The sequence below is a fragment of the Phaenicophaeus curvirostris genome, chromosome 9 (genome assembly GCF_032191515.1).
Source record: "Phaenicophaeus curvirostris isolate KB17595 chromosome 9, BPBGC_Pcur_1.0, whole genome shotgun sequence".
NCBI lineage: Eukaryota > Metazoa > Chordata > Aves > Cuculiformes > Cuculidae > Phaenicophaeus > Phaenicophaeus curvirostris.
In genome coordinates, this window is record NC_091400.1 from 4450106 (window position 1) to 4521800 (window position 71695).

General features: G+C 41.3%; 1 protein-coding gene across 2 annotated transcripts; it reads left to right on the forward strand.

Moving 5' to 3' along the window:
• Positions 1-2361: 2361 nt before the first annotated feature.
• Positions 2362-28430, forward strand: LOC138724026 (solute carrier family 22 member 15-like). Of its 2 annotated transcripts, none has more exons than XM_069863671.1 (12): positions 2362-2451; positions 4870-5016; positions 8662-8794; positions 9826-9990; positions 11632-11761; positions 13585-13806; positions 15697-15837; positions 16956-17041; positions 21130-21238; positions 25715-25787; positions 26274-26437; positions 27414-28430. In XM_069863671.1, the coding sequence occupies exons 1-12, from the start codon at positions 2362-2364 to the stop codon at positions 27424-27426; spliced, it is 1473 nt and encodes a 490-aa protein (XP_069719772.1). In that variant the 3' UTR covers positions 27427-28430. The 2 variants fall into 2 exon arrangements, with proteins under 2 accessions (XP_069719772.1, XP_069719773.1); XM_069863672.1 differs by lacking the exon at positions 2362-2451 and adding an exon at positions 3205-3225.
• Positions 28431-71695: the final 43265 nt, after the last annotated feature.

The following is a 71695-nucleotide window of genomic DNA, read 5'->3' on the forward strand; positions in this document are numbered from 1 at the left end:
TTGCAGTGATTTGATTCCGAATGTCGGAACAGTTCAGAGAGTACAAAACCCCTATGGAAGAAATCACAGATGTCAGAAAACAATTCTGATGGGGTTTTTTTTCCCTTTATTTGTTCAACTAATGTTCAGCAGGTAGCAGGAATGGCTGTGAATGAGGGCTAAAAGCTGTCTTGCTGCTCTTTAGCGTGATGCTGGTGTGGTCTGCTCAGGGGATGATGGTCTGGTGATTCTAAAACAGTGCTGGTACCTACGTCCTAGGCTAAGAAGTTCAAGATGAAGCAGATGCAGCTATGATGACAGTGTTCAGGGGCTGTTTTTATTTTAAGAGACCTTAAGTGTTATCTGTCTTCTGCACTAACATGGGAAAACAGGTCTTGTTTATGTCTGCCTGTCTTTGCCAAGGTTCAGCAACATATTGCTCAGTTTGAATTGGGGTTGGGATCATGAAAGCAGCTGGAGCAGAGACCCTAAGGGCTTAAAATATACGATTTCACTACTGCCTGCTAATGTATAGTGACTACGGGGATGAGGAAGCTCAGAAATGATTAAAAAGACTTCTATCCATGCTGTCACAGTTCCAAGGTAAGCAGCACTTTGACTCTCGCTTCGATCTTCCTGGGCAACAGACCTACTATGCTCAGTGAGCTGTGCCACTCCGTCCAGTTGTTCCACTAATTTTAGTTCTCCTGAACTAAGAAACTATGGGGAGATCATCCTAACTTACTGCCTCAAAAGAATTAATTGATTTGGTTAACAGGAAGAAAGGAAAAAAAACAACTCACCTAAAGCAAACCAAAGCCCTGGCTCAAGCCTGTGTAACTGCAAAGCTGCACGTTCAAACATTATGCTAGGAAAAATGCCAGCATAATTGTGTGTATTATAGTCTTGAAGGTATTACACCAAAGGCCAATCACAGTGCTTTTGTCAAACCTCTTTTCCCAGAGACTAATTAATAATAATTAATGTCTTTATTCTTAATATTAGAACTGACAGCTTAACTAGAGTTTATCCTGTTGTCCATAGGATGTGGAGCACTCTGCAAACAGGATGAAGGCCCCAGGGTGAATGGAGCGTTTGTGGTTGTTTAGTTTGTTTTATTGAAGCCGCAAGCAGAACTGACACATTCTGTAGGTGCCCAGTTACCACGTCTGGTGAGAGATGGCAGCCTGGGGAGAAGCCTACGGAGCAAAATTAACCTACAGTTATTTAGGCTAGATTATATCCTGATGAAGAATCCTGCCTCTCTTAAAATTAAGGTCATAGGATGCTTTGGGTTGGAAGGGACCTTTACAGGTCATCTGGTCCAACCCTGTGCAGGAACAGGGGTGTCTTTAACCCAATTGGGTTTCGCAGAGCCCCATCTAACCTGACCTTGAATGTTTCCAGGGATATGGCACCTACCACCTCATCTCCCAAGTAACAGGTCATAGGACGAAAGGGAATGGCCTCAAGCTGTGCCAGGGGAGGTTCAGATTAGACATCAGCAAAAATTTCTTCACCGAAAGTGTTATTGGGCACCGGAACAGCTGCCCGGGGAGGTGGTGGAGTCACCATCCCTGGAGGTATTTAACAGCTGGGTGGATGAGGTGCTTAAGGATATGAGAAGGACTTGGATTCAGAGAAGGGTTTGGGGGTGCTGGTCCATGAGAAGCTCGATGCGTGCTGGCAATGTGCACTCACAGCCCAGAGGGCCAACCGTGTCCTGGGCTGCATCCAAAGCAGCACGGCCAGCAGGTCGAGGGAAGTGATTCTGCCCCTCTGTTCCTCTCTTGGGAGACCTCATCTGGAGTCCTGTGTTCGGTTCTGGAATCCTCAATGTAAGAAGGAGATGGAGCTGTTGGAACGGGTCCAGAGGAGGCTACAAAGATGATCAGGGGACTGGAGCACCTTCCCTATGAGGACAGGCTGAAAGTTGGGGTTGTTCAGCCTGGAGAAGAGAAGGCTCTGAGGAGATCTTATACCGACCTTCCAGTACCTGAAGAGGCTACAAGAAAGCTGGGGGGGGGGCTGTTTACAAAGGCTTGTGGTGACAGGATGAGGGGGCACGGGTATCAGCTGGAGAGGGGCAGATTTAGATTAGACATTAGGAAGAATTTCTTCCCTAGGAGAGTGGTGAGACACTGGCACAAGCGAGTGGTGGCTGCCCCATCCCTGGAGGGGTTCAAGGCCAGGTTGGATGGGCCTCGGTCGCCCTGATCCCGTGGGATGTCCCTGCGCAGGGCAGGGGGGTTGGACCTGGATGATCTTTAAGGTCCCTTCCAAGCCGAACGCTGCGTGCTCCCGACCCCAGCAGCGGGCAGGGCCGGGGCCGCTCCCCGCCGTGGCTGCTGGGCCGGCCCCAGCGCTGCCCGGGGCGGGGCGATGGCGCTGGCGCTGGAGGAGGCGATCGGGGCGGCGGGGCCGTTCGGCGCGGGGCAGCGGCGCTTGGCCGCGCTGCTGGTGCTGCTGCAGGTGAGAGCGACGCCGCCGCTTCCCCCTCCTCCGCCTCGGGTTCTTTCTTCGCCGTCCCGGGCTGCAGGAGCTGCTCCCTCCCCGCTGGGGGGGACCCTGCCCGGCGGCTCCGGCCGCTTCCGAAACGGCTCCGCTGTTTCTTTGCCTTGTGCAGGCTGCTTTCCAAACCCCCTTCTCGCCTCCGTGCTCTCTCCCTGCTTAACTCTTAGAAGTTTTATAGACTCGTAGAATTGTTCGGGTTGGAAGGGACATTAAAGTTAGTTCCAACCCCCCTGCCACGGGCAGGGACACCTCCCGCTGGATCAGGTTCCTCCAGGCCCCATCGAACCTGGGCTTCAGCCCCTCCAGGGATGGGGCAGCCACAGCTCCCTGGGCAGCCTGGGCCAGGGCCTCCCCGCCCTCATGGTGAAGAAATTCTTCCTTGTGTCTACTCTAAATCTGCCCCTCTGCAGTTCATACCTGTTCCCCTTCTTCTTATAACCACCAGCCTTTTTGAACAGCCCCTCCTCAGCTTTCTTGTAGGCTCCTTTCAGGTACTGGAAGGTCGCTATAAGATCTCCTCAGAGGCTTCTCTTCTCCAGGCTGAACAACCCCAACTCTCTCAGCCTGTCCTCACAGGGAAGATGCTCCAGCTCTCAGATGATCTTAGTAGCCTCCTCTGGACCCGTTCCAACAGCTCTATCTCCTTCTAATGCTGAGGATTCCAGAGCTGGCCACAGGACTCCAAATGAGGTCTCACGAGAGAGGAATAAAGGGGCAAGACAGGAATAGTTGGTTTGTGACCCACTTTCCTTATTTCTGTGCCCATCTCCCACTCTTTTCAGCATCTTTCAAGCTTCTTCTCAGTGGGAGGAAATGCAGGCCAACCGTAGCAACCAGTGTTTTGTGCTGTGTGGCTTTTAAAAGTCTCCTGCACAGAGTGGCATGCAGGGCGCTGTCCTGAAATAGCGCCCACACCCCTCCATGCAAACATTTATCTGTTCCACTCGCTTCCTTTCTGCAGAGCAGGCTGCCTCCTGTTAGCTCAGTTCCGTGTTTTCAGTTAAAACGTGGCTTTGAGGGAGGGAGACGGTGCTCATCACAGGGGTTTGTTTATAACTTCTTTCTCAAAGAAGGTTCGAGGTAAGCACGGGATGAAACAGCACATTAAAATCAAGTTTAACCAAATCCACCACCCAAAGGCTTATCATACAATGTTCTGAGGTGAAAGGGACCCACAAGGATCATTGAGTCCAACTCTTGTCCCTGCATAGGACAACCCCAACATTCACACCGTGTGTCTGAAGGCATTGTCCAAATGCTTCTGTAATATTGTCAGGCATGGTGCCATCACTGCCTTCCTGGGGAGCTGTTCCAGTGCTCCAGCACCCTCTGGATGAAGAATCTTTTCGAAATATCTGATCTAAACCTCCCCAGGTACATCTTCCTGCTGTTCCTTTGGGTCCTATCGTTGGTTGCCAAAGAGCAAAGATCAATGCCTGCTCCTCCTCCTTGTGAGGAAGCTGTGGACTACAATGAGGTCTCCCCTCAATCTCCTCCAGGCTGAACAGACCAAGTGACATTAGCTGCTCCTCAGGCGGCTTCCCCTCTAAACCCTTGACCAGCTCAGTGGGCTTCTCAGAACACTCTCCAGTCCATTTTGATGAATAAATATTCCCCTAAGGGTATCTATATGAAGATCTTTTTTATTCCTACACATTCTAGTTGATCAGGGTAAGGTTTCGTTCTCTGCTGTGGAAAGAAGAAGCAGAGGTGTTAAAAAATATAATCTTAGATTAGTGAAACTAATATGTTCTTAATACCTTTCTTTCTTGTGCCTGACTATAAAACAGCAAAAGCAAATGGAACAAAAACTGAAAAATTTTGCAACAGGAATCATAGAGGTCTTTTCCAACCTTAAAGATCATCCAGTGCAACTGTCAGCCCAACACCACCATGCCTACTAAACCATCTTCTAGAGTGTCACCTCTACATGTTTTTTGTTAGCACCTCCATGGGTGGTGACTCCGCCACTTCCCTGGACAGCCTGTTCCAGAGCTTGACTACTCTTATGGTAAAGAAACTTTTTCTAATATCCAAACTAAACCTTCCCTGGTGCAACTTGAGGCCGTTCCCTTTTGTCCTATCAGTTGTTACTTGGAAGAAGAGGCCAACACTGGCTTCACTCCAACTTCTTTTCAGGTAGTTGTAGAGAGTGATAAGGTCTCCTCTCTTTTCACAGAAAGTGTGCCAATATCTCTGAGGTTAGTACCCGTCTGCCTTGCTGATCACATCTGGGATTTAAACACAGCAGACTGACTGCATTTTGTTTGAGATGCTGAGTAAAGGGTCATTGTTAATAGCTGAATGAAAAGCTTACGTTATTCTATCAGTTCTCCTCCGCATTGCTTAGGGTAAATTGTTGTGTCTTATTTTAAGGTATATGTGGCTTGTCAGTCGATGCTTATTGTGCTTGTGGGAGCTGTGCCTGAGTATCATATAGACCAAGAAGGAGTTCCAGTGAGCAGAGCGGAGCTTGCCAAGCACATCCACTTTGCTGACAACTTTACGTCTATAGTAACCGAGGCAAGTACTTCTGTTGCTCCTAACCAGTTCTTCTCTTCTTGGGATTTATGCTGCTAGTGCAGTATGTGGTGGTTGTAAAAGCTGAGTGGGGCTTAGGGTAATGTTTTGCTTATGCTAGTAAAAATTATTGGCACCTACACGTCTGGCTTTTTATTATTATTTTAAAATCTGAAACAATGTGATTAAATTACTAGTTTAGTTTTCCTACTGTAAATCTAATATTTATTAGTTTAGGTTAAACTTTCTTCTTTTTCTTTTCATTTTTCTTTACCTTCAAATGTTTCAGAAAGTCATTGTTAATGGGGGATGGTAATTTTACTACAGTTTATAACTCTGGAACTTGGGATTTACTCCTCCTGATGTCTGTTTTCTACCAAGAAGAGGTTCAGTTTGTCACGTCTGTGCAATCTGCTGTGCGTGTAAAGCTTTGCCATGAGTTGCAGTAGTTTCTCACAGAAGATACATCTTAAATGTTAAAACTATTATGCAAATGATACTCATGCACCACTTGTCTGGGTATTTTAATATGTGGTGAAAGCAGGAGATGGAACAGATTGAAGTTTGCTGAGTGGGACAGAAGCTTGACCCTTCATCCTCACACCTTGTGAATTCCACGCAAAAGGCTGTGTTTGCTTTTTGCTGGTCCCTGGACTGTAATCACTCAGGCAAGTGAGGGTGACCTAAGCGCCGTTGCCAGTGCCAGAAAAAAGACTGCGCGGGTGGCTTGGCTTGTAGTGTAAACTGTCAGAGTTGTGCTGATTGGAATCTTGGAGCGTTGTCAGTAAACTTGTACAAGGCAGGTTATCGCTTGGTGTAGCTGGTGCCAAATTTTTGCTTCCTTCCCGTTATCCCAAATGCGACTGTGTAATGTTTCTCCTGGAAAAATGTAGTGACTAGATGTAAGAAGGAATGATGCAATATTGAATCATATCCTCTGTCAGAAAGATTTTTTTTTTTTTGATTAGCCTGTTTTCCAAGATCAGCCTTCAGTTTCACACTCTCAGCAGGTTCCGTTATATGGGGTAGTGCTTAACTTATAATCATTAATCAGCAAATTTTAACTAATATTGTCTTTTTAAATGCAGAACTTTGTGTCTCTATTTCAAAAATATGTACATATTCTAAAGACTCATCAAAACAAATTTACATTCCCATTAATTTCAGTAACTTTATTGTAGGATTTTAAAAATTATGTTGTCAATAGTATTTTGATGAAATCTTTAGATGCTGGCCAACTTTTTGATGCATGCTAGCAGTCTGGTTATTAAATCAAACTGCCATGCGGATTTGAAGAGCTGAGAGGGTGTCGGTTTTGGTGATAACAAAATTGGCAACATTTTTGTTGGCAAGCTGCAGTTAATTTTGACAAATATTTAACAAGTTCCTCTTATGCAAATAAAGTAGATAGACACATTCTTTTAAAAGTTATATTCTTCCCAGGTTATTATATCAGACTTGTTAAGATATAACCATCTTCCAGGAGCTCACCAAGCAGTGCAAGTAATAGTTTGCAAAAGCAATCTTCTCTCTTCTTGTGTCCTGAAAGTGGAAACTGCTTTTGTAAAATTAATTTCCTTTGTTTTGGTGATGGAGCGTGAACTGTAAATATTTTCCGATCTATTCTGGTTTGGCAGTGACACTGTTCTGCTCTGAAGCTCAACAAAATTTCAGAGCAGCTCTTCAGTTCTGCTTCAAGGACTAATCAGGGTAATTAATTTTGGCATAATTAAGACTTGACAAATACTAGCTCAGGCTTGGTTCATGGAAAATACAAGACGTTCTTCTTGGTTGGCATCAGCTCAGTCCCCTGTTTCATCTAATCAATGATGGTGCTTAGGAAGGTGAATTCAGGAACGTCTTACCTTTGATGTAGAATTGATCCTTTACCTTTGAGAAGTTAAGTTTTACAACCGTATCTAGGAGCATAAATTTGTTTTGTCTCCTGTATCAGCCTGAAAGCTCTGCAGGCGAAAGCTGGGAGTTTGGAATTTGTAGGCTGTGGAGTGCTAGCACAGAAAAGAAGGATTTATGCCAGCAGTGCTCTGTGCCTTGGAAAGCACATGCTGTGATATTTTTATACTTGAAGTTTCCTGAGGATTCGTGCCCAGGAATGTTGCGTTGTTGTAGTTGCCTCAGAAAGTTAAGAAAAGCATAGGTTGTGGGGTGTTATCTTTATCCAATGTAGTAGGGTAGAATGTTGCTGCACAGTTTTACCTTCCCAGTGTATCCAGAAGTCCCCCAACACTGGATACACTGGACTAAAGAAGCTGTTAGATCTTGTCCTGCTCTAGCAACCTGTGTCTTTGCACTTTGCCACTATGTGAGTTCAGACTGAATAAAAGCATATGTGTCTTGAGAGTGCTATAGTTAAAAGTCAGTAGATTCCTAATATTCTTTGGGGATTGTTATTAATTCAAGGCAGATACTTCAGGGCTGTGGTCCTAGTGTGTTGTACTGGATTTTGGTCATGGGCCACTTACCATAGGCTTTTTTTTAAAAAAAAATCTTCTGCTTCTTAAAAAATTGCAAACAGCACTAGGATTCTTCTTCCTTTCCCCAAAGGACATAGTGCACATATCATTTAAGAAGTCAGCATGACAGTCATCTACTTTTCAGAAAATAAGTTTTCTAGTAAATACCCTGGGAGTTATTTGACATAATTAAATATTCATTTGGCTAAAGCTTTGCATCGAATTAGTTAAAATATTTTCCTCGAAAATCACTTAGGATTTCCTGATTGCCATTCTTTCCCGAGTTCATGATGTCAATGTTTATAATCTCAACAATGCATTTCTGTGAGTGTTGATTCTCCTTGTTTGTAGCAAGAGGATCTGTGCAAATTGTCTGTGTGCCTTGCCCCACCAGGAAATAGTATAAGTTTCATTCTGATTTCAACCCACTGTCATTTCATTTTCTTCTCTTCTGACAGTTTGTGATTATGGTGCCTCAGTTTAGCTTTCAGGTAAGGCAGAAAGTACAGTCTATAGAGAAACTCATAATTTGTTTCTAACTTCTGTTTGATTATAAATGCATAATAAGCTATTAAACTATCAGTGAGTAGTCAGTAAGTAGGTCTTAGTTTTTATAAAACAAGGACATCTTTCCATAACCCCTTCCTGCTTCTCTTCAACAATTCAACATGTGTATGAGGAGGAAAGGCACTGGGGATTACTCATGATTCAGGAAGCACAGCAGCACAGTGTTAACCCTCTACGCACTGCAGGAGTGCACATGCTGTATTCTTGTCAGTGCACAGTTTTTATTACCCATTCATTGAAAGAGCTAAGCTTGTTCAATGCTGAGATGGCTAAGCTGTTAACAATTCAGACTTTCCTTGGTTTAATATCTTAAGATGCCTTGTCAAGGCTTGGGCATTGGAGTGCAACTAATTATACTTATCCAATTGAAAGCTTATAATATATGATAATGAATTTTCTTGGAGGAGGGAAGACAGATGTGAGTCTGTTAGAGAGGAAGAAAATATGACTACTGTTACCTTACCCATCAAAGCTAGAACAAGCTTTAACTGATAAAAAGCAAGTAGGAGGAAATGGCAAGAGAAGGCTTTTGATAGATTTTATTTTTGAGGAAGCCAGCCACTTGGTGTTAATACTGCTAACAATAAGAAGATTCTTTTTTTGACAGTGGTACCTAATCGAACAAGAAGCCTACAAAGTGAGCCTTGCATCATCCCTGTTTTTTGCTGGATTGCTTATTGGAAATATCACATTTGGCCCTTTGTCGGATAAACTGGGCAGGAAACCAGTGTATATCTCAGGTAAGATTGGTAAAAGGTTTTTCTTGAACATACTACATGGATAACAGCATCTCTTTCTTTTCTCTCTGTGGGCTGCCCTTGCCTGGAGGATGCCCTTGGAATCATGGAATAGTTAGATTGGAAGGGAATGTAAAGGTCATCCAGTTCCGAATTCCCTGCCATGGGCAGGGACACCTCCCACCAGACCAAGGCTGCTCAAGGCCCCGTCCAGCCTGGCTTTGAACGCCTCCAGGAAGGGGGCAACCTGTTCCAGTGCCTCACCACCCCCATTGTGAAGAATTTCTTCCTAATGTCTAATCTAAATCTTCCCCCTTCCAATTTAAAGCCATTGCCCTTGGTCCTATCACTACATGCCCTTGTAAGAAGTTCCTTCTTAGCTTTCTTGTAGGCCCTCTTCAGGTACTGGGAGGCTTTTATAAGGTCACACTGGAGCTCTCTTCTCCAGGTTGAATAACCCCAACTCTCAGCCTGTCCTCATAGCAGAGGTGCTCCCTTGGGCTACCGTGCTGCATTAATGTTATGGCATCAATGATCTGTATAAATGTTTCTCTCAGCAGAGTAGCACTAAAGTTCATTAATATGAGTGGTCTGGGCAGCATAGTGGTCACTGGAATATCAATGGGAGATGAAAAGTAACTTGCTTTTGTTATGACTGTTGCTTTTTGAGCACAGTGTTCCACACATTTGACCATATTGTCTCCAATAAAAATAATTTGCTTTTTTTTGGAGGAAGGGCCCAGGGGGAATGATTTACCTAAACATCTTTCCAGCTGCATTTGCAGCCAAAAGGTCTTTTTGTTTAATAATAACATTATCTCAAGGAAACTCATCTTTGGTGTTGCAGACCTCAAGTGTATGACTTGAACATGATCATAACGTTCATATGGTATGACTTCAGAAAGCCAAATATGAAGATCAGAGATGAGTACAGACTCCTCATTACAGTCTGTAATGAACTGTGCTTGCTGCCTGTCTTCTGAGTTCAAGCAGCATAGGATAAGTAATAATGGCATTTTATTCTCTCTCTACAGGTCTATTTCTTGATGTTGTTTTGGGGTATGTCACAGCATTAGCTCCAAATTATGGCATATTTGCAGTTTCACGTTTTTTTGTTGGAATTGTGAATGGTGGAATGGCTCTTGTGTCTTTTGTCCTAACCCAAGAATATGTAGGAAAATCATTTTGGTCATTTACAGGTGGGATTTGAGAATATTTAATCATTATTATTGTGCCACGTGTTGTTCTCAATATCAATACCTTACATTTTAAATACTTATATTTGTACCAAGTAAAATCATTTTGTAGCAGAAGTTGGAAGTGTCATGTGATTCCAAGTTCTAAATTCTCTGGGAAAAAATACCTGAATAAGGAAGATGGGATTGAGTTTATGTGATAAATAGCAGACTTGAGGTTCTAAAAATGGTACATTGATTCCTAAAACTTCCCAGTTTCTGCACTGCAATACATTAGAGAAATATATAAATGTTCTGGCAGATCCTGCCAACTTCTGAACGATGCTGTATATTATCTTGGGAAGGTATTTGTGAAAGGGTTCTTTGAAGTTTCTCTGCACCACAAAATGACTTAGTGCCTGGATAGTGGTTTTTCCACTGCTGAATGTACTGACCATCCAGTATTTTTAAATGTCCTTTCTTATATGTTACTGCCAAGACTTAAAATAAATTTAACACTTGCATGTTGGTCTGTTGTAGTGCTGGAGTTGCTGGGGCTGTAATACTTCTTTGGCTTGTGCAGTGTGAGGAAAAACTTGGTCCAAACGCTGTCTTGCTGTGGCTGTGAACGTATTTCTCTTTCATTTTTTCAGTTACCCCATTCAACTATTTTTCTTATTTCTTCAGAGGATGAATGAAGATGTATGAAGCAGTTGTGGTTTAGTTATAGCTGTCCACTTCTTTTTCTTTTTTTTTCTTTAAAAGTACTTACTTTTCTTCTCCTGGGTTCACTTCTTTGACTCACACACTTTCTTTGCCCTGCCCCTCCTTTCCCCTTCCCCGTTGCCTCTCTCTGCTCTTCCTGGTCTTTCTCCCAGCAGATCCAGCCTCGTGAGGGACTGAAGAGACAGTTTGCTTCCTGCTGCTTCTCACTCTAGGTGCTTTATTCTAGTTCTGCTCAGCTGTTGAGAAAGAGATGCTGAAAAACTGATCAGGGGCTGAAGGGGAGGGAGCTGCGGGACACAGCTGGGCAGCGTTCAAGAAGCCCTCCTAGGTGTTGGCTATGAGCTAGGCTTTCTGGGGTTAGTACAGCAGAGGGTTTCTGGGTTAGTACAAGATCTCCTGTGTTAGACTGCAGAGGGTTTGTTGTCAGGCTTTTGGAGCTCAGGTTGACCCCGCTTTTTATCATTTTTATTACACTAGTTCATCAGAAGGCTGCTGCAGCACACCTCTGCCTTGCAGCTGGTTTTATACTGAGCTCAGTCCTTGTATTTTTATAGCTTTCTTCCAATTTCTGTTCCAGTCTGCCACCTCTATTCAAGATTGCCTGAACAGACCTAAATAAATCACTTCTAACACTTGCTCTTCCTGTCTTCGGGTTTTGTCTTTAGTCTATAGGTTCCTGTTCATTTCTTGCTGCCTCCTATGCACCATCCTTTATTTTAGAAAGGGACCCCTCTCATGTTCTACAAACTTGTTCTTCGTTAGAATTACACAAATATACTCAAACCAGATGGTTCACGAGTGCTGTTAAGATACTTCAAAGATTTTATTGCTATTTTATTTAGGTATATCACAGGCTAGGAATTTCAGGCTTCTGCTTAATAATTTTTTTTTCTTTTGTCAGTGGTTTCTGTAGTCACCTTTGTGGTCTTGTATTTTCAGGTTCGTTAACTAATTTGACATTTGCAGTTGGCATTGCTGTATATGCTTTACTGGGCTACTGCATAAGGGAATGGCGCTACCTTGCCTTGATATCGAATACCCCAGGAGTCATCTTCCTCCTCCTTTCTTTGTAAGTGGTTCCCATGCACTACAAGAATAAGAAAAAAATATGCAGCAATTTAACAGTTACTTTTTCTTGTCATTGTTCAAGAGAGCGGTATGAACAAGAATGACACTTTTCTGTATGGTTTTGTGAACTGAGCAGAAGGAAAATCATATTGTGAAGGAAGAAGCATTTTTAAATGAGGCAGAAGGTCAGAGTTACCCAGAAGACAAGCTTGTATTTCTACATGCTGTTGCAGTTGTGGTGGCCAGCGTTGCAAAGAGCAGCTGTGTGCCAGCTGTCCAATAAAACTCAATTGCAAATCTGCTTGGGGAAGGGAAGATCTGCCAGAGGCGCTGAGCTGGAGCTTCAGCCAGGAACACTGCTTTCTGCCAAGGAAGGGCTTCAGTGCTTAAGAAGTTTTGGAAGTAATCCTAGAGGCATTTTGGAGTTTCTTTTCATGAGGGGAAATGGTGAAAGCACTTGGAATTGCCTTTCTATTATGATGAGCACTTGTATCTGCTTACTTTTGAGGTCCCTGGTGTGTGTTCCTAGTGCTGATGTATGTGGATGCTCCTGTTTATAATTTCTATACGGACATTATCATAAAAATGATTATGAAATGCATCAATACTTAAGGAATTAAAAGTGCTAGCTTTGTGTGGCCTGTGTTGTTATACCGTGTATACTTCTGATCACTAATTAGAGCTGTGGGAGAAGTACAAGTGTTAGTGTAGTAGGTTGTCTACACAATAATACAGGGAATGTCTAGCATACAGCATAGATAGAAACCATGGATGCCTGATCCCTGGAGGTGTTGAAGGCCAGTTTGGATGAGGCTTTGAGCAACCTGATCCAGTGGAAGGTGTCCCTGGCCGTGGTAGGGTTTTTGGAACCAGGTGGGCTTTAAGGTCTCTTCTAACCCAAACCATTCCATGATTATATTTAATTTTTTAAAAAATTTCAATTATATTTTTGATAGGTCAGCTCTTGCAATAAGCTCTGTGAAGAATACACCAAAAAAACATTGCTCTTGTGGTAGTCAAGGAAAACAGCCTCTGGTCTGAGGAAAGAAGTTTTGCATAATACATTTTACTCTATGGTGTTCTTTTTCTGATGGAAATAGAATTACTTCCCTCAAATACTAAAATACTGGGATCCTATGAAGTAATCAAAAGATGTAGGCTGTATATCTCTGTTAAGAGTACCAGAGGAAATAAAAGTTCAATTAAAAATATTTCAGTCTAGTTAATGGCTCACATAAAAGCAGCAGCACGCTCTACAACCTGAAAAAAATGGGAATAATGAACTGAAGTTGTGGTAAGCAAGGATATTCTGATTATACTTGGGAATAAGACATTTAAAACTTATACAGGTGGTGCTGAGCTGGTTCTGGAGCCTAACAAGTAATTCCTCAGTAAGGTTTCTTTCCTCTTCACTCCAACTCAGAGCCTTGCCCATTATGGAGAAACTTGAAATAAGCTTTGTGAAAACAAATTTTCATCCAGGCTGTTCAGATAACTGGGATTTGAAATGCTTCCTGGATAACGCCAGCGTGGTGTTTGCTAAGAATTCCGTTCAGCAGAAGTCAAGATGTAGATTTAAACTCCTCTCATATGACTGAGTATTTTGTCAAGCATCTCCCACATTCCCTCTGTAAGGCTAAGTGCAGCGTTATCAGAGTACACGTGACTTAATATGCAGAACAGTGCAAATAGAATGTTTTTGTCTGAATTTTTTAGTGGTACTTCTAAAAAAAATGTTGATTTGTGAAATGGAAAGATGACTTCAATGCTTTGTTCATAGGAATGAACTTGTCATTGTTGATTTTCTGTTTTCTTTCCTGTTAGTATGCTGCCAGAATCACCACGATGGCTGTATTCCCAAGGAAAAACAGCAGAAGCTGAAGATGTGTTGCAATATATTGCCCTTGGTAATGGAAAAGAGAGATTAAATCTAAAATTAAAACCATGTGCGGGAACATTGAGAAATGATGAATCGGCACCTGGTATCCTAAACTTAGTGAAACACCCAGTCCTTCGGTGGCGAACCATCGTTCTGATGTACATCTGGTATGTAATGACAAGATGCTGAGATGCTGTGAATGAGTCAGACATGGGGAAACTATTAAGATTTCATCCTTTTAAGTAAATAATAAATTTGTCAGTTAATGATGGCAGAAAATAATAATCTAAAGTGATGTGTCGTAAAGTTGATGTTTCATTATTATTTCTGTTGAATTTTTTTTTCAGTGTGTTACTTAAGAACTGCTTCAAAACCTACAGAGAAATAATTCAGTGAGAACGTATTTGCATTGAGTGAAATGAGAAGCTGAAGCAGAAATTACTGAGAGGATGTGTATTTGAGCCTGTCTTAGTAAGAAAAGGACTACTTGGTTAGACAGCAGTAGAGATTTGGAGTAGGAATAAGTGTTAAGAGCCCCAAAGCACATTGCACAGGTCCAGTGGAGGAAAACTGTAGGCAAGATAAAACGCAGATTAAATCGCAGAATGTCCTGAGTTGGAAGGGTCCCACAAGGATTATGAAGTCCAACTCCTGTCCCTGCACAGGACAACCCCAACATTCACACCATGTGTCTGAGGGCGTTGTCCAAATGCTTCTGGAATATTATCAGGCTTGGTGCTGTGACTGCTTGCCTGGGCAGCCTGTTCCAGTGCTCCACCACCCTCTGAGTGAAGAACCTTTTTCTAATATCCAGCCTCCCCAGGCACATCTTCCTGCCATTCCTTGTGGTCTTATCACTGACTGCCAGAGAGAAGAGATCAGTGCCTAGGTGCTATCTTGAAAAGTAGTACAACTTGGGAAAAAAAACCCAAACAAAACACCTCCACATAGCAGGAGGATGTAACATAATGTATTAGCAATATCTGACAGTGTGGATGGACCCCATGGGGTGAGGAGAGTGTTGGGTTTGTCATTAAAGCATCAGCTGTTCAAACTGGTTTGAGCTAAAATCTGTTGGAAGAACAGCTCTTTTCCAAAATGCCAAGAATAAGCTTTCCTTTTTAAAGTTCTGCATAATTTGGGACAATTGTAAGGGTGTTGATGAGAAAACCAATAGTTTTATGTGTGGCTAAGCAGAGATGTGAAAGATGTGGGGAAGCATCAGGAAGATCTTTGTTAAGCAGGACCTTCCCAGAAGCATCTTAGTGTCTTAATTTGCTGGTAGATAAATAATTGTGGTGATGACAAATTGGACAAAGGCATTCTTGCCTTCTGGAAGAAGAGGTCGCAGCACTGTTTCTCTGTCTGAAACTGTTAAGATGCAATGTGTGGAGCTGTTGGAGCGGTGTCACCCATCTCCTTGTGCTGTTGCTCAGCAGCCTTTAGCTACCACCCTCAGCAGTGACTGGTAGGGGACCTCTCCCTGTATCCGGCAAAACTTTCCTTTTCTCCATCACTTGGCCTGGCTCTGCTTGGACAGTTAGTGAGCAACTCAGGAAAAGGCAAAATGTCTTTGTGATATCTGGTGGTCTTTCCAATCCAGTGTTGTTTTTTGTGAGGTGAGGATGTGGAGGCTTAGTTCTTTCCAAAGGAAGTGATAATAGTTTTGTTGGAAGCCTTCCGCAGGTTTGAGCAGTGTATTGAGCTCCTGTATTGAGCAGTGGACATACATATTCTTTACTTTCATAGAATTGCTGTGCAGCCATTAAGTATCATCTGATTACAGTTAAGCTTGTTAGATTTGTTAAATAGCCTAGAAGAAACTCCAAGGCAACAGATATATACAGACATTTGTTTTCTTTCAAAGAAGTTACTTTCTTTAATTAAATAGGAATTATTCTTTTTGCTTTGTTTCATTTTGGGGGGAAAAAGAGTTCTCTTTCTAGCATGTAACTCAATACAGCTTCTCCCTAACTCAGCACAATTGTCCTTTTAAAAAATTTCTTAGCCTTAAAGACTTGTTATGTTAGTAATATAACTTCTATGATTATTTTTAGGTACGTCTGCAGCTTCGTGTACTATGGACTAACTTTAAATGCTGGTGAATTAAGAGGAAATCTGTATTTAAATGTGGCTCTTTCTGGTCTTGTAGAAGTTCCAGCATTTCCTCTCTGCATGTTTTTTATTGAGAAATCCTGGTAAGAAAATCTCATTTCCTAGTTTTCTGCATATATTTGTAGTTAGCTTGGAAAAATATTAACATTTTTCTCAGTAAGATACTTCACTGTTCTTCAAAACAGTTGATTCTTTGGGCATTTCCTCTGCTGCAGGGGATTCTGCAGCTGATATAGAAACGGGACTCTGATTTTCTACCTCTTACATTTTATGTTTTGTTCATCTTTTGAATTATTCAAGAGATGAGCCTCTCAATGATCGATATTATTCAAAAAAGTTTGATTTTTATGGGAAAAAATGGGAGTAGCCTAGTTATTTAAGTATCTATAGCTTATATCTCTTACATATTTTATTCAGAATAACTTATTTTTCCACTATATACCAAGTGCAGTTAAAAGCAGTTTTCAGTGGTGTTCATTCTTACTTGAACTTTTCAAAGAGAACTTTGAAGTGAGAGTTATTTAGTTTTTATAAAGGTGTGAAGGATCCATTTCTGGTGTTTTCATACTTTTCAGTGGGTACTTTTGCCAAAGGCTGAACAGTTTGGCAACCCAGAGCTACTTAGGGTTTCATGCAGCCTTTGATTTGAGTATCTTTGTGATGATACACAGAGGTCAGTGGCAAAAACCCCGTTTTCTTCGGTCAGGTGAGGGTATCACCTTTTGGGCTTTTGAGGCAGTAAAAGAAGCTATCAGCTCTCAAGCTAAAAAGCAAATCAACCAACCAGCCTTCACCTTGAGCCCCAAAAAACCTAAGTCAAGGACATGTATTTAAACCACAAACTGCGCAAGTTCTCTTCTGCCTGTTTTTTACTTTTTATTTAGAAATACCCTTTTGGTGGCAGGACTTGCTCAGTACAGAGAAGAAAAGTCTGAGTTCTTGTTGCTGAAGTAGGTGGGTTCTTCTCAAGGTTACAAATTCAATAGCTAGAACTTGGCTAGAAATAACAAAGCTTTTGTGGGAGGATTTCAGGACACAGAACTAGGAAAATAATGCAAGATTTGAAGCACTTAGCAATGGACAATAGGTATATTAACTATTATTAGTGCTGCTGTGTACTTAAGTTGGTATTGTGTAGACAAATGAAAAAATAATGAAGGACTTTATTTCCGTCTTTGTCTGTGTGCTCTTTTGCTTCTAGGTCTGGAAGACGTAAAACTATGACATCTTTTCTGATATTTGCAGGATTTGCATGTATATTTACCATGTTTTTACCAACAAATGCTGGTAAGTATGTCCTGCTGATGAAGTAGGTATTGTTAATTTGGATAAAAGCCAACAAAAACCCTTATTATGTGTTCTGTGACCAAGTATAACAAGTTTATTTAAACCTCTCTCTGTCCCTTCTGAGGCTGGTCAGGTTTAGGGGGTCTTGCTGATATTGCTGTTAACCTCTTGCTGGCATAATTTGACACTGTTAATTGATTTAAGTTTGACTGCAGGCCCTTGGCTCTTTGAAGGTCAGATCAAGCTATCGTGTTCTGTCTCAGTTGTTGACACTGCATTAATTTATCATTTAAGCAGTTTACCTTAAAACACTGATTTAATAGCCAGACTGCAGTGCGCTATAATATTAGTTTGACTGGATCTTGACAGTGTGAGATGCCAAGCTTAATTTTACTTTTTTTTTTTTTTGGTGGCATGTAACATTTCTAGGAATTGGAACTGAGATTTTCCCAAATTAGAAGCTTAATTCATCATTAAAACCTTCCAAACCATTAGATCTTAAAATTAGAAATGGAAACCATAGGTGTGGCAAGAAGCTTGCTGCCTTTCTCAGTCTCATGCTGCACTATGCAGTTATGGGGACAGTAACAGTGGAGTATCGTTGAATATATTTCTTATCTCAAAAGATTTGCTTTTTGTAACATTGTCAGTGACATTCACATGTGTTTGGTTTTGTATTTTCACGCTTCTTTCTATTTCAAGGCAGTTTTTCTATACTAAGGTTTATTTTAGCTACTGAAAACTTATGTCTTTGTGACACTAACAAATGAAGTGGCTGCCCTCTGCTTGTATTTTTCTTAATATTGCTTCAGTAGGAATGTTTCAGCTTTAACGGTGTTCTGACCCAGCTGTGCTAGTGATGCTACAAGGTAGTCTTCTATAGGTTGTGTTTATTCTTAGCGGTTATAAATACTGTCTGGCATCCATTTCAAATTGATTTCAGAAAAGTCTCAGGAGGAAAAACACAGAAAGAGAAGATATCCCATAATCCCATTTGCCATGCTTGTGTTAATTCAAGTCCCAGGACATTTTGTTGCTCCTTTTATTGAGGCTGTTTCTTCCTTTGTTCCAACAAGTTTGTTCCTTTTGTTTCTTTTTATGTATTTTAAAACACAATGAAAGAAAAGCAGTAGTGACTAGTCATGATTGGGTAATTGTTCCTGAAGAGCCACTAAATTTCAGGAAATCTTCTGCCTTTTCCAGTTGACTTTAATCCCATCAAAACATCTTGCTTTCCACTGTGGTAAGTGTGAAGCTGGTTCTTGGCCCAGAGTGTTCTGTGTCAGTTAAGCAGAAAGAAATTCAGCTTCAAGCATGATGAAGATGAGTCACTTCACTGGATGAAATGGGGGTGGTTGTTTCTCTAATCTGGCCCTCCTGTTACAAAGCAGAACACTTTTTATGTTTGTGTAAGTCTGCATTTTTGGAAGGATAAGAGCCTTGATTTTATTACAAGCAATTTAAGATTTTAATGAGGTATTGAGCACTTGCTTCTCATGTCCTTAACCTTCACTTGATTTCTGAGTAACTCTGCTAACTTATGAATGAGAATCTGATCCAAGTCATCTTCTCTGTGGAATAAGACACGAACATTTCATTTGTTAAAGATGTGTAGTGAATTTGAGACTAAAAATCCCTCAATGTTAAGTAAAAACTGATACATCCCTCAGCTCCCTTTTTCCTCGTCACTTAGAACTCATCGGTTAATTTGTGCAAGTATCAGATTGGAAAATGATGAGGGAGAGTGTTAGTGGAGGGGGAATGAAGCTATAATATTCTTTTCTTTCAAAAGCTGCTCTAAAGCACAAAGATGTCTCCGGCATTTTCTGTCTGCTTTAACTATAGCAAGGAAAGGAGACTTCTGGTCTAGGCACAACTAGATTTTAACTTTCATTTAGATTTATCTCCTTGTGCTGAATGCATAATAACTTTTTTGTGACTTTTCATTGATCTACTTTCCAATGAAGAAAGGAAGAAAATTTGCAGTTCTTTACATCAGTTGTCTCAGCTTCTGTTAATGTGGGGTATTTCCTTTTGTTGAGAACTAACCTTTCTTGGTGGATATTTTTTCTGAAGTAAATTTAGACTCATTTAGTTTCAAAAGTACTGTTGGAGTGAAATTCTGCTTATGAAGATAGCAATCAGAAACTGAATCTGCATAATGCCACTGCAAATGTGACTCTTAATGGCACCGATGACGTGAAAACTTGTAACTCCTCTTCTAGAAGCTCTTAACCATCAACACTGTTATCATTTCTACCCATTTTATTTCCCTGAATTCAAAAGATCAATTAATAGAAGATTATTTCTTGTCACTGAAACTCAGATATATGAATTTATGAAGAACTTACAATGTTGACTTTCACCAATGTTTGAAACAGTTGCCCTGACTGTATAGTTTCAGACAGAATTGTGTGCAGACTGTTGCTACTGGATGTTCAGGTGAAAGGGTGTTAGGCAAAATATGAGTGTTAAAGGTGCTGTGTAGACATGCTTGGCTGGACCTAGCGAGCGATCTATAAATGGTCACCACAATCCTCGTTGGACAAAGTGTGTTGTTGCATAATGGCATTATATTTTATATATGTAAAGAAAATGATGGACTGTTGTGCAAGAATTGCTAATGATACATTCTAAGATTCTGAGGAAAATATAATGACTATCTGGGCTTGCTTACACAAGGAAGCTGATGTGCAGTGAATTTCCATTGTGCTTCTAATCCCACAGTAATTTCTCATGTGGCCAGCCCTCATCCGCCTCTGAAGGAGGGAATCTGGAGAAGACAGTGCTCTTTAAATGCACTCCCAAGCTTCTGAGTGCTAATTTCGCTGTCTAGACAGACTCTTCTGTCTTGATAGTAAACCCAAAATTTCCCAAGTGCACTAATGCTAAATTTCTCATATATGGATATGCAGTGTTCAATTTAAATCTCCCTGGGTGAAAACCAGCAAATTTTAAAACATGGTGGAGAATTACAAATCTCTACAAATCTCTTCTTCATCATTTCATGTTTGGTTGATGGGAGGAAAGGGATGTCCTAGCATTCTGATGTTACCCAGCAGGGCTCTGAGGACTAGGTTCACACCTTTGCATCTGGCAACTGTATTTAATATTCCAGTTCTTACTGAACAAAATGAGAACTTGGATGAAAATGTTGCATCTGTTTTGCATGAATTACAGAAATAACTGCAAAAATACATTGCACTTAAATCAAGGATTTCAGTTTATGTACAAATGAATTTCTGCATCAGCTGAAATAGAATCTGACTTGATCAGATGACTAGAACTGAAAATATTTGAGGGCAGAATTCAAAGAAAAGCAGTTGAGAAGCAATCAGAGTTTCCCATTACTTAATCAACATCGTTTGATCCAAATGGAAACATGCTGAACTCAGTTCTGAGGAGGAGAACCTGATATACAGTTAATGAGAGTGGTAGTTCTTTTTTCATCCTCAAATATATTAAATTTCATTTTTTGTTAAAATGGATACTGCAAACAAAAATAAGTCAGGATAGTGAAAGCCAGGTTTCTTTTGTACTTTAAAAGTTGGCACACTCCAGTTTAGCCAACTAAAGACTGTCTATTAGTAAAATGGGCTGCATTAGCATTTGTCCTTTCCAGTCATGGAGCTACTGGATTTTAAGTCCCAACAGAGTGTCCTTGGGGAGCAAATAAGCTGTTGTGGTGAACCAAGTTTTATGGTTTTAATCTAATAAATTAGTCAAGGGAGTTGTATTGTCTGTGCTCATCAAAAGATACAGTTACCTGGTAAGGTATTCTGACTGCAGAGGTGGAAGTGTTATCTCTTCCTTCTAATGCTGTGATAGATTTACGCATTCCCTCCCCAAATGGGGCATTTTTTCTTGCTCCTAAATATAATTCTATGTATATATTCTTAGGCTAACTCCTAGAGTGGTTGGAAAGAGCTGAGGTAATTGCTTTTGTGCTTGTACTTGAAAAACATATAGATGAAACATTGGCTTTCATGACAGTCTCTGAAAGAGGAATGGATGTTTTCAACATTGTATAAAGAAAGTAAGAAAACAGAGTATTTATGCTTACAGCTTATTTTTCTCTTTCCTGAAAGGTCCGCTCCTCAGTCCCACTTTGCTAGCTTTGTGTGGAAAAATGATGGTCAGCGCTGCTTTCAACATAGTGTATATTTATACATCTGAACTATACCCAACAGTACTGAGGTAATTTCACAATGCTTCTGGGTAAATTAAAATACTTTTTAAGCACAGAGATACTGATTTTGGATGTACTTTAATGTTTATCTGTAATTATTTTTACCTGAAATATCAACATGAGTTCTTCCTGTAATTAAGGCAGCTTGCCAGGACTTAAAAGGGCTTCTCCCTTTAGTCTCATGTTTTGCACTGATGCACTTTTCTGGGCTGTTTGTGGCCCAGATATAGTTTCCAACATATCTGAATCCAGAATAAAAATATGAAACCCAGCTTCTTACATTGCAATACTGGATGCCGTGTTTCTCATTTCTGCTATTGATTTTGGGAGTAAAATTATAGGCTGCAAAACCAAGCATAATGACATGATGGAAGCATATGCTAACTTAATTATAAATATAGACTATATACAGCCTTCCTGTGTACTTATATTTCCCATATGATTATGTTTTTTCATCTCCTGACAAACAAATGCTTTTCCATATCTTTGTTACTTAATCAAATATTCATAATGCAGCTAATTTTAATGCTTCCCGCGTGACAGTAATTTGCTTTACACCATTTAATTAGTGAACAAGTGGTCTAAAACCTTAGATTGTTCTTCATAGTTCTCACCCACACTTTGTAAGATTACTCTTCTGTTGTCTCAAAATAAACCTGAGATGGGGAAATATAATACCATACAATCCTCTTTTTCTCACTCCCATCTTGTTTCCATGTGGTTTTCTGAAGGATACTCGAAGTACATGTTCAGAATTTGAGTCATCTTGCACGAGCTGCACAAGAACAGCAACTACAAAACTACTGCAAGACCTGTGCCCTTCCTAGAGAGAGCAGGAAAGCTGAAAGCTGACATGGAGTAGGAAAGTGTCCTGGCTGGTCGATGTGTCCAGCAACACTGTAGAGGTAGTTAGGGTGGTGACATAAGTCGCTTGATTCTGGGACACTGAGGACCTGAGGGAGGTGAAGGGGGATGTGGGTGACTCTTTGGACTGGCTTTTTCCTTTATTTTTTTGGGGTTCACAAATTACCATATGTTGCAGAGGCGTAAAAGCTAGACTGGGAATGCAGTTTAGTGATGAAACTTGTGAGGGTGGAGGTGGATTGACTGTTTCTGGATACTGAGCTTGTGAATCTTGGCACAGGTTTAGGTTCGATGTGCAAGTCCCAAGCACGCTGACTGACGTTGGGTGTGGGGTTTGTTTACATTCTCCTTGTCTAAACTTTTGAGTTGTTTTTTTAACGTGGGTGTTTTTTGACTTCTTGTTTTCCTATGCCCTCTGCTTTTTCTGGAGCTGAGAATCAAGAGAATTAAATCTTAAAATCTTTTAATTTCTCAACTTTTGCTTGTTTCACTGTGTTTTCATGTCGTGGTGTCTTCTGAAGTCCCATTGATGTTTGGTGCCAAGAATGTGACAGCTCACACCTAGCAGGAATTACAGTAGTATCTCTGTGTTTGAAACCTAAGTGATAGTGATTAAGAAGATTAAAAAAAAAATCGAGTCAAGTGCTGCTTAATTTGAGAATCTGCACTAATATTCTGTCAAAAAAAGTAGTTTTGTGTCAAAGATACACACCTCCAGCGGAGAAAATGCAAAAAAAAAGACCGTTTAAAACATTAGTAATTTTATTAGATGTTTTCTGTTTAATAATATGGAAAACTGTTCTGTTAAAACCATATGAAAATTCCTCACATGCGACAATTTCTCTCTGGTACTTTATTACAAATATTATAGTTTGTGCAAGAAAAACAGCAAAGGGAGAGTATTTAATTAAAAGCAAAGCATCAGCACCATCTGGTGGTCCTTGCAAAGCTCTGTTGTGATCCTGGTTTTGCTCATCGAGCAGAGCTGAGGCAGGTGGTGGGATGAAACATGTACAATTCAGAGGCAGTGGAGAGGAGGTGGAATAGAAAGCTTTTTTTCTTTTTTTTTTCCAGTTGGATGTCTTGCAGAAAAATTAAATATTTTCAGTATTACTGCTCCTTATTTAAACCTACTTACTAATTTAAGCCTTGTTTGAGAATGCTGGGAAGGGCCCTCAGAATCCCCGGATTGGGTGGAACGTGCTGTTAAACTCTGATTAATGGTTGGACTTGATGATCTTAAAGGTCTTTTCTAACCTGAACAATTCTGTGATTCTGTGACTGTTAGACATATTTTTTCAGTAAACTGGTACATGAAGTGATGGCAAATACCCCTCATGCTAGAAGTGGGAAGGTGTTGCAAGCTGGAGAGTATGTATGTGCTTTGAGCTTTTTTCCTTTTTGATGTGTCTTTAAAATACCTGCTGGGGAACAAAGAAGTTAGCAAACATCACTGCTGTTGCATTTTGGAGAAAAAGGGAGGTTGTCTTTGGGGACAAAATGTAGTCATAGCTCTAGTAATGTAGATGTAAAAATAAACTCATGCTTTTTTTAATGAGAAAATGGTTGCAAAATGATTACATCCCTTTGCATGTGATGGGTGAAATCAGAGTGGGGCCATTGGACTGTCTAGGATTGCTTTGGAAAGCTTATTTTCACAGTGGAAGAACTGTTGTATTTTCACTTAATGTCACTCAGTGGTGGTAGATAAGGTTGTACTTATTTAAAATACTTGCTTTTTTGATCTCTGGCTTTCTTTGCAAGTAACTCTCCACGATTCTTTCTCTTGAACAGCAATCCTTGGTGAGCTTAGCGCAACTTTAGAACTGCCAGTGCCAGCAGCAGAGGAGCTTTTGCAGTTGTGCAGGGCTCTTCCCCCTTTACCAGGCAGCGAGGGGCAAGTGCTGAGCAAGCAGTGCAGCCGGAGGAGTGCTGCATGGCATTTGCCAGGCAGTTGCAGTGAGTCTCATCGGCTTGAACAAAGTCCTGGGCTTATGCGATAACCCTGCTTTGCAGAGAGCTATTTCGGCTGGCATTGGCTCAGGGCTGTGCTCTGTGGGGTGGTAGAAGCGTGTGCCATCAGTCAGATTTAACAAGCCTTCTAGTGAGCATGGCAAATCTGGGGCAGTAGGGTAAGACAGGCAGGCAGCTCTTGGCAGTGCAGCACCTCAAGAATACTTACCAGGAGTTATTGTGCGATAATGCGTTCTTCCTCTTGGATACCATGATGTTCCGCATAGCCCAATCTGTTGAATTCTGAATAAAAGGTATCCTGAAGTGTTTTAACAGCTGCTTTCATTTTGCATTTCATTGAAATGACACAATTTGCATTGAGGATCACATTTTACTCTGTTCCCTCTCAGCAGAAATAAAAAAACCCAGTAAACCTCTGGATATGGACTGGCTTAGAGTCTGTGGGAAGGATGGTTCTAAATGAATGGCTCACAGACAAACTGGTGTCTCTATTCTCTTCAGGGATTTTGTTGACAGAGGAGGTGCTTAGCCTTGTTTTGTGGAGTTTGGGTTGATGCTGCCTCAATGCAAGGAAGTGTGGGTTGCTATTTTGCTTTTCCCAAAAGGACCTGATGAAAAAAAAGGTTGCTTCGTCTATTTATTTCTACCAAAGTCACTGGCTTCTTATCAGCTCCTTTCATAGTGTTTCCCTTAACCTGTGCAAAAGGCCATTAGGAAGGGTCATGCAGGTGGGTGGTTTGATATTCTAGCAACTCATGTCACCTCTGCTTGTCATCTTTAATCCTGTCACTCTCTTCCTGTCTTTAGAGGAGGAAAAGGAAACAGGGCAGAGCAGGAGCAGCTCAGCTCAGCCGTGTGACTGAGGATAATGATGAATGAGAAGAAGCAACAGAGAAATGTAGTGGGAGCAGCCACTATGAGCCAGTTCTTGCTGCCTCACTGGTGTCTTGTGCCAATGTCAGTCTCTGAAGGGACTGTTACATACCATATTTAGGAGTGATGTAGGGGTGGAAGGATTTTGTGTTTGGTCAGAAAAAGGAAAACTTTGAGGATTTCTGGAACTTTCTTTGAAGAGGTCCCATGCTTTGAGTATCACAGTCTAGATGAGATTGTTTTAAACTTGCCTGAAAACTGAAGAGAGAGCAGAATTCAGCAGCCCTTCTGACACACCTGGCCAGATGTTTTCATGCTTCACACTGGCAAATAGTTATTTTCTGTTTGGAGGTAAGCACTGACTTTTCATTTGTGCAGCCTAGGTGGCAGAAGAGAGGCTGCTGCCAAGGGCCTGAACTGGAGATAGAATTCGGGATCTTCTGTTTGAAGATCCTGCCAGAGTTTGAAGTCATTCCCCATCCAGCACAGGAATATCCAATTAAATCGCTCTCTATGGTTCTTTGTTCAAACATTTGTGAAGGATTTCACAACAGGGTGGCTTTGCTCGGGATTTGAAAAGGTGTCATTTACCTCGCTAGGGCAGGTAGTTGTAGATCGTCTTCAACTGGAGGCCTATAAACCAATTTTTTTTTAACTAAAGACTATTGGTAACTTTAAAGTGTAAGTTGGTTCTGACAGTGCTGTCACATGTTCATGCATAATTCAGTTGTGTATTCTGAAACTACAGATCTCTCATCCTTTGTTTGAAACAGAAATGCTGGCCTGGGGGTGTGTTCCATGTCTTGCAGATTTGGGGGCATTTTGGCTCCGTTTGTGCCATCTATGGTAAGATTATTTTCTACTTTTTATGTAACTCAGGTTTGTTACATACTTGTAAAAACACTTTGCTGATTTTGGTACCACATATGCTAATATTCCTTGGAAAAGATTATTTTTATGAAAAATCAAATAATGTTCACTCCATTTCAAGAATTAATAAACAAGATGCTTAAAAATGCCCAATATATCCTTTATAGAAATAAATTAATGTTCTCTGTCGTGTTAATATCTCATCTGTTGGTGACATGATTATCACACAATGCATTTGGTACTGCTAAGCCTAATCAGTATCTGAGTTTTTAGCCACATAAACCAAGTTTTCATGTGAAGCTGTTTCTCTGAAATGACATTTCTTGGGTTTCTTTGTTCTCTAGTACATGGATAATTGCAAAAATTGCTGGAGTGAAAAGCTGTAGCCTATTGGTTTTGACTGTAGTTCATATGGATTGTATGTATTAAGAGCAGTTTCTTACTATGTTTTTTTAACTTTAGAAATATCTTAGTCCTTCTATACCGTTCGTGGTGTTTGGAATCAGTGGACTGTCAGCGGGATTCCTGACTCTCCTTCTGCCAGAAACACTAAACAAACCAATTGCTGAGGGCGTTGAAGATCTCCAGAGTGCAAAGTACCACCTGCTTAAGAACGAAGAGGCAGAGTAATTTGTTTTTTTTACTGTAGCTTCACATTTTTTTCCCGTCTATCTTATGTGAACCATGTTTTAGTGCATATTGTTTAGATCGTGCATGAATGAACGTGTGCATGAAGTTTTTTTTTCTCTCATTCAGTGGAGATTAAATTTATTCTTTGTTTGCCTCTTAAGGACAGAAACGCTAACAGCTTTCAGCTGTATGAATTAAATTATATGCAAATGAATACAATTTGTTTCCTTAAAGGAAACAAATTTTAGAAAGGCATTCTAAAATAATGAGGGACAATACATTTGGCAACATTCCTATGCTTTTACAGGAAAAGCAACTAGGCATATTTTTCATATATTGGATTGTGCCTTTTTATTGTGTTTTGTAGTGGAGCAAAATTTAAAGTTAATATATATTTGAGGTAGTGTTTTAGCCCTTGTTAGCTTCCTGGGTTAGAGCCATTTAAAGTGTTCTTCTCTTGTTGATACGCACTAAATAAAACTTTGGAAGTGGGAAATGAAAGTTTTGTTTGTTTCAACAGGTAATAGAATAGAAAATGTGACGTATATCCCCTAAGTTTGGGAATGGCTTCCTGGAAGAATTAGTTTTAAAAGGAGTTGGGAGGAATCCTATAAGCAAGGAATTGTTAGCTTAGAACTAAGCAGGTTTAATGTGAATGTTAAATAATATGTTTTTCTTATGTTTTTTTGTGACATGCTAGCTTGTTAGTTGGCAATTATTGCACTTAATCAGTTTAATCATACTACACACACTACTATGCTTTCTTTTTATGCCTAATACATAATAATGTTCTGTTCAGTTGAAATGGGAAAAAAAGAATAATTTTTGAGCTTTTTGAATATAATTTCACTTCTTATTTTTCAAAAAGCAATGAGTTCTGTTTTTCGCATTTAATATTAGCCTGTAAAATAGGACAAGAAAAATTAGACATGTAAACTGTTTTAAAATATTTGCTTTTCTTCTGTCTGACAGGCAAACCACTTAGAAGAAAACATTTAAGTTTCAGAAGGTCTGCCTGGTAGAAAATGAAGCCTCCATTGAGAAGATGCTGTAACAGTTGAAGGGCAGAGTCTTGCCCTGTGTATCAGACAGGAAATGTTGGAGGATTCCTGGACAATGCTGTTTGTAGCATGTCAAACAGTTTTACATGGAGGCAAATTGAAAAGATGGAAGAAGTTGGATGTCAGATCAAAGCTTCTGACAACAGAGGTGACAACTCTGTGCATTAACTGATGACTTAACAAAAGCATACTGTGGATGTTTGGACTTCTCTACGACTTCTTAAAATGAAGTATTAATTTATTTTACAATATGTAATTGCTCCTTTCAGATTAAGCGATAATGCTGTAACTGAAGTGATGTGTATAATTTAAAATTTAGATGACCTTGTATATTCAGGCAAGCTGTAATTGTAAAAAGCAACAGCGTTCTGTATATGCTAATTTTCTCTACATTTTTTTTGGCCTCTGTATTATGGTATACCTCACAGTGTGAAGAGACCAAAGAATTTTATGTGTTGTTTGCCTTAGTACGTCTAGCACAAGAAACCTGAGCAGGAGATATGAAAGAGAATAAATTGATTTTATTGTGAGAGTAAGTAATTTTTTAATACGGTTGTACATGAAAAAATACATAAAGATAAAACCAATACTGTGTTGGGAAAATGCCAGGCCTTTAAAAGGTGCATTTGAAGAGAAGGATGAGTAACCTTTTAGATGAAGTTATTAAGTTCTAGCTGTACGTGCGGAACTAGAAATAATTGAACATGAGTCATACATCATGCTATATATATATAATCCGATACATTTCACATATGAATTGGAAGTTCTACCTGCAAAAGGAGTGCGTGTGTTTAGTTAACAGTTAATGTATTTTTGTTGGAATAGATGCGCCACAAATGTTACAGTTTTTTGATGGTAAATACGGTTTTGTTATTAAAAAGAAGATTATTTAACATCTTTATCATGAGTACTGCTTTTTTCCAAGATGTTTACCCAGGGTTTTCGAAGAATACTCATATCATTTTGATTTTGGCCCTTTATCTAATGGGTCTGATAGAAAAAAGGTACTGAGGGGCCTTGGTATTTTGAGCACATTCCATAGTTAAGTAGTAGTTCTGGAAACGAACAAGTTTGTGTGCCCTTACACACACACACGTGCCTACATAAGCACACGCTGGTTGCTGTGCTGTGTCCTGCAGGCTTTACAAACACCCTGATCAGGTCCCCAGGAGGTGGAAGTGGGTTGGCAATCAGAACAGCTTCTAGGTAATGTTGACCTGTGGTTGTATTGCACGTGTATTTGCCTAACCTCTGGGGCTGAAGCTTGATGACAAACAGCCTGTAGAATACGCTGCAAACTTTTATCTTCTGATCATTTATTTATGCACAATTTTTGTAATGTTTCACATTCTTGAGTTTGGGAATTATTTTTTTTTCTGAATAATATTAATGCCTTCTACTGCATTAACATTTATAACCATCATGACTGCTTATACCTCTTCAAGGGATAATTGGGTCAGCAGGGATATGGTAAAGACCAAGTTTTGTTACTGTTGACTTCAATTTTTTTTATTAGAAGAAATAAAATTTAATAAGAAGTAGAATGATATAAAATTGTATTCCCAAAGCAGAGACAAAACTCTGGAAGAGGAAGATTGTAAATGTACCATTATGTGAGGGGAGTCTGTTTCTCCCTCCTGCTACATGTATTGGGCTGCATCAGTGCATCTTCCCTCTGCCTTTTATTTCACATAGTGTGAAAACCAGGAAACAAAGATAATTTACATTTTGAACATGCTTGTTTCTGCTTTGTTCAACCTGGAATTAATGAATTCTTTGCCTGGGGTGACGTCTGTGAATTTGGTATTGATGACCGGAGAGCTCTGTGTCCCAAAAAAAGAAGTTAATGATCTTTTCAGCAGCCCTGTGTGAGTCACAGTATCTGCAGCTCTTTTTATGAGTATGGGCCAGCATGGAGGCTGCTTTGGTACTTCATCTCCAAAGATCTGAAAGAAAATAAGGATGGAAATATCAACTTCCATTTTTGCTTATTATCTCTTCAGTTTAACATCTTGTTTGACTTTTTACGTTAGATATCCTTGCTGCATTTTGCTGGTGTCAGATAAAATGACACTGTTTGGAAAGAAGAAGTGTCTTTCTCATTACATGTTTAGATATAAGTAAATTACTTGCAGCTTTATTAGAAATATTTTCAGTTGCACTAGTGTAATCAGTGCATTATATCTCACAAAGTCCTAAAATTAAGAAACCAACTGTGTCCTTCTTTACTGCATATGTCACAGCAAATCAGAGAAGACAACATTTTTGGTCAAATAACTGCTTTTTGGAGTAGATATCTTCTCTTAAAGCATTTGTCTTTGTGGAATTAGAAGTTCTTCACTTAGAGCAACATTTTTTTTCCCGTTATTTTTAATGAATACAAAGCAGTTCTGGGGAAGAATGCCCTAATAAATTCTTTACTCAGTACAGGTCTATTATTTATTCCTTTCCATTTCTCCATAAAAAGAACAAAGGTAGCTGAGTTAATTTAAGTGGCTTAATTACACACATTAGGTCACAAACCTCATCTTCAAGTATCACTTCTAGCTCTTCCCCTGTGCTTTATTTGTGCGTAGAAATTTGATTATAATGTTGCATCTGCACTGTGCATCTGTTTCTGTGGTAGAACAATGTCTTCAGTGCTTTAGCACTTAATTGTAAAATTGCTTTTATTTCTTTATCTGCTTTCAAACTGGTTTGAAGTCTTTCTACTTTAGCATTTGAGCAAATTATCCTGCTCTCCGGATTTTACAATGTTTCAGCTGTAAATCTCCAGGTTTAAAATGAAAAAAAAAAAAGAAATTAATTGGCTGCTTTGCACTGTCCTTAAATACATCTGTGGTACTCACAGGTTGTCCAGAAAGGAAGTCTGAACTGATTTCAGCTTTTTCACTCCTTTCTGTGTTTAATCTTTTAATCTTATTGGTTTTTCCCCTAAGGAGCACCGTTTGTTTGGTTTCTTTTTTTCTGTCCTAGGTGCTAAGAATGCTGAGCAGGAACAGAACTTGAACATTCATTTATGCTGCCCACATTTTAATGCTATTTCCCTGTCATTAGAAGTCAGTATTTATCCTTTAATGCTTGGTTAGGTTTGCTTAAGCCCCAGTTTTCCCCTTGTCAAAGGAGGAATATCAGCTGTAAATAATAAAAAATATTTTTCCTCCAGTTCTTGCGACGTTTTGTATTTTGTTTCACATTTTGTCACTCCATGGCCTTCCTGGTGACAGACTCAGCATGGGAAACAACAGGGGGTTGGCTGAATCTGCATTTTCCTGGCCGGCGAGTGCTTTATTTTGTCATCAGCCAGTAACATGCACCCCCCACCACATTAAAAATCAGGTCAGGTATAAACGCAGGGTTTGAGTTCCTGTTTCTGGAAAGACAACTTTGCCCAATATTCACATCAAGCTTATCTTGGTGATCTTTTTCATTATCCCATTCGATGTTTCATCAAAGCTCTTTCTTCCTTTGTTGGAGCACTGTATGTTATTGTCTGAAGTGGAGGCTATGGACTAGTTTTTAGAATTTATCCTTTTTAATCTGAGCAGAGTGAAGTACAAATAATCCTTTGCTTTGTTGACTAATGCTCTTGCAGCTAAGCAGCAGAGAAAGGAGGAGGTGAACTTTTCACACTACCATCTGTAACCAGCTGGTTCTGCCATTTAGTTTTTAGTGTGCTTCAGGCATATAATGGTATCGTGCGTTACAGCGTGCAAGAAAGCTAATTTTTTCTATGCAGTGAATTATCAGTAGTGTACCGAGAAGGTCATCTTTCTCTGTTTCACTCGCTACAGGAGATGTAAAATTTACTAGTGATGACTTTTGATAGATGAAATCCTTCCATAAGTTAAATTTGTGAAAATAGTGGACAGATGTACAGCTACGGGCAAATTATATGTAAATCTGGGATGAATTTTTCTTGTAGTAGTAGAATTTTCTTTTTACTAAGATTTCCAAATCTGTAAAGAATTTTGTGGGCTATAGTGTGCCTTGGGAGTACTGTTTGTGCCCACCTGAGGAGGAGGGTGGGAGACCCCAGTAGCTGGAGATGTTTATGAGGGAAAGGGAATATGACTGAGAAGTCAAAGAGGAGGTTTGGAATCAAACTATGTTTGCAGCTGGGTGACAGTGTGGGTTCCCTAGAGCAGTCCAGAGAGGTTTGAAGCTGTTCAGGCTGATGGCTTTTCGCCTAAGGAAGAGGTGTGTGAAACGCTGCTTAAGTGACATCTTCCCACGTAGTAGCAACCTAGTCGTGCTAATGACAGGGAAGTCTGAATAGACTGGCTGACTCTAAGTAATATTTTCAACAACTTTAGTTATTTGGGCTGAAAATTTCTGTGCTGAGCTTTTGTCTGCCAGGTAGCAGCGCTGCGGACGTTCAGTTGGCTGTATTTGACTGTCCTTGTCATGAAAGACTCCAGGAGAAAAATGGTACTTACATTTTGGTTTTTTAACTCTTGAAGAAGAGATTCTGCATGAGCAACACCTCATTTCATTTGTCACAACCTCACTCACAGAATTTTCTACCTTCCTCTGCACTTTTTTCCTTAATTCCACATCCGCAGTGATGCAGGGCCTGACGGAATTATCATCTCTCTGTGCCAACGTGAGAAGGAAAACAAAGAGACTGTGGTATCTTGCTGGCACATGCAAGGTAGCTGTAATCTGTACATAGAATCATAGAATCATAGAATAACCAGGTTGGAAGAGACCCACTGGATCATCGAGTCCAACCATTCCTATCAAACACTAAACCATGCCCCTCAGCACCTCGTCCACCCGTGCCTTAAACACCTCCAGGGAAGGTGACTCAACCACCTCCCTGGGCAGCCTGTTCCAGTACCCAGTGACCCTTTCTGTGAAGAATTTTTTCCTAATGTTCAGCCTAAACCTCCCCTGGTGGAGCTTGAGGCCATTCCCTCTTGTCCTGTCCCCTGTCACTTGGGTGAAGAAGCCAGCACTCTCCTCTCCACAACCTCCTTTCAGGTAGTTATAGAGAGCAATGAGGTCTCCCCTCAGCCTCCTCTTCTCCAGGCTAAACACCCCCAGCTCTCTCAGCCACTCCTCGTAAGACCTGCTCTCCAGCCCCCTCACCAGCTTCGTTGCCCTTCTCTGGACTCGTTCCAGAGCCTCAACATCCTTCTTGTGGTGAGGGGCCCAGAACTGAACACAGGATTCGAGGAGCGGTCTCACCAGTGCCGAGTACAGAGGGAGGATAACCTCCCTGGACCTGCTGGTCACATGAAGTTACTCCTGAAGTGTTCAGGCTGAAAGAATTGGCCATTTCTTTTCACCATCTCCTGTCTTGTGGTTGATCAGATTTATATTTCTTGGTGTCAATATTCAGTGACATCTGACTCTGAATGTGAGAATCTGAATCTGTGAGAAGCTCAGCTCCTTCCACCAGCTCTCTGCTGTAGTTTTGGAGGCGTCTCTTCTGTTTCAAAATATTGTTTACTCCTTATGATAGTGTTTGCAATTGCTCATGCAACTTTCCAGTCCTGTTTTAAGGCCTCCTGATCTCTTTATTTCAAGGCTATGACATAACAGGTCAACAGTCTGTCATTGCATTATTTGTTTCCTTATGTTGGTTTAGATTTAATGCCTCTTTGTTCCACTGGAGTTACCAACCATCAGGAATAATGACCTAAGGATACACCCTGAAGTTAAATGCTATGTATTTTTTGCTGTCTTGTTTTTCTTCTTTTTAAAATGTTCCAATTATTTCTGTGAATGGATGCTTTTCCTTTTATTTTATACCTGTCTCCGTGCTGTGAAATGGGTAAGGAAACTCTCAAAGTGCTTGTGTAAAGGAAACTCCTCAGCACATGCTCAGTTTTACTCATGCTAAGACCTGCTCATAAACTATCTGCTGCAGCCTCTGTGAGGGGTCACCTTTTATCATAGAATCACCAGCTTGGAAAAGACCTGTTGGATCATCGAGTCCAACCATTCCTATCAAATCATTGCTGCTTTGCTCTGCCCTGCCGTGTTCTCACCCTTTCCCGGGGATTGCACTTTTACTGAGTGATTTCTTGGTGTTTAGCTCCAGAAAAAGTTACTTCTGCTGCAGTTTGCAGAGTTTGTCCCAGCTGTTAGAGCATCCATCGCATGTAGAAATAGAAACGGTCTTCCTGGAACAATATATGCATGTGCCCTGTACTGCACTGCTCGGGGCCACCAGTATATGCAGGGCTAGATCAAAAATATTGTGTAATGATCATCTTTTCTATCTTAGAAAAGTTGGCTGCTTGAGGAGGTGACCATTGCTCCCTGCTCCTCACCTGGAGGTATCGCTTTACATTTGACCACAAAGATCTTGCAAAAAAACATGCACTGAAAACCAACGCCTAACACAGGTAAAAATTAAATTTGGAAATAAAAAAAGACAGGAAAAGCAATGGCTTATACAGCAGTTAGTCATCTCTGAAGAATGTATCACAGAAAAGTAAAATTGGCAGCAGAAGGGATCCTGCAGTCAAGTTCTTAACAAATTACTATGGATTTGAATTGGCTATTTATTATTTTTAATCCTAGCAGTGTACCAGGAAGGAAGGAAAATAATTACTAATGACAGAATTTCGTTAAAAATTAATTTATTATTGGTGGAACTAATTGTGTGTTCCAGGTGCTCATCAGTTTAGCGAGGCAACATTTAACTATCAAATGTTCCAATTACAATGTGGTTAATTAAACATGATTAAACTGTTGGGTTTACAAACACACAACTAATTATATCTAATTGCAGTTGTAGTGGGTTCATGGTATGCATCAAGCAAGATATATGTGGTTTTTAAAAATTGCTTTCTGTAAGAGACTACCTTACGCTTGTACGTTAATATATGGATATTGACAGCTTGCTGTGCTTTTAAACCAGAAATCTGCTGCGGAAAAGCTGTAGTGAGGTCCTGAATCAACAAATCAGTTAAGAACCACGAAAAGGCGGGGGTGAGAATGGAACCTGCTGAATGGTAAGATTTGTGTGAATTGGTTAAAGCTGATAGTTCTCTAGTAATTAAATTCTTCTGCTTTTAAAGCAGAAGGAGAGTGTTTTGATACAGAAAGAGGGGTGGTTATGGGGTGTTTCAGGTTGATGGGTTTTCCTTAGCACCTGCTTCAGAGGTGTTGTCACATGAGAGAACAGGGTGTGCACTGGGGGACTGAGAAGTGTTTCTTGGAGAACCTTCAAGAAGAATTCCTGGGAATATTGGAATAAGACTGCTGGCTCCTGTGGTGGGTTTGCTGGATGTGGGAGTTGGAAGTGTCTTTGGAGCAGGAGAAGAGAAGTGGGTGGGAAGTGTGCAGCACAAACTCATGGGTAGCCAGACTCAACTCTCATCCCTTTAGCATCTAGTGTTTATCAGTGCACAGACCAATGTTGTTGTTCAAGCCAGTGTTCTAGAATAATTAGGATTGCTGGTCTTGAAACTGCTGGGGCTGCCCTGCAGGGGGAGGGTGGGTGACCCACAGGATATTGCCTTTACTCCAGGTATAATTTCTGTCCTGATGGACACGTGACTTTTAATTATGGATAATACTCTTGTTAGGCAAGCTATGAGCTGCACTGCGCTTATAATAAGGGCTGTTCTAATCTACTGTTTGTGCTAAAACTCAATTTAATTTGAACGGTTGAGAAAGAGGTGTCAAGGAAAATGGGTGTTAGTGCAGGAGGGGCTGTGACAGCCTAAGGTGGGGAATGCCAAGTGGCTGCTTCTCCCAGTGCCTTGTGAGCCCCTTGTGAGCACTCCTGGGCTGTGGATGGATTTAGTCTCACAACATGTGGCTTTGATTTTGCAGGACTTCCCATAATATTGTGCATTGAATAAATAAAATGGTCTTCTTTTCTGTGCTCTGAAATAGAAAACATTCAAACAAATGCTGACTGTAGATGGATGTTGCAGAGATGGCTACATCAAGGCTGCCTTCTAATTTAGAGTGATGGGGTGGTTTGCATATTGGAGAAAGGAGATCTTGCCTGCTTGAACATCTGTATTTGCAGTGATAACGTACACACCACAATCATCAGTTCTGTCCTAATGAATTTGCTTGTCCCTGTCTGAGATTTGCAGAGCACAGATTCTTTTGTTAAAGTTCTTGCATGTCTCAGTGTTCATGGGAATATGATGTTTCCTTGCCAGAGGATGCATTTTGCATGTGTCACTTGTACCCATATGAATATACTGGATTATGTTCAATCCCTCTTCCCATGCGTACAACTACACAGCCATGCAACTGGAAATTGGAAATCTAGGATAGTATCAGGCAACAATTGGAAATCCACAGTAATGTCAGGCAGCTTGGGTAACAAATCCTGCCTTTTCCTGCCTGGTGATTAGTGAGCATTAGCCTAATCGCTAGTAATGAAATCAAATGAAAATCGATAAATAATTGCAAGTGACTCTAAATTTGAAATTTATTCTATCCTGACACAAGTGTTCCCTATTGTTCTCTCTTCAGGTGTGCACACATACATATTGGAAAGGGAGAACAATTCCTCCTCTGACTGAAATTTATGCAGGCATCTAATGCCAGTAGGATATATTTGGGATACTAAAACTGCAATGGATTTATAACTGCTCTGGGTTTTCCTGAACCAGGATATCACTGTGAAATGAGCTTCCCTTAATTTTCCTGTTCTGCATTGAAATTTAATTTTGCATTGAATTCTTCTATCCCGCTTAAGAAAATCATCTTGTCTGTTAAATGCAGCCTTGAGAAGCAGTGTGGCTGTGCCAGGTGAGCATCCAACCTGGAAAGGCCTCTGATCTGGGAAGAAAACACTTTTCCTCAGGAATTGTGAATAATCTGGAGCTGGCTCTTGGGCGGAGCAGACTTTGCTCTTTCCCCCTGGCCTTGCTGGGCTCATATCTGTTTTCCTACTGGTTGATAGAGAAACAATTTCTGTTTAAATAACTTCTTCCAGGGACAACTAGTTGCTCAAAGAAACTAATGATGCAGGTGGCTGTGAGATCAAAATGTTAGGCTGGGACTATGCCAGTCCTGAATTGGTGCCATACCTGGAGGAAAAGGGAAAATGGGAAGATGATGGTTAGTGCTTCTCTGGCACCTGTTGATGTGCTTCTGATCCAACACGCTGCCCATCAGGGCTCCTGGTGGCACCAGATTTGCTGCTGTGTGAGCCATGGAGGTCTAGAAATGTCATTTAAAAGTTTAATCCTTTTTTTCTCTTTGTCTTTTCATGAGCAACGTATTACAATGAAATAAAAGAGGATGAAAATAAAATTTTATACTGTGCCTTTTAGGCAGTTTTAGACTTCTCTCTGACAAGAAGGCTAAAAGAGCAAAATAATATTGACTAAGTGTCTGGTCTTTACTGAAGTGCTCTTGAAAGTTAATCAATCCACTTGTGCCCTGAACAATGTTAGCTTTTAATTTCAGAGGGACTGGGGAAAAAATCACCTGCATTTTCTGGTTTTAAGAGGATGGCAGGGCTGGAAGGAAAATATGACGAGCTGGCTTGCCTATGCTTTTGATGGGATTAAGACTGGATGCTGTACTGTCACTTGGATGATGTTTTCTGTGTATTTAATTAGCCATTGCAGCTAGTGAACAGCCTATTAGCTAATGTATTTCTGCTTTGGGAGGCTAATGCTGAGCAGTGATAGTCTCTTCACTTCGCATTTGTTACAGAAAAACTTAATTTGAATGATTTTGGGGGAAGAATGGCAGAAAGGTGGATTTTCTCTTTGTGCTTATTAATACGGAGCTGTAATTTGGAGGTTTTGTTGAACAGTAAATGCATAAGCTTGTAGTGGAATTGCAAGAGAAAACAAAATTAATCCCTATGACTTAAATCATCCATCCCTGAGACTTTGTTCCTGAAAAATAAGAGATGTAGAAGCCCTTCTGACCTTCAGAGCACCCCTCGTGCTGGAGCCTGCCCCGACCACATCAAAGCAGGACTAGGCAGGGAGAAGGGTGGCTTCAAAAAAAAAAGTCTGGTGATTTCTGTTGCTTTAGCAGTAATTTGGATTTTATGGATTATTGCTCCACCTCTGGTGGCCCTCAGCCTTAGTGTGAGCCATGACCCTGTAAGTTACCACACTGAGATGTAAGGGTGTTTGTTTTCATTTAGGTGGCTTATTAGTTGTAGATGTTACCAGTATTAAGGTTTTCTATTTCTGTTAATATACATGTTTTATTGCGTGCATGGTAGCAAGTTGTAGATGGTTTTCATTTGAAGGATTTTTCTGTGCCAACAACCCTACAGACAAACTCACTCACCCGGACAGCCACATTTTTCTGTATGAATTTTTAAAATCCATCCAGGGAGACTATTTATCCAGCCTGGAATAAATCACCTGCTCTGGGTAGAAGGGACCATCCTGCCTGGCCTCTGGGATGCTCGTGAGCCGCTAGGGCTCACGAGCATCCCAGAGGCCAGGCAGGATGGTCCCTTTGGGGCAGCAGAGCCTTGTTTCTGCTCCAGAGGGGGGACAGAAGCTGCTTTCACAGTCAGTTTGCAGTTATTTGGGGTTATAATTAAAAAATCTCCCTCATGGTTTCAATCTTGGCTTTCCACTCCATGATAATTGCATTATACACAATGAAACTGTGAAATGACTGTGTGATAAGATGGATTAAAAAATAAAAAAAAAAAAAGGAGGTCTGAAAATGTGACTTTTGAAGAAACTCCTGTTGACACAGTCTTGATCTTTGAGCTTCATTTTACTGCTTTTAAGAAAAAAAATCCCCATCATTGCCTCATGCTGTTTTCTCACTGTTCCTAGTTGGTGACTTTGCCTGCTGGGTGATGTACAGTGATGATAACTTGCAGATGCCTTTGTGTGTGACAGCTGGATTAGTGTTTTTAATATTGCTCATTTACAGGGTGCAATCCCCTTTCTTTCCCCCCTCCTGGGGAGGTTGCCTCCTCGTTTTGGTGAGCTTTGGTGGTGGGTGCAGAAGATGCTGGTGCTTGCTGCTGTTTTCTGGGTGAGATCTTTGCCTCAGTTGACTGGAACCAGCTTGGTGATGGAGCAAGGGCAATGTTATGCTCGCCCAAATCCTGCTGTGGAGGGAAAGAGGAAAAAAAAAAAAGTACAATAAAACACATGAAAACCATGAAGCAACTGCAGTGAGAGCCTGTTAATGACTGAGGAAAGGGCTGAGTAAAAGATGAAAGAGAATGACTTGAGAACACAAAGTCAATTGCCATAAACCTGGTGTTTATGCATGAGCAGGTTTGTGAATCCTTGCTCTCTACTTCAAGTATGCAGTTAATGAATAAAACCTTGAGCTGGTTTTTGTTCAGTTGTGATTATTGCCAGATTTGTCTGTGCAGAGGGAGGAGAGGTGAGAAATAAAATCAAGGCAACTGACTGCAGCAGGCGGTGAAGGTGAGTGTTGGGAGGGGGTGCGAAGCAGTTTGGCCCCATCCTCTTCTGCACCAAACCAGAGGGTGGCTTTGCCCTTGGTATCTCAGTGGGGATGGTGCTGCCTATGCACACAAGCAATGCTGCTTCATAATTGCTCCTAAATTAACAAGAGGTGTGATCATGTGCCCAAGAGAGCTTCTGTGACTGTATCTGTGTGCTTTACTCCTTGTTTTTCCCTTTGGGGCTGAGGGGTCTCTGTGAGGAGAGGCTGGGGCTGACCCAGCTCAGGTGCAGATGGTTCTGGCAGCTCCGCAGCTGGACCATTCTGAGCCCCTTGGCCCTGTGAGTGGCACCTCAGATCAAGTAATTTATGTTTATTTCTCAGAATCCAAACCCAGTTTAATGGGTAAGGCATGAAACTGGTTTTCCCCAAGTTGAATCTGTTTCACGTATGATGGTAATTGGTAAGAGATCTCCCTGTCTATCTTGAACCACGTGATTTTTCACTGTGTTTTTTTCCCCCGGCTGTGCTGTGGAGGGGGAGGGAAAGAGTGGCCAGGTGGGCATCTGGCAGACAGCTATGGTCAATCTGGTGCACAGGAATTCTTACCTGATCTCTAAAACAGAACTGTGGTGGGATTTAGTAGAAGAGCTTTTGGTACTGACTGCTGCTGGGACCTCTTGTGCTCTCCAGTGTGGATGTGATCCTTGAGAGCTGCCCACCAAGGAACTGATATAGAATCACAGAATGACCTGAATTGCAAGGGACCCAAGAGGATCAAAGTCCAACTCCCATCCCTGCAGAGGACAACCCTGGCATTCATATTATATGCCTGAGGGTGTTGTCTGAATGTTTCTTGAATATTGTCAGTCTTGGTGCTGTGACGGCTTCTCTGGGGAGCTGTTCCAGTGCTCCACTACCCTCTGGGGGAAGAATCTTTTCCTAATAGCCATTCTAAACCTCCCCGGCACATCTTCCTGCCATTCCCTTGCGTCTTATCATATTGGTCACCAGAGAGAAGAGATCAACGCCTACTCCTCCTCCTTCCCTTGTGAAGAAGCAGTAAAGTGCAATGAGGTCTTCCCTCAGTCTCCTTTTCTCCAGGTGTGTCAGGAATGAAAATGCAAATTGTGCTGTAGGGGACCTCATAGATGCACTTAGATATTAAATTGTCTTCTCTGAAGCAATGACTGAATCACTCGTAGAATCACTAGGTTGGAAAGGACCCACAGGATCATCAAGTCCAACCGTTCCCATCAATCGCTAAACCATGTCCCTCAGCACCTCATCCATGCATATATATATATATAAGTGATTTTAAAAAAATGTTTTTGATTCATTTTAATTTCCTATTTAATTTTTTAATTCTAATTTTATTTCTTTATTTGCAATAGGTGGTTTTAGGTCAGCGGTGCAGTGCCTTTGGCCCGTGGGAGCTGTGAGAAGCATCAGAAGAGATGACAGCCCTGGCATAAAGAAGTCGAGATGTGCACAGGTGCTGTTTGCTGTCAGGGTTTTGCATATTTGAACATGCACAATTTGCTTAAAAGGGACAGCAAACACTGCAAGGCCAGAGCTTTAGCCTGGCAGGTCTTTGGGCTGCATCCACGCTGAGTTTGGTGGCATTTTCACTGGTTTTGGGGGTGGTGTGTGAGTGAGAGCATCTCATGCAACAAGCATCCAGCGGTTAAATATTAATAGCGGAAAGCGTGACCCTTGCTGTTGCTTGGTTTGAGAGGGCACCCCGGTTTTGCACCCAGGGGTGTGCAGCAGCTTCTGCTTGGAAATAGAAACGCTTCACCCGAGTGCCCTTCATGGGAACTGCAGGGGGCAGTAGGGGCTAAGTTTTGCAGCAAAAAAGCATGAAATTTCCTTTCTCCACAGTGGCTTGGCATATGGCAAAAATTTCAATCTCTACAAGAAGCCTTCTCTTAAAGCCCAAACTCCATATTTTTAAGGACCGTCGGCTGCTTTTAGGTATAATGTTTTCAATAACTGTAATGATGCTTCCCACTCCCTTTGCCGTGCCTGGTGCTGCTTTCCCCCACGGGGGTTTCTGGTGGTTGTCTTGCAGTATTAGCACTGTTCTATAAGTGCTCATTAGCTTTTATTTAGTGTGTTCCAACTGGGTAACTTAAGTGATACACTAATTGCATTAAAATCAAAATCACGTCCATTTGAATTTAAGAAGCAGGTGAATTGCTGTATGGTGACTGTAGGACTGAAGTTCTGTGTGTTGCACAGAAAAAAATCTTGAACGGGTCTAAGTGAGCTTAAATACTGCAGATTTTATCAATCTCGGTTTGGTTTCTAGTCACTGAGAAGACTTTAATTCAAGGATTAGCAAAGAAATAATGAACAGGCTGTTATCCCACTCTCTATGTATTTTTGGCTTAGGAGTTATCTGTATCTAGTGCTTTCTCATTTAGCGTAGGGACATTTATTTGTCTGGTTCAGTCGGAATAAAGACTGTACTTCTGTTTATTGTGTGCTGTGGGGAACTGGTGAGGTACAACGCGCTGAAATAGAGGTGGATTTGGGTGGTTCAGGCAGCTCACTGTATAAACAGACACACACCCACATGCTGTATGTGCTGGCATCAGCCAGTGGGATGTGTGTGTTTGTTTTTTTAAGTTCTGCTGTGCTGCTTGATGATTAAGCTGGTAAAACTGGCCAAAACACATAAGGCTGCTATTTCTGAGCTCTGAGGTAAGTCTGTGTACAGAAGAATCTGCTTCTAAAAAGTACTAATTGTTGTTGCTGATAAAGTTGTGCCATAGTAAGTGAAAATCTCAAAGGAACTCATTCTGATACTGGCAGGGTCAGTTCAAAATCTGCAGTAAACGTTCCTGGTAGCATGTTTTCCAATTAAAAAGCGATAGCAAAGCACTTAAATGCATTGCTGGGAATTAAATACTTCTCTAAAGCTAATTGCTTTTGTTGGTAGTTTTTCAGATGTACACTAGAAAGATGACAGATAGTTTGGATGGTGAAGGGCTCATCCATGTTTTTAAAGCCTTCCCTGGCATGAAGCTGTCTGATGTTATTTTCCCCCTTGTGCTTTTTCCTTGGCACTAAGTGCTGATTACAAGCTGTGTATCTGCACGCTTGCTCCTGGTCAGAGCAGGCGTGTCAGTGAATCTCTGAACAGGAGCCAGTGCTGTTAGAGAGCACATCCCAGCCTCCCAGTGGGAAATACTAACATACACTATGATGTAGAACTGTATTACCTATTAAAAAGCAATTATTTAGGGCATGTAGAAAAGAGAGCATATTATAAATTAAACAAAGAACAAGATGCATTTTAATAACTGTTCCTGAGTAATGGGAAATCTCAGACCATGCATATAAGGTTTTACTGTCTGTGCTGCTGTTGGGAAGGATCCTGGGCAGGAGGCTTGGGAGAGAGGGAGGGGTTCTGTGCATGCCTTCAACTACATTTTAAAGAGATTTACCTCAAGTTGCACTCATCAATCCTTCCTATTCCCTTACCACAAATATTTTTTGGAATTTATTTGGCGAAAGGTCTGATGAAAACAAATGTCAAGGTCGTGTTGCCTGCCCTGAGTGCAAAATTTGGCTTGTGTGCAGGAGCATGCTTCTACCTCTCCAATCCAGGGAGAGATGGAGTGCCCTGTGATTTACCTTAACAATTATAATTAAAGCCACAGAGCTCAAATGATGAATGTTTGATCTTCAGAGCTTATAATCAACCCTGAGAAGAAACACCCCAGAAGCTATTTTATTGAATAAATTTAAATAATGCATTAATTTTAGCAAATAATTGCATATGAGCAAATGGCTAAGTTAATCAAAGTAATAATTTGTTCAGCTCTTAGGGATATGTAAAGCCTTAAATAATATGTAAATATCACATTTGGCATGTGCATACTTACCAGAAAATAGGAGTTGCGTGTCATGCACACATAGCTGAGTGGAGACTATGTAAATGTGTCTTAATGATGCTTAATGGGGGCCTGATAAACATCAGGTTTGGAAGTAGTTTGGAAAATGGCACAATTCCTGATCTGGTGCACGAGTTAATGCTTATTTCCCTTGTGGCCAAGCTCTTGGTGGAGAATCCCAGTCATTGCCATGCATGGAAACTTGCTGGTAACACTCAGCCTTTTCACAAAACTTCTTGCAAATAGTTAAATGCAAAGTGTGTCTGTGTGAAGTATCCCAAACTGTGCAACTCGGCTGGAAAAAGAGAGCGGTGGGAGAGGTGTCATTGCCATGTGAAATGCTGCAGGCAGTGGGTTGTTTGCTCCTCTGCAGCCTCTGGGCTCAGCAGCAGTGAGCAGGACCCGTGCAGCACAGGCAGGTTGGGGTGGAGGTTTCCACAAGCTCCCCTGGGAGCTGCAGTTGTCTTCTGGAAAGTGACCTAGGAAGTTATGAACCTAACACGCATTGTTATAGGCCAGCACAGAAACAGGGTATCTCCATGAAATGAAATACTGCTAGCAGAGAGAAAAGCATCTTCATGGATTTTCAAATACCATGTATGGTTTCTAGAAATTTTGAGAATTATAGATGGGGAGGAACTGGACTATGAAAGCTGGTTGAAACTAACCTCTTACCATTATTGATTGGAAGATGGTATCTTATTTGTCAGCACAGTTATGTTTTGTCATATTAATTCCACTTCTTTTTTGACTGAAGGTGGAATTGTACATAGATTGAGGCCTGTGATGACCTACATTTTAAAACTATTAGCTGTCTTCTGAAGCACTCGTCTTCTCAAAATTAAAATTCAGAGATCATGAGTTAAATTAATAAAAAAAACCCAAACAAACAAACAAAACAAAAAAAACCACCCCAGACTGCCCAGGGAGGTGGTTGAGTCACCTTCCCTGGAGGTGTTTAAGGGACAAGTGGATGACGTGCTGAGGGACATGGTTTAGTATTTGTAGGGATGGTTGGACTCGATGATCTGGTGGGTCTTTTCCAACCTGGTTATTCTATGATTCCAACTTCAGGTGACTTTGTAGCATGCACAAGTATGCTGGCAGCAAACTCTGGTAGCCTTCACTGTAGCTTGGCCATCCCTCGCAGCCCATCAGGGTTTGCACCGTTCCCACATCCATGCTGAGCAGAAGGCGGCTGTAGATTCATAGAATCAACAGGTTGGAAGAGACCCACCAGGTAATTGAGTCCAACCATTCCTATCCCTGCTGTAGCAGAGAGAACGGTGGCATCGCACCAATGCAAATGATAGCATAGGAAAGGATACTTAAAGTTGAAGTAAATGTGCCTCTGGTTGTACTGCTTCCACTTTGTGTATGTGATATATTCATGGAGAGAAGTACAGTGTTCTTCCCTAGACTGACAGGAGATTTTCATTTCTTGCATTGTACCAATCTTGACCTGATTTAGCTATTTCTATCCTGGCGTGTGGCAGTGGAGCGGTATATTAACAGTCTCACAGCAGTCGTCAGTGGGCTCAATAAAATTAATGCGGGTATTAGTCAAATACTGGCTGCCAATTTTCTTAGGTTGCTGGTTTTCTTAGAGTTGTGGTTGGGAAATTATGATTTTCTTTTGTTATTTCATTTCACTTAATATTGATATGTGGGGTGATATGTATGGTGGTTATTTTTTTCTAAATAGGCTCTTTATCCTGACTCAGTCAGGGACTGGAGTCTGGTATTTGTATTAAATATTGTATCAAGTGATTTGCACTAGCTGTGGGGTTTACTGGGATGAGAGCTATTTGTTTTTTACACAGAAACCTATGGTTCCTTTTGTTAGGGCTTTGGATTGCTTTTATGCTCCATTCTCACAGGAGAAATGCAAATGCTACTGAGAAATTAGATTTTTGAATACAGCCACAGATAGTGAGGAAGCATTATGGAAGAAGTAAGGTTTGTCTGCTTTCTTTCTGATTATTTTTTTTTAAAGTATGGAAATTATATTCCGCTGCCCTCCTGCTGAGAAAACAGCTCACAGAATCTTGGATGAGAAATGCAGCATTGCAGCTGGGGGTGACATGGGCTTCAGCAGTCCAGCCCTCTACAAAGTCACAGGGGAAGGCACTCCAGGCACTTACAGGGGTTTCTGGGGATGATGTGGAAAACCCAGGCTGTGAGTGGGCTGAGTGTGGAAAAGCCAATATGTGATTTTTGAACTCAGACTATGAGAGAAGCTGCAGCAGCTTGTTCAATGGGAGGGCTGGGTCTGAGAAGGATGAAGAGGGAAGCAGCTGAGAAACTTGCTAGGGGCTTCTTTCCTGTAAGCAGAAGCCAGTAGCAGCTTTCTCTGCCAGCAGCCTCCAAACTGGTGTTTCCTACACCTTTCCCTTCATTTTGGTGATGACTTTGTCTTCCCAAAGAAGACACTGGAACATTGGGCACTGGAACAGGCTGCCCAGGGAGGTGGTTGGTTCACCTTCCCTGGAGGTGTTTAAGGCACGGGTGGACGAGGTGCTAAAGGCACTGGTGGACGAGGTGCTAAGGGGCATGGTTTAGTGTTTGATAGGAGTGGTTGGACTCGATGATCCGGTGGGTCTCTTCCAACCTGGTGATTCTATGATTCCTGCCCAGCCCCACACTGGAGCTGGGGAAAATCCCCTGTGGCCTCATCGTGCTCCCTGCACACGTGCTCTTCTGGTCCTCCCTGTTTATTTATCTTAACTCATTAAAGTAAATTTACGAATTTATTGCTCCCTTAGGAGAGGTTGACCCTGTCCTTGGATAAAGCCGTGCTGTTTGGTGGCATGTGGCACTGGATGCGATGCTGGCTCGCTTGGCTTTCTTCATCCATGGAGGCTTCTGAAATATCTGTCCTTTAGACTTTACTGTCACCAGGTAATCTGATCAATATAATGGATGGCTGCCAAAATTCAAATGGGTGATGTATATTGTATTATGAGCTGACCTGTTGCACCTAAAGTTATTTCTTTGCTCACATAGTACAACTATTTTATTCTGTCCTCCTGCAGCTCTTGAGGAAGAGCAGGAAGGAGTAATCAGAGCGTTTTGTGGAGGAAAAAGAGCCTTTACAGCCAGTTGAAAGACACAAATTCCATTTCACCTTGGCTTATAAATCAGCACTAGAGAAGTGCTACAGTTCTGCTTTTCTTGATATCTAGTTCATTAGGAACAGAGAGCAGTGCGTTTAATGTTATATACTTCAATGTGCTGGCATTTATCTATTCAGCCACGTTCACTAGAGTAATTACAAGTCAGATTAGGTGTGATGCTTGCTGGCCTTTAAGGAAGGGACCAAAACAAAAAGCAAAGCAAGGTTTACAAATGCTAGGCAGAACAAACCCTGGCAAGTAGCTGGGGCTTCTCAGTATATATTCATATAGGGAAAGTAAAAGACTTGATGCAGACAAAAGATATTCCGATAAGTCCCAGTAAAAAATTCAGATAAAATGACTTTAAAAAAAACAACCAAACAAAACCCCAATGCAATTTTCTTCTGTGATAGCCAGGGAGACAAAGGTTACAATCCTCCAATTACAATTTTTCAAAATAAGAGTAATCAGTGCTAGCAGCAAAAATAGGATTCTCCTGATATTTTCCAGTTGTCTCAAATGTTAAACCCTGATTAGCTTAAATATAAGTTTGTTCATTTAAATGTGAAAATAATTTACAGTAGCACAAGCTAGAAATTGGAACTCAAAATGTTAATGTTGGCTATTTATCTGCTGGTTGTCTCCCATGAAAACAATTAATTTGCGCATTCATGTATTTTGATACGTTCTGTAGAATATATTTATGCAATTTACATAGAGAAATTGCTTATTTCTGAATTATATCTTCCATGCTGAAGACACTTCCCCAAAGTAGCATTGCTGGTGTTCCCTGTTGAAGCGTCCTACAGAGAACTTGTGTTCCTGTCCTGCCTGGTGGCTGCTCAACCCCTTCCTGGCAGCGTTTTTCCTTGTCAGCTGATCTAGCTTTAGAGATTTGCTTGGCTTTTGTCTTCCCTGGGCATCCTTTTGTAAGAGAGAGAATTTATTTATTTTCCTCCATAAAAAGCAGAGTCCTCTCAGCACAGATCTTGTGGCCGCGTGTCCTCATTTGAATTGCTTTAATAATACAGTGATGAAAGCAAAAATTTTGCCTGGGCAACAAAACTCTCGTATAGATCTTAACCTTAATATTCCTTTTAGGATATTTTCCCCACACCACCTGTGGTGGGCTGTAATTGCTTCTTTGCTTTTACCAGGAGTGCCTGGAACTGCTCTGTCACTAATTTCACTGGTGTCATTTTGCTCCCAAAGGAGAAACTAAGGCCGATTCTCCTCTAGGTGAGAGCTGAATCCTGTCACATCCCTGGCTATGCAAAGCTACATATGTTCACCCTGGGATTTTTCAGACTCTCATCTGTGACCAGTTCCATTTCCATGGTGCTATGGGTCATCTTTCCACACCACTGCCTATTTTGCTTTTCCAGGGGAACAAAACAGCTACTCGCCCCTTGATGTTCCCATTGAGGCGTAGTCAAGGAAGGATGGTGAGCTGTGGGACAGCACCCTGATTGGCAGTAGCCCAATATTAGGGTCTCTTTTTTTTTTTTTCTTCTCAAGCTGGTTCTTCTAGTTTCTCAGAATTACTTAAAAGAATAACTTTGGATGATAGAACATTACATCTTCTGAAATACCATTTAACAACAAGAGTGGGTTCAACGTTGCCCACTGCTAGTAGCTTGCAACCCATTTTGAAATCCAGCTCTGTACTACAACTTTTGCTTGGTGTTTTTACTTTGTTGCCTGTTCTGGGTATGCTGATTTGTTTGAACACCCACAGCTGAAGATTATGGGCACTGCAGTAGCAAAGCCTAGCAATTATATCCCCTTTTCTGTGCCAGCCTGGAGGCTAATCCCCACATCCCTTTGTTTCTCTTCTTTTGTTCTCTGGTAGAAAGGAAAATGCCCCTGGTCTGTCACCTTGGCTATGCATTTAAAAAGATTTTGTGTGTTTTTTTTTGAAGATGACAGTATTTTCCATAGGGGACAGGCACCACATCATGTCTGCAGGACCTCTGTCCTAGGGCAGACAATGAATTAATGTATTTCACAAGAATGAGAGGCACATGCGGAGAGGGAGAGCAGATCAATGTTTAATTATGCAAATAGTCTTCTAGGCTCTAATATTAAACTGGAATAAACCTGTCATAATGGCTACACTGGGGACAGGCAGTGAGAGCTGCATTAGCTGGGGGGGGGCACAGGGGGTGTGGGTGCAGGGGGTCGGGGTCTGGCTGGCAGCTCCTGGCATCACTGGAGGATCTGCTCCCAGGGACCGAGCTGTGCCTGGTTCTCACTCACAAAGGGAGAGACAAAGTTTCTGGGTGAAAACTCAGTGTAGCTGGGTCTGGCTATAGCACAGCTTTGCGCAGTGTTGTAGTTCAAAGCACTGTCAGTATTAATTCAGGCTCTGCTTGGCTCACCTGATGTGGGCATATGAAGACACTTGTCCCTAGTGCTCTCCTGCCAGCTGTGGCTACGGTGACTTGCATGGTGAGGACTGTGAAGCGAGAGGCAGTGCACTCTGAGAAGCCTGTGTTTGAGCATAGGGATGGCGCTGAGGGGCATGGTTTAGTATTTGATGGGAATGGTTGGACTTGATGATCTGGTGGGTCTTTTCCAACCTGGTGATTCTATGATTCTATGAGGAGGGCATTTGATTGGGCTGGACTTGATGAGCTTGTGCAGGAATCCAAGTATGAAATATCCTGTTAGCAAGTGCCTCTCCAGGAGGCTGGGAGTTGGGCTCCCTTTCTTGCAGGGCTCCCCTGCAATCTATAAATGGTGTCCATGGTGCCTTGAAACCTTCTGGAATGCTCATTTACAGGTGCACAATTGTTATGGTGATGGAAGAAAACTGCACCCATTTGAAAAACTTGACATGCGTTAAAACAGTTTTTTTCTCTTAACTCTTTAATATGGCACCTTTTCAGTTTTAATTTAAACCTTTACAGTGACATTCACACTTTTGCTCATTGTATCCATCTGTTTCAGCATCCTTGTGTCTCACCAAGTTGCTGGTGAGCCCCAGGAGGAAAGAGAAGGAGCACACAAGTGGTGTGGGCCTCCTGCCAGGGATGAGGCTCTGACCATTTGAGTGTGTTCAAATCCAGAAGAAAGGTGCAAGCTGTGCGTTGTCAAAGAGTTTTAAGGGAACAGACATGTATATGCAAGGTCCAACACAAAAAAATGAGACTATGCCTATAACTTTTTATTTAATGAATTAAGAAAATCACCTATGGTCACCTTAAGCACAGTTCCCTTCTGAGCTGACACACGGCTGCCAGTGTTCAAGGCAGGCAATTCACTGAAGGGCTATTGGGGATCTGTGTTTTTGCTTTGCCATCTTCTGTTGACAAAAATTGGGTTCCTTTGAGCATCCACTTCTTTGGGAAGAGGTAGAAACCACAGAGGCCACGTCTGGTGAACAAAGTGTGCTCGAGCACAGCGATGTTGTCTGTGAAGCAGTTTTTAGCTAATAACAAGATGTTGGGAGCTGGCACACCCCAACTTTTTCTGACTGAAGGTAAGAAAACATCTGTGTTTCAATACATGTCCACTTGTACTGAGTGAAGTGATTGAGTTGAGCCTTGTCTTACTGTGACAGGCTAGAACATGTTCTATAACTATCTTTGTCTCTCCACTCGCACTCTTAGTACGAGTGATATAGGGTTAGTCTTGGGATTTTTTTGTGTTGGACCTTGTATTTTACTCTTTAATCTCTCCCTGTTTTCCAGCAGGGTGTCCCCTTGCTCCTTGGTGCTTGTCCAGTGCAAGGGCAGGGCATACAGTTAATATGCCTGGTGTGTTTCTCTTGGACCGTGATGTTGAAGCCGTGTGGGTCTCCCTTTTCTGTGCTGATTTTTGGAATCTTTTCTGCTTTTGTTGTTTTCCCTGTTTCATTTTTCATACCCTGTTGGATCCTCGCATAGATGAGCAGAAGTGCCCACCCTTGAGATGCTCCAGGGGACGTGCCCACATTTCTTCTGGTACTCTGCTTGCCTGGTAGTTGTGTTCAGCATGACTCTTATCTTGCATAGTTAAGATAATGGAGGAGGAAGAGGAATATTGCCTGCTGTTGTGTTAGATTGGGTAATGATTTTCTAGCTCTTGCAAGCTGTATCAGGTTTGTTTTGGTGCCCACACAGTGCCTCAATTCGCTATCAAAAGAAAGTCTTGAATTATGCAAAGACTAAGGTGTAAGCAGCAGAGCTACTGCTGAGCATGGTTTTACATTGCTTCTGTTGAATATTCATGGTGATCAGAGATCACACAACTTTGTTTTCTAGAGTTAAAATATTTTTTTGGTAGCCTGGACAATTCCAGCCTGAACAATAGTTGTTGATACAAATACTGAAAAGCTGTTTTAACTCTCTAAAACGATGGCCTTTAAGCAGTGGACTTGGGGATTGAAAATATGAATAATCATAATTTTGGTATACCTAACAAAAACAAGCTCTTCAAAATATTAATTTTTATTCTTTGTTGATTATTAATTCAAAAGCCTCATGCAATTTAAATGCTCTAATACAATTCAAAGGCAGAAGCTCAGCAAAGCCATTCCCATTCACAAACTGAGATAACTTGAGTTTAATTGCCATCTACCATGTTTCTGAGTTATTTATTATCAGAAGAGCTGTCATGAGGTGCATGGTGTGGTGGGGAGGCAGAAAATGAGAATATTTGTCACTGTGAGTTTGGTAGAACTGTCTCATGCTTTAACACTTGCTTGGGGAGGGGGAGGCTCAACAAACAGAAAATATGTCTGGTTGTGAGGGAGGAGTGAAATAGGGCCAATATGTTTGCTTTTATGATATACTAAGGGACCTGCTTGTCCCTTTGGGGTTTGCATGTTTCATTAGTGATGTTTTGCAGTAGGGAGAGAAGGTAATTGAATACATCTTGGGCTGTGACAATGAGCTCTTCCTTCTTCATGTTTTGCATTTTTCACTCTCAGCTTGCTGACAAGATGATGAAAGGTAGCTTGGTGCGCGTGCCTTGTTAAATAGGCTCTTTACTTCCTAAGGTAGGTAGATAATTTAAAAAAATGCTCTGCTTGAGAGAGGCAATGAGAGGAGAGAGCTAAGCAACTTTAACATGCTGATAGAGGGAGAGGGATTAGATCTTTAATCAGGGAGTCATTAAGGGGGTAGGCAGAACATGAGAGTCAGAGTTCTGGGAGACCCCTCCTGTTCGGCTTCAGGTGTAGGACATTCTTGGAGACTTGTGAGGCTGCTAATGAGATGACCCTTGAAATCACTGCTCCTGACTCTGACTGGGGTGCCAGTGCTTGGGAGCAGCTGCAACTGGTGGGCCTTGATGGGGGCTCTAAACACCGAGGAGAGGAAGGAATTGCCCTGGTGCTTTTGTGCTATGTGGGAGCATCCCAAGGAGAAGTATAAAGAGGGCTGCATTGGCAACAGGTTTCCTTGGTGCCATTGAAGGTGGATAAGAGCTAAAGGAGGATGAGGAATTGCGTTTCTTTCTGATGCTTGGTGGTCACTGAAGCTTATACCGCAACTGCAATGCACCAGCAGATGGATGTATGTGAAGGTGAGGAAGAATACAGATGTTAGTGGTGCAAGTGTGTGGAGAAAGTGGAGAGCCCAGGAAGTCAGGCAAGAGGTGAACAGGTGGGAGGTAGAAAAACAGTGAGCAAGGTGGAAGAGGAGGAAAAGCCTTTCTGCCAGATGCATCCTTGTCATTATGCCTGAGAGAGGCTGTTCCCCAAGGAGGAGCTGGGGTACCTGCAGATGGCAGCTGTGATGTGGGAGATGGAGCTTGCCAGGTCTCCAGCAGCAAAATTTAGACCAGTTTGAATCAAAGGAGAGAAACCAGTCACATTTCTCAGTCTACAGTCTGTGTTGCTGGCTCCTTGTTGCAAAAGGGTTTCCAGACAGCAGACCTGACACGTGAAGCAGGGGGCATATGTGACTGCGTGGACTTTGTAGTGCCCTCTGTCAGGGTTTAAGAGGGGCCAGGAGGGAACTAATTCCTCATAACTCACTTACTTAAAACAGCTGAGAAAGCAGAGGGTAGAGTAGCAGGCACTGCTTCTCAGCTGGCTGATGGCTGTAGCATGGAGAATGGGACTTTGAGAACTGCAAATGCTTAAAGGAAAGACCCTGCAGGGTTTTGCTGTTCAAACCAGACTGCTTTCAACATGCTGCTGGTTACAGCGTAGTCCTGTTGTTGTCAATGCAGTGCTGGGGCCTGGCAACGAAACATCCATGGTTGCCTCAAAAACCTGGAGGGGAAGAAACAGTTAAAAATTTGAATAGAATAGTGGCAAGAGCCATTAACTGGAAAATCAGTAAATGGTAATGTGAGTGAAGGGTGACCTGGTAAACCCTCTCTCATCCCACCAGCATCCCTCTCTCACTCTGTTCCTGTTTACTGCTCTGATTTTTATGTTCCCTTTGGGATCATGCAGACAACAGGCAATCAGACAAGGATTTGCTGGGAAGATTAGGAATAAGTCTTGTATTTTTTTTTTAATTTATTTTTTTATTTCTTGTATCATAATAGAACAGTGCCAATGCTTTTTTTCCCTAAAGCACCTTGGTTCTTGTTGCTCTTTCTGTGGATCACTGAGGATAAAAGTGAAGCGGTCAGATTGCTGCATTTTATATATGATGCATTGAAATATCTTTGAACACATTCTAATGTTGCAAACTCATCATAAAAAAGCAAGGAAATGCTGAAAGAAGGCAGTTTGGGGAAACATTGTGGATTTTGCAGGCTGTTCACAGGTAAAACAAGGTGCTTGGTTAGCCACCCAAAATTGTCTGCAAGTCAGTATCAGGTGAGCTAAAGCTGGTGCTTTAATGTAGGCTTGATAGCATGCAGGGAGAATTACCTGATCTGCTCTTCTTGCATACACGTCCGTGTTGGACTCCACAGTCTGGCTTTTCATGAAACGACTGTTGTGTTCCCTTGATGCCTGTGATTGTCTGGTGTCTGTGCTGAGGTCAAGCAGCCCACGCTGCGCGGTGACTCTCCCCCACGCTGTGTGACGTGCACGCTCAGTGCTGGCATCGCAGGGGGAATTTGAGTAACACATGAGATCTGCACCAGCCACAAACTCCTCAGTCCTTTCAGATTAAGTATGAACCCAAGTACACGTTTTAGGTCATTTTAAAGCTGTTTCATGGCCTAGATTTAGTATCAGTGACTTGAATTTGTAACAGCTGAACAGATCCCTCTGCCAGCTCTACACCACAGGGCTGAGTGCTCATAAACTCAGCTGCTCTATTTGTTTGCTCGTGTAACTTTGTTTAAAGCACAGGTAAGGGCAAACACTGCTCTCCAGTAGTCTCTTCCATTTCAAAGAGCAGTTAGTCATGCAACTGTTGCCTTTGCCATTTCTAATAATGAGAAACACCATGTGCATTATGTATCGTGAGGAAGTTAACAGTAAAAGGTGCTCTGGTGCTTCCTGTTTTTTTTTTATGGTACCTGAACAAAATAAGTTTGGGAAGACCTGCATTAAGCCACCTTACATGCTCCTGTATGGATTCTAGGATGAATGTCAGAGAGGAGCAGAGTTCAGCTTTGCTACTTGAAAGCTTTAAGTGTCTTGCAATAACCTGAATTTATAGCTATTTGGAAAGGATGCAGCAGAGCAGAGTAAGTTGGGGAACACCTGCTGAAGGCAGAAATTTGACTTCAAGTAGTAGAAGCAGCTCTTGCGGTGGTTGCTAGCAAGGAGCTCGCCGGCTGTTCTATTTGATGGTTGAAAACATCTTACAGCTGTTAAAGATTCCAGCAGTTTGAAAAGAATGCAACATAATCAAACAAATTGTTTGTATGGGTGGCACGAGCCCATGTGAACCTGGGCTGTATGCGTCCTGGGATGTGGCCCTGTGGGACTTATCATCACCCCAGCAATTCTGAGTTGCAGGACTGGGGTTTGGGCAATGAACAATGATCGTAAAAACAACAGCTTCAAGCAGAGGACCACAGCATTCGGAAAACAATGAAACAGAATCCCAACCAAAATCCCTTTTCTCTGGAGGAAAGGCATGCCAAAGAACAGTTCTTGCCTGAAATAACAGCCCTGAGGAGCTCCTACCTTGGGCTAAAGATGTAGCTGTCAAATTAAATGAGCATGGCTGGATTTGAGACAGTCTCTATCTGCAGGTGTGTGTGCAAGTCCCTTACGAGTCAGAGCGTGTCCTTTGGGCACAACAGGTAACAGGCAATGGCTTATGTAAGTGGAGTGGTGCCTAGGATAAGCTTAGCTGAGGCATCTTGGAAGCAAAGCATGCTGTAAGAACAGGTCTTTACTGAGGTTTTAGTTCTTTGGGCTGACCATAGAGGAATTGGCTTTAGAGGTAGAACATAGGCATCAATTTCTATTGGAAACACAGTTCTCTGTCAGCACAACCAGCAAAATACAGGGTTTTAGTTTTCCCTTCTGTTCTTTGTAGTGGTCTACTGCTTCAGAAAGATGTTGAGATGCTCTGTTTGGTACTTTGGCCTTAAACCTCTGCAAACACACAGTGATGCTTTAAAAATAACAAACAAACAAGAGAAAACCACACAGTAACACATCATTTTTTCTAATGATCTGTCATGTACTTTGAGACCTGGCAAGAGTATATTTCCAGTGTTTCCAAGCTCTTTATGGATCAATTTCCAAAGATACATCTACTTTTAAATGAGGCTGACATTGTCTTTTACTCAAGTATTCTAAGAAATTTGAATTTAAAGCAACTACAGTACTGCAGCACCACAGTGAATTTGTGAGACCTGGAAACACCTCTGGGGAACGTTTTTTCCATGACTCCCCTGTACAATACAGCTCCTTTTATTAGGACTGAAATGTGCAAGCTGCTGCAGTAACCCCAGTTCATTCTCTCTGTGGAAAGGCAGCGAAAGGTGATTTAGGGTATCTTCACTGCTTCTAGGTTCTGCTGACTCTCATGACTTTACTGGCGTTGTGGCATTTGGTGCCAATGCCACAGCTCCTTGGGAAGTCTGAGTGTGTCGGGGTATTGGCATCTCTTAGGCTTGTGATCCTCTGGTAAAGTGGAAAGCTGAAAATGAGACACAACTGAGAGGAATTTCGGGGTAAAAGCTCTTCTGGAGGTGCTGAGGGTTATGGTCCTGATGAAAGATTAATGAGAAATTCAGCTACGTGCTTCTTAGAACCACTACAATGTGCCATTGCAAATATGTGATGTCTGGGGTTTGGTGTTGACTAAGCACAGTGCAAATACAGGTGGGTACAAAAGCTGGAAACAAGAGGTTAGGTATAAAAAAAAAACCAAACCAAAACCCAAGATAATGGAAGAGAGAAAAATATTGTGGCAAAAAATACCTTTTTAATTGCTCATTGACAGAAAAGACAACTTCCAGAAGAGCTTGTCTTCCCAGATGCAGCTGTGAGAAGAAATCTAATTATTGAATCAAAATCATGCACATATTGTAGGTGGATAATAAGGTATTAAGTATAAAATATACAATTTAGAAGAAGCCATGCTGTATTTCCTTCAGACTGTGGATTGCCTCTCTTTCAAAGATACTGGATGTTTACCTGCCCAGTACTGCTTGCACTTAAAAGTATTTGCTGTTTGAAATATTTGAATTGGAGGTAAAGCCTCAGGATTATGAAGATTTTCACTGCCAACATGATGCCTAGATGGTGAAGGAGAAGGCTGCTTGCTGGTTCCAGGGTGCAGGTGAAGCTACTTTCTGATTATCAGAGATAATTCAGACTCTCGGACATTGCCTGACTCTTCATCGTCTTGGCATTGTGCTAAATATGAGTAGCAGGCAGGGAAGAGGATTCTTGTTTCCCCATCTGAGATGAAAAATTGTGATTTCTTCTCTCCTTCCCCGTGCAAGCATCTAGGTGGGAGCTAGCTCTCTGGGGTTTGCAGGGTATAACACATCCCCAGCCTTGCTTTTAGCTTTAGGTAGGTCTGCCTTCATTTTTTAGGGGGGAGGTAACAAGGCTTCCCTGCCAGGAGAGTGTTTCACTAGCCAGTATCCCCACTTATGAGGAAAGGACCCCTGGTGGGACTGTGGGCTGGAGATATGCTGCTTTTTGCCCCTTCTTCTCCTCCTCTGAAGATCTGACAGAAAAATATGCCTTTGAGAAAGGGTTTTCTACCTGCTTCAATGCAGTAATAGATTACTGAGAAGCAGCAGTACCAGGGAGTATGACTGCAATTTTCTCTTGCATGATTTGGCTGAAGATCAGAAATGTGCTTGAGTGAACAGGAACAATGTTGATTAAAATGGCATGACGGTTGATGCCATATTACAGTGGTATCTTGCAGTGTTGCTAGCTCAAGTCTATCTTTTCTTGTTAACTTAAAGTTTGAACTCTAAAAAGGCTTTACAAATTTAAAAATCACCCCCTGCGACCTAGGCAGACTTTGAGGTATGAGCCAGACCGAGAGATGACGTAAGAAAATGCGTATTTGCTTTTCGTTTGCACTTTCTTATACAACTAGAAGAGCACCATAAAGCTTTAAATGCTGTTGCATGTAATTTTTGCTTGAATGTCAAATAATGGTGATTAGGTGCCAGATAGCTTGTGGGGGCAACTAGCTGGCAATGAGATATTGTTAAGAGTAGTTTAAATAACTGCCATTGTTTGAGTTTTCTCTATTTTTAACCCGAGTTTCTGAACTATCTGACTGGAACTTAGTACTGGGGCGGCCTTAAAATGAACTTTTTCTTCATGATGCCATTAAGGTGTGATGATTGTGAGATATTTTTAGATAGTATTGTCAGATCAGAGGAGTTGAAAGCTAACCCCTCAGCTTAATTGTTTGGAGTGGTTTTGTCTTGTTTTCAGTGTTTGTTTTCTTTGTTCTGGAAAAGTATAAAGTGAAAATCTCCCCGTGTATGCCTGTGCACCCCTTCTCTGTGGATGATGATATTAACATAAGTGTTTATGCCATTTTCTGTGCTGCTTCCTTCACGCAGGGCTAGACGGACTCACGTTGGAACACTATTTTCTGACCTTCATTATCAACTGAGCAACTTTGTGTTTTCATTTTAAGACAGGATTAGTTGTGAAGTAGTTAATTTGGTTTGGGCAGGAATTTAGAAGCTTTAGTAACTCCTGTAAAATTCGCTAATTAAATTTGTTAGGTCATATTCTGCAAAAGTGTTACAAGTTCAGTTCAGCAAGGCCCTCCATCTTAATGCTAAACCTTCCATTTTGTAGAAAAATACAAAAACTTCACATCTGGGAGCAGATTATGTGATGTAAGAGCCTGTAATGGTCAGATGATGACATGAGATTGCTGTGAGATTTTTACAGTAATGCTTGAGCTGCAGGAATCCAAAGGTCAGAGAGGAAAATTGCAATACTAACTTCAATTAGTAACTGATAAAAGGGAATTAGTGTCATTAGATGTCACACTGTCTCTCCAAGCCCTGGGAGAGGTTGCTGCCCTTCTCTGATGACGGGTAATGGTGCAGCAGTGGCTGCTGCTGGGCTGGGAGCTGCAGGCAGATGATCTGCAATAAAATGAGAGCAGATGTCTTTTGTTGATGAAGGATCTATCATCCCATAATTCATTCCCTGCTCTCGTTCACCGCAGGCTGAATGTGAGGATCTTGTTGACTGGGCCTTTGTTGTTTGGTGTTCTGTGTTTTTAGTTTGTTTAGGAGACCTGACTAAGGGATCTGGAGAAGGTCTGGTGATTCAAAGGATCTTTTGTCAGTTCTTCGTGCTGGAAAGTTCTTAGCATTTTTGTTTGGTTTTGGTTTGCTCCCCCCTGTTTCCACTCTACACCTCTGGGATCCAATGCATTTTATGGGGATTATTGCTTTGGAAGATGACAGAAGGTCTGGTGGCACGTTCTGCCAGCCAGCGCTGCAATAGCTGGGGAGCTCGGCTGGAAGGAGACTAAGGAAGAGTGTAAGCAGGTGCTGTGGAAATCCAGATGAGCAACTTAGGTACACAGGAGGAAACATGGGTACAGGCTAAAGGATCAACAGAGGGATGCACTTGACTGATGACTGTTCCCTCCCTGACTAGCACTATGAGGGATGTTTATGCTCAGGACTTACACCAAGGGACTATCATCCCCTTGTGTTTAGAGACTTCTTGTACACACACCCCGGCACAATCAACTTTGCACAATCTTGACCCCCTTCTCTGTCTTCAGGGGGACTCCAAACAGTGAAAGGTGATTTTTTTGGCTTGTTTTATTTCCTTGCATGGTGGGGACAGAACGTGGCAGCATCATATCCTTACAGCGTGTCTTGGCAGGGAGACTTGGACCTGTCCTCTACAAGCTGGGCACTAACTGTGCTGCCAAATAACCTCCTAGAGCTGCTCACAACAAAGAAAGGTGATGTCATGCCAAGGAGGAAGTGGCACAGCTACAACTGGATGTTTCCCTCCCTGAAGCTATACCAAAAGAAGAAAATGAGGTCTAATTAGATTGACTTGCAGTTATAACAAGGAATTTAAATTGCCTGGTATATAAGGAGTGATCAGACAATGCTAATTGAAAATGATGTCTTCTAAAATCAAAACAGGTTTTATTTTTTCTTTGAAATTTCTCAGGAATTTTTTGGTGATGTTGGACTCCCCAGTGCAGAATGATCTGAACAGTCCTGCAGTGACCTGATGACAGGACTTTTCCAACTACTCAGCTTTAGAAATAAACTATGAAAAGAAGTCTGAGTCCTGGGCACCAGATTAAAAAAAAAAATTGAGGGGAAGTCCTCCTTCCTCCCCAGGGGAAAAAGTTTCCTAACACTTGGAATCATACTCAAAACCATTGAATCTCTTTACCTTATGCTTGAAGTATAGAAGAAAGATTTGAGAATAACCATGGAAGAACACCTGGTTTGCAGGAAACTCTTTTCAGGGAAAAAAGTTACCAAAAGCAGCTTGATGATGAATTTTTTTTTTTTTTTTTGTTATTGCGATTTAGGTCAGAGGAACCAATTTGTATGATTTTCTTAAAAATGCTTTCATGTGTAAGATTTAGATCTTATAAATTGAGACTTAAGCAGAGCAATATTAAAGATGGAAATGTTTTATTTACTGGTGTATTGCGAATAGACATTTTAGCAGGACCTGTGGAGACAGAACAAGAGGTAATGGTTTTAAACTAAAAGAAAGTAGGTTCAGATTAGATATGAGGAAGAAATTTGTTTACAATGATGGTGGTAAAACACTGGAACAGGTTGCCCAGAGAGGTAGTAGGTTACCATCCTTACCATCCTGGAAACATTCAGTGCCAGGTTGGATGGGGCTCTGAGCACATGACAGAGAGGATGATGTCCCCATGTACTGCAGGGGAATGGACCAGATTGCTTTTAAATGTCCCTTTCAACCCAAGCCATGCTATGATTTTATGAAAGCAAGTTTGGAACAATGTAATTCACTTCTGGGCTTGACAAAGAGGAGTGAAACATCCCCAGAGTCAGGGTGGTACTTGTTTCCATTACGTGTTTTGTTAGAACAATGTTCATTTGAATCTTTCTTTTCTATCTGTAGTTTTATGCAGGAATGCATCTGCCTCTCCCAGGTTCCAGCATTTTTAATATTAACATGCTGGAATAGTAATTTAAACAAGTAATAGATACAGAACATAACCATTAAATCTCGTTTGCAACAGTGCAAACTATTGGATGGCAACAATTGCAAATATATGGCCTGACTTTGCAGGCTGCCAACTCGTTGGCTTGGGACACAGAGCTCACCTTAAGTGACAATAAACATTTTATATTTAGATGTTCGTTTCTAAGCCAGATGAACACAAGGAGCTGCAGCATTTCATATTTTTTTTTCTTTTTGTTTTATGTAGAGGCCTTATGCGGACTGACAACAGTCCTGCAGAGAGATCCAGCCTAGCTCGAGTGGGATAAGCATGCAGCTTTTAATCAGAAATGACAGCTATAAAGCAGTGCTATGTGCAATACCTCAGAGACCTGTACCCTTGCTGCTGCTCTCACTTGCATGGAGGAGGAGGTGAGCAGGATGCCTAGCAATAAGAGAATGATAACATTTGAAATTTCGGGAAGAAATACAAGCGTTTGTTTTTTAAAGAGAGTTATTTCTGCCTATGTTTTTCTTCATTCTTGTCTCTTCTGCTCCTTCTGATAAGCAGCGTGGCTATGTTATGAGAAGGATAAACTGAGAAGTGGGTTAAATAAGAAAGGTTTTAGGGAGGGGTGCCAGGCTGGGGCAGAGGGGGAAGGCGAACTGAAAGTGGCTTGGACCCATAATTTGTAGTTAAATGGATTATAGCTGTCAAAATGTGCTGGAGATGCAAACTGGAGAGGCTGTGGGTGATGGAGAGTTTTTTTGTTTGCTTGTGGTGTGTCTGTTTTTAAGAGCTTCTGGAGAGCTGGCTAGCTTTGAGAGGAGCATCAGGTTGTTTTGGGGTCAAAAAAGAAATGCTGAATTGCTGCAGGAAGAGTCTGTGAGGTTTGCTGTGTCTGAAATAGCTTTTGGGCACCCTTGGAGGTGCAGCATTGTGGATAATGGGGTGAGGGTGCACTTGTGTGGCTCTCACTCCAGTCTGTTTGTGTAGCTCTGCTTGTGTGTGAGCTGCCTGTGTCTGGGTGAACACGACCTCGAGAACACCTTCTTGTGTTGTTTTGATGTTACTGTATTGTAGTTTGTCTCCCGTTATTAATTAGTGGATTGACTCCCCTTCACAGCTGGTTACTGCTTTTTCCAAGTACCAAATGGAAAATTGCAACCAAGTCCTGTATACAATGATACTTTGAGTGGGAAAGTCACTGGAATGATTCAGTCACCCACTTTGGTGCTTTTCCATTTGGGGAGGACTTAATGCATGCTGTACTTTGGGAAATGAATGTACATTTATTTCTCTATTTAACTGGATTTTTTTGTGAGTATTTGTTAAAAACATTGTATCACAAACTTTGCTAGCTTGACGTAGAAATCTTACCAAAAAGACATATTTCTATGCAAGATCCTCCAGACACATCCCAAATGGCTGAGATGACCAGGGAAGTGGTTTAGTCTCAGATGGAGTTGCTGCTACAATAACTCAGCTGTCATATTATCAAATTCTCCAGCTCCCTGAATTGCTGATCTCACTTCTAAGCTTTCTGTAAGTGGAACTTCTGAGTCCCTGGTGTAAGAAAAGCCTCAGCAGCTTTTAGTTATCTTTTTGGCATCTTCCATCAAAATTTCTGACTAAACTTCACAGCTTCCAGCTGCCTACTTGGCAGTAGCTTTAGGGAGCTGAGCCAGCACTAATGCCAGCCCCATTGGGGTCTGCACCTGTCCTTGGGCTGTGAGGGCTGGTGTGATGCTGGTGGTGATTCTGGTGCAGAACAGGAGCCTTCCCACAAACAGAAAACCAAGGCTCCAGTCACCCTTGTACGCTTGGCTCACGTTGCTATAAATAAGCTCAAGTTTTCTGAAAGCTGGCCCCAAAGTGACAGCCTCTCCCCAAAGTGACAGGAAAGTCAGTATTGAGGACTGTAAAGTTACAAAAGTCCATAGCAAAGACTTTATCCCCATAAGGCCCCCAAACAACAATCTTTGTGAGGAGCACCTGCTCTAGTTTGGCGTTATTGAAGAGAAGAGAGGAAATGTGTTAGTATTTAGAGGGTAATAGTTTTCTGATTTATATTGATTGCATGAGCTAAAACCAAGAAGTACTGAATGCTTATATGAGAAGTACAGCAGAAATTTGAACTTAAAGGGGATTTGGGAGAACATCTCTTGGAAGAGAAGTTCTGCTTTAGCTGTGCAATTTTCTGAAAATAAATGCACCCACGCTCTTTATTCCTTAATATTTTATTCCCTTTTTAATTTCTACTTGTTGTGAAAACTGGAAAATAATCTCATTTGTTATCTTTGTTTAGCCAGAAGAACTTTCTAGGGGGAAAAAATGTTGAGAAATGTCTAATGTGGGAAGCCAACAGGGTTTCTTGCAAATTGGGACAGGATTTATCAGGTAAGCAGCTTCAATGTATTTAAATAAGAAGTCATCATACTGAACATTAAAACATTTCTATTCAGTACAATGCTAAGTGGAAACTGAAAGGCCAAATGAAGTGAATCAGAGCAATGTATATTTAGTTGCCTGTTGCTGACAACTGGCCCTGGTGAAGGCTGAAATAGTTTTGTGAGTATCAGCAGGCTGCTGCCTTCCTGTAGTATTTGCAGTTATTGGATTGGTGTGTGATGTATAAAAAAACCCCATACCTACAATACCAAGATGTCTGGGCAAGTCACAGGTATGGGAAGATAAGATCAGAATGAAGGTATGGGACTCATTTCTGGATATGTATATTTCAGAGATTTTGTCCATTTACTCTACTGCTTGCAGAGAATGGAGATGATTTATTACAGAGTCCAAAAATGCCATTAGTATGCTACATTTGGAATGCATACCCTAATCTTATTTACCATTGTCCTATGTGAGGAATTTTAATTATTCTCTGAGGTTTAAAGGAAAAATACCTCCTGGGGGAAAGAAAAGAATAATGCTGCAGTAAACTGGCTTTCTCAGACATAAGCTTTCAGCAGTAACAAAAGAGAAAATGTGGAAATGTGTGAGCAACATTCAATTTTTATTACATTACCTTGTGGAAGCAGTATAAAGGAGCTATTAATATTTTATTATAGAGATCTGTAACTGTGTCTGCTGTTGACTGATCTGACTGTATGATAAGAATTAAGTTGACAAACAAGCATTTTTCAAGTACTGTCCTGGCTTTTTTTGTTTGCTTTTTTTCATGGCCGATTGTTAGGCTGTATCAACCAAGCCTCTATGTTATGCAGGGTTTTCCTTTTCACACCGTGCATTTTTATGTCCGTGTTTCTTGTGATGAGGTGCTCAGAACAGAGAGAAACCTGCAGCCAAACACAGATGACCTCCTGTGGTGGTACCCCTCTCAAAAGCGATGGCATCTAGGTGCATGACTTGTACTGAATACATAGTGACTTGGCTGGGGTACGTGGGGGCTTTTTTTTTCCCCTCTCCTGGCTGCTTGGCTCATTTGCAATGATGCTTTGTAGGCCTGATCCAGCTATATGTTCCTCACAACAAAAAGCCTGCATTTTAGCCTTATTTTTAGCACCAAGGGATACTGCTCAATCTTTACTTGAGGCTGTGATGCTGCCACAGAGCAGAGCAAGGCTGGGAAGCAGAGCTGGCTCTGGGGCAGCTGGGGGAATATAGGGGTGGAGATGCTCTACTGTGTGGAGCACCTTTTGGCTCTGTGATCCTACAGATGGAGGCTGGGTTTCTGTACTTGGTTGGCTTGCTTTTCCAAAATTATACGATCTTAGAATAGATAAATAAATTTATGTGAGTAACCTTGTTCAAGGCAGTGGGAACAGGCAGAGCTCTTTTAGTGAGACTAGAGCCGATATTTGCAAAGAATAACTATGGTGGTGTAATTATGAAATTTTATTGTAAACTAAGCGCACCATATACATGTTTCACTTTTATAATGTTAGTAATGTTAGTAATATTCACTGTTTTGAACTATCTTCGCAATTGCCTTGGTTCAAAAAATTTCCCCAGACAAACCTTTAATAATTTTCACTTCTTGAATCTTTATATAGGAACAGCCACTGTAATTCCTTTTTTTATAGCATGCAATCCAAGCCCTTGGATAGAGTTAATTTCTCTGCTTCTCTCTCACTGCTTTTCCAAGGATGAGAATACTAGGTAGCTCATTTGAAAAACAGCAGCTGACAACTGCACTTGGTTTCAGACAATGTTAACTTTTGTTCCTCATTTGCTTGAGTCTGTCGAAGATGTATTTGATATGGAAGACCTACTTCTGAAACAGTTCTGTTCTTGCAAGGTTTAGACTCTGATCATGCAGAGGCTTTGTCACATACATAACAAGTTATTCTGATAATAATAGAAGAAAATTACTTTGAAAGAAATGCCACATGTACGTGCTTAGAAATACTTGTATTAAATGGAGTTTGATTGTTATAAATTTCTGATGTCAAAGAAAATACCACGAGCTCAGCAAAATGAGATATATGCATATTTTCACAGGGCTGAATAAGTCTGTCATGGAAACTCTGGAATGGATTTTTGTGTTCAGACACCTTTATATTGCACACAGTGTTGGGCCACTGTTCTCTCGTAGCTGAACTTCACTGAGATGAGAAGGTTGAGACTACTCTACTCTTATATAGCCCCTTTTTTTCTCAGTATGTGTAACGGTTCCCAGAATGAATTCTAGTTGTGTGATAATATTGCTCTGAGCTTAGAGGTGAATTTTTATCTCAAGTTGGATTCATCTAGCTGTCTTTGAATACTCAGCATGAGGGGATAAATGCCTATCACTAGATTAGAAATAACATGTTAAGGGACCTTGATCTTGCGCTTAGACAGATAAATTCCTTCTACCTGGTCCAGCTGAGGGAAGAGGGAGCCCCTTGCACAATGGTGGTGTCAGAAGGTTTCCAATTTGCCTTAAAACCTGCTTCCTTGCATATAGGCTCAGAGAGGAAGAACAGTTAGGGTCTGAGAAAAGACAGCAGCAACCCATCAAGTCTGATGTGATCTTGTAAATCAAATTGGGCTCAAACATGTGAAGAATATAAATGGTGGTTAGACACAAATAGATGTATCAGAGCTGTGGTAGATCTGTGCCTCACTTTCCTGTCTCTAAAGTGGGAGAAACAGGACTTTCTTACTTGTACTTTCATCTTTCCTGTGTGTAGAGAGGTTAAAAACATTAAAGGTTGTAAAGTGCTTGAGTGCTACAAAATGTGGCTTCTCTGTGTAACAGTGATCTATTTATAATGTCATAGTTGCTGTTTCTTCTTGTCATATACCTGTTACTACCTGGGCTCTTCAAAGAGCTGGCACTTATCAATGTTTAAAGTTACCATGATCTGATGTAAAACAGCTAAGTTCCACCACTATATGAAGAAAGAACAAAAGCAGCTGCTGGAGACGCATGCTTTGAGGACACCAAGTGCACCTTGTCATTGAAATATAATCTAATGTTGTGGCACTGTTTTCCTTGAGGCTGTATTAAATGATGGGGGATGACAAGCTTTGGCTGTCTACTTTCTCACCATTAAAGAAATTATATTTACTTTTATTTCATCTTCACATTTTGCGATGTATGTTCCACTGTTCACTGCAGAAAATTGTCAGACATGCACAAGAGGGTCTGTATTAATATCTGGGCAGGAGATGGGTTTTTGTGGGCTTTTACACCTCTCTAGGGGTAACTTTTGGAGCATGCAGGGTAGGCAAGGAGATGGGTTTATATTTTCAGTGAGTGATTCTGTTTGCATGGTGAGGAAGTTCCCTGGGTGCAACTTTGGTGCTGGGCAGAGGCTGGGGGAGCCAAACACCTGTCCTGGGAGCTGATCTCCGTGCAGGATCAGGACTCAGTTTACGTGAAGTTAAAACCAGGGTCTGTGCAGTACTCTCGCATGGTTTCTTTTTTGCACATTGCAGCAGTATATTGTTCAAGTGAGTTACCAAAATATCATGGTGTCCACCCACAACTTCAGCTGAGAATGGATTGTTTTAATCAATTTCCACCCCCCTCATCACACTGAGTCTACTCCTCCACAATTTAGTGAAGCAGGGATGCACCTTCTGCCCCTGGCATAAGGCAGCATAGCTCAGGAATACAGAACCAATTTGACTGCGTGACAATATGAAAACTTGATAGAATTATAAAAATAGATATTTTTTTTTTCCAAGCAAGTCTGTATTATACTTTTCTCATCTGGTTAAATACACACAACTCGCGAAAATGACCCTTAACACAAAGTGAAAGTGAGAGTTGGTTCCTTTAGGCACGGAATTATTCATTTTTAACTTGATACTGGAGCATCAAATTGCATGCAGTCTAAGGCTTGTTAAGGTATTTATGTTTTTCCTTTAGACTGTAAATGAAACAGAGTTTTCAGACACTATTAACTCCTTCAAAAAACAATTCTCACTGAATTTTGTGATTATAGAAATCAAATGACGTATTGGGAACTCATAATAACAATTGAAATACACAAAGGCAGGACTTTAATATTTTTCTGGTCTTTCCTTTCCTGCCAGAGATGATGACAGCCCTTTTTCTTCCCCTTAAAAGTACAATTCGTGGTGACCTCGTGCCACTGTTTTTTTTTTTTTTCTGGGTTGTCCCAGAGGAAGAAATTGTGTCACCTGGTGGAGGTGCTTCAGAACATCTCCAAATAGTGTCCAAACACACTTTTTGTTCTGCTATCTCCCTTTCCCCTTGGCCACCTTCAGTCCATGTTGTACTTGGGCTTGAATTACCTTCAGTGCTACTGTCTACAAAAATATTGACTGCTACAGAATAGCCCTAGTTAGTAAGCAGAACCACCAGCCCAGAGAGAACTGGGATTTTTCCCTTCTTCTCTGTAGTGTTGATAAGTTATTGATTCTAATTCTAGCTGTATAAGGTGATTTTCCGTGGATGTTTTTCATGCTTCAGCCTAAGCTCAGATGCTGAGGTCAATGATTTTCCTACATTTTCAGCTGTCAGTGTCATTAGCCATAAAGATACAGTTTTTGGGGAAGCTATTCACAGGGGCTATGGAGCAGATGTGGGGGGCTGTGCTGTGTCCCCCAGGGTGGTTTCTTCCCTCTGCTTGAAAGATTACAGCTGCAGAGCCCCTTCCTCCTCGCTGCCTGCAAATGCCATCTGACCTTGCCTGCAAGTGCCTGCATTTGGGTTTGAGAGTTTTTAAATGGTCCTTTTATTTGCCCAGTACATAATTTTCTTTACTGGCAGGCTACCACATTCCCCTCAACTGTTTCTAGTATGGTGGTTTTCCAGTGTTTGACCCATAGTGTGTATTTATTCTTCCCTCAGCATCTCCAGTTCAAATTTGACAAAGCAGAGCTTGCTGCTCATCGTCAGGGTAGCACAGGGGAAGACTTGCTGCAGAAAGTCCTTATGGCACAAAGCTAGTGGAACTGAATGTCCTTTCATGCCATCTCTCACCTTGCCACTCTTTGTGGCACTGCAGAAGGACAAATCCCCTTTGTACTCCCACACATATTTGGCCTGTGCAATGGAGAACAAAGAAGTAATCTGAGTGCAAAGTCATTTCCCCAGGGTCATCTCCTTTCTAGAGAGACATTTCTGCAGTTTTCCACTTGCCTCACTGCTGTGAGCAGTAAATTTGATGCCAGGTAAAAGACTTTTTTGCCATTTTGGAGTTGTAGAGTCCACCTGAAAGATCTAGATCCTGGGGGACCCAACGTGTGACAGTGGTGATGTGCAAAGGCAGGACAGACCTTCTTCCTATACCCTTCTAAAAATGTAACAATGAAATAATTCAAGCAGCAGAGATGCGCTTTTGCATCACCTGTTGGAAAAGATGTTACCTGCCAAGGTTTTAACTGTAATATACATTAGGACTGTGATTTCTTCTACGGTGTATGGTCAATGCTTGGGAGGTATGACTGTGATGAACACAAAAGAGCAGCATAGTCCTTGCTCTCTCAGCTGAGCTGCTGAATTTTTAGTCCTGCAGATGACAGCAGTAGTAAAAATGATGGGTGAGTGGCAGTGATTTCTTGTACCTTGGATTCCACAAAAAAATCTGATACTACTTCTACAGATTCAGTTAATATTTTCTTACACATATGTCAATGCACGTGCTATCAGAATCTGCCTCTTCTGAATTGGAAACTGTACTTTTTCAGCAGCGAAGTTTGCTAGGCAGCCATCCAGTTGACCCAGACCTTTTTTAACATAGTAATTCAGCAGCAAAAGGCACTTCTATATACTTTACTATATCCTGGCTCATCTGTACTTGTTCTCTTCATAGTTGCACTATGTCATTTTAGTAGAAGTACTATAGCTGAAGCATTTACACTTGGCTCCAAAAGGTCCTTGAACATTCTTATAAAAAAAAGGTTGCTTTATATGAAAATAGAGCACAAATTATTACCAATCTGTGGCTGACATGGAGATTTGGCACTCTAGCTGGGGTACTTCTTTTCAAGAGGTATCCTATGAATTCTCTCCTGTTCCTGATAAAGGGACTGTCTCTGTTGTCAAACTCTCTGCTTGTCAGACATGATAAAGGCGAAGGAACATATACAATGTGTGTTGGCTGATTACACATTGTCTGGAGCTGTAGAATTTTCCTGCACTGTTATTGCTTTCAGGTGATTTATTTGTGCAATTTCTTGAGGAAAGTCATCTGCGGGTTTCAAAATGCGTAGTGTTATGATCTTGGGGATTTATTCTTGCTGTGTAAATGGGGATTATCAATGTAATCTGTGAAACTACAGTGAGATAGTATGCAAAAATAATCAAGACCACTTTTAGAATGTGGACCTCATCAGAATGACTGCAGTTTTATATTAACCCTCTTGGCATATAATAATGTGACCAGAGAGCAGTTGATGTCTATCCAGGAAGAAGTACTACTTTTGAATAAAAGTTATTGAACATTAGGGGCAACAAGCAGAAGGTTTTAGAGGTGTAGTGTGTAGAATTTCCCATATCTCTTAAAAATAAATGTCTTACTTTCATGCTAAGTACTATCTTTTTCATGCTTTACAGGAAATACTTCAACTCTTATGGAAATAAGTTAGGAAGGTAATTATAGTTTCTTACTCATTTCTGCCCCCACAGGAAGGAGTCTAACTTTTCTTTTAAGACTGTTCTAACTGTAATTGAACCACAATAATTACCATGCAAACAACACCTACTTTTCTTATAGCTTCAGGAAATTTGTGATCTCACTGTTTGTTTTCCACTGCCTATAAATCACTGGCTAGATAAAGTAAAGATTAGCCTGGTGATCCCTTTGATAGTTTGGAAGATACGTTCAATAATGGAGTGTGGCGAGGTCCTGGCTGCAGGAGAGGCTGGGCAGTGTAAGATGTCAGCTTGCTGCTCTCTGATAATTTGTTATTCCGTGGCTGTTAGAATAAGCACCTTTCTGGCTGGTGTGGTAGAACAAGCTGCGTGACTCAAGCTTTCTTCTGTTGGTGGGAAGAAACCATAATGCATTTGCTGTATTAATCTTTTTTTTTTCTGACAGTGACTTGTTGTCCAGCTTTTGTAGACCGGTAAAACTCCCTAAAATCAATAGACTCCTCTCTGAGCTGTGGGATGGGAAGCATTTATAGATATAAAACCAACAATGCTTACATGGGAGAAAAAAACAACCCTTATATTTGCAGGGCACGTGTAGAGGTAAAGGCAGAGAAATCACCAGGGGAACATGGGCACATTAGAAAAATTCTTTTCTTCTGTAGCCTAGAAATACGATGTTGTGATTTGAGGAAGCAACTTCTTGTAGTTTTCAAACCCAGTGGTTTTTGAATTTTATTTCTCACAAGCCCAGCTTCAAGCTCCTCCCACGAGCTGTGGGCAAGGCCGTGGTGGGCAGCAGCTTCTGTGGCTAGTTGGACCTTGTCTGTCTTGGTACCAGCTCCTTCTGAGGAACAAACTCCACATTAAACATGTTATGGGTGTGACAGATGACCTTCCCTCACTGCTACCTTTATTTAGAGATGGACAGCATTGCTGGAGTGCTTTTTTTTTTTTTTGACACAACCTCTGTGTCACTTTTGGTCTGAATACCTCAAATCACACTCCCCTCAGTCTTTTGTTTTATTGGCTTGTTGGTCATGGAAGCGCAACCTCCTACTGTTTTGTCTTTGTTGCCCCATAAATTTCTGAACATTGCCACATTTCATCAGTTCAGAGCCAGGCAGTTGTTGTGGTTGTAGCAAGCAGATTTTCTGCACTTTTATATCCTTTACTTTCAATGTACAGGTTGTATTTTCTGCTGACCATAAAAAGTGACAGGGGCTCGTGGGATTCTTTGGATGCTGAATATGCAACTGTTGTTACCTAGGTAGTGAATTTAAATAGAAATATTCAATTTATACCGGAATTAACTGCCAAACTACCAGCACTGGTGCACAATTTGGAGACAGGGTAAAACTTGAGAAATAGAGACTTCAGGAGAGCTCTGCCATTTACTGTCAAGTACCTGAAACTAAATGAAGTCCAAATAACTAGCATTTAGGCTTACTTAATATTTCTGTTCATTAGATCTGTCAGTACATTTTTCAGTCCTACAGTCCTTTCTGAAATACTAGAAAGAAATTCGGTGAGGAGAAGAAATAGTTTTAGAAAAACTGAAGAGGTGAATATCTTTCAGTTTTCCACTACTATATGCACAAGTTCTTTCTGCTCCTTAGTGTTTCCACAGATGCTTTCTCAGCAGAGGCCACCTCACTTAGCCCCTAGGAAAGCATGTGGCCTTGAACTCCTGCTTCACTGACCAGAGCAACCAAAAATCTTTCAAATAATGGGGAAAAATAAACTATCCTTCATAGAAACACCAGGTTGGAAAAGACCTCTTGGATTGAGTCCAACCATTCCTCTCTGCCATTAAACCATGTCCCTGAGCACCTCTTCTACCCGTCTATTAAACACCTCCAGGGATGGTTACTCAACCACCTCCCTGGGCAGCCTGTGCTACTGTCCGATGACCCTTTCTGTGAAAAATGTCTTTCTAATATCTAGTCTGAACCTCCCCTGGTGCAGTTTGAGGCCATTTCCCCTTGTCTTGTCCCCTGTCACTTGTGTTTAGCATGTGCTTGTGAGTTCAGCTTGGATGTGATGTGTCTTTCAGCTCTATAAATCTGTGTTCTCTGTCACTGAATATTTTCTGCACCTAATATCTACCCCCAATTTCCTCAAGGTGAGAAGCTGTTTTTCCTTACACAATCCCAAGTGTGCTGATCCCCTGCTCATCTTGTCTGTAGTCAATCATTATTTGTGAGAGACAAAGCAAATGCCATCCTAGATCACATCTGCGCTAGAGATAAAGAAGCAATATCTCCATAGGTATATTACTCTAATTAAACTCAAAACATCGCCTTCTCCTTACCCAGTTCAAGTCCAATTTCAAATGAGAAATGGACAGCTTATAAACTTTCTGCATCAAACTTATTTGCTGTGACTTGGTCCCTGTGCAGGGACTTAGTTTGCTCTTTCCTGACAATAGGCAGAGTCGCAGAGACCACAGCATTTCCCTTGACTGAGATGTTAAGTTTCAGTATACCCTATTCCATTGGAAATGTCCATCCTTTTTACTTTAGGAACACTAAGCTTACTTTTTGAGTGATTAAAAAACCCCCTTAGCACATTTTATATGCTTACCAGTTCCTCAGGCTTCTTAGAATTCCTTTTATACCCTTTTTCTTGACCAGTATTATTTTACAGTCTTCTCCACAGAAAATATGATCTCACTGTAGTATCCCTTACCGTGAAATACACCATCAACTCTTCAGATGGTTTCTCTTTCTCCATCCCATCTTCTTTCACCCTGAAGATTAATTCACTGCTTTCTGATGTCTTATACTTTCCATTTTATCCTTATTTCTGAACTGAAATGCCTTCAGCAGTGGCAGAACTTTGCTGGAGATCTAACTACATTTTCCTTTTTTCCTGTGGTGTGCTGTCTCTGGACATCAGACTCAGATTCAGTGCTCTATGCACACTTAGCAAGTGCAAACTAAAGTTGTAGCATTTTGAATGAGTGGAAATTCAGTTAACAAAATTCAGCCTTTTGCCCTTTTCTTGCTAAGGGTTATTTTCTCTCTCATTTTCTTTTTTCCTCCAGGAACTGAAGACAAGATCATACAGCGTCTTTGTCATGGCCCAGCCTGCAGTGTGAATGTTGGTTCCGTGTGTCCCTTGTCCTCACATCCTTTCCAGGACATCTGTACGTTGCCGTTCTCTTTTGTGCAGCATCATCTCTATGTCTGCACAACTAAAACTCTGACTCAGGTTCATCACCTCATGTTTGGAGGTGCCTAGGAGAACACTCACACTCCATTTATATTTGTTGAAAATGTTGCTACTGAGATTAATTTCTTGCCCTGTTAATTTAATCACTTCCC

Excerpts from the sequence above, each read along its gene's own strand:
- LOC138724026 (XM_069863671.1), top strand. The coding sequence starts at position 2,362 with ATGGCGCTGGCGCTGGAGGAGGCGATCGGGGCGGCGGGGCCGTTCGGC. Across the intron at positions 5,017-8,661 it reads TTACGTCTATAGTAACCGAG|TGGTACCTAATCGAACAAGA; the intron begins GCAAGTACTTCT and ends TTTTTTTGACAG. Across the intron at positions 25,788-26,273 it reads CTCCGTTTGTGCCATCTATG|AAATATCTTAGTCCTTCTAT; the intron begins GTAAGATTATTT and ends TTTTAACTTTAG.